This window comes from Tasmannia lanceolata, unplaced genomic scaffold, assembly GCF_043159265.1.
Source record: "Tasmannia lanceolata isolate RefF3 unplaced genomic scaffold, GAP_Taslan_0.1 ptg000018l, whole genome shotgun sequence".
NCBI lineage: Eukaryota > Viridiplantae > Streptophyta > Magnoliopsida > Canellales > Winteraceae > Tasmannia > Tasmannia lanceolata.
Window position 1 is genome coordinate 9,358,947 of NW_027518695.1, and position 60,948 is coordinate 9,419,894.

A 60,948-nucleotide genomic window follows, 5' to 3' on the forward strand; every position below is an offset into this window, starting at 1 on the left:
TAGGTTCTGGTGTGGGTTGAATAGAAATAGGTACTGCAAATGAGTGAGGTCAATAAGGTCAGATTCCCGCCATGGAATGGACAAACACTATAGCTCAATATAGGGTAATCAAATGAAAATCCCATACACAAGCTGAGACAAAAGATGATACGAGTATATCCTCCCATGGATAAAATCCGGCAGCATAACATCTATGCAAGAAATGTGGTAAGATAAGCACATGGTTTGTCAACGAACCAGAAAAGATAATGATTACGCTCAAGGTTTCTAAAAAAAAATCGGCAGCATGACGGCTATACTAGGAGATATGGTACGGTAAGCACATGGTTTGTCAACAAGCCTAAAAAGATAGTGACCACACTCAAGGTATTTAGGAAAAATCCGGCAGCATGACGGCTGTAGTAGGAGAGACTCAGCAACTAAACATGAAGAGTATGCCGTCATGGTCAAGATAAAGCAGGGCTCTCAGCAAGAACACACACTCCGGTAATGATGATGGCAAGATAGACTCATAATCGACATGCGGAGTGATCTGATCAGGATCGATCAAATGATCAGGCTCACGGAAAACAGATCATGACTAAAAGAGCCAAGAATCTTATGATAATCCACAGAATGGATAGATGGGGAAAAATTGATTAGATTAGAAGGAAACCTAACTAAGAAGCAAGCCCTAATCTAATAATAAATATATACATATATATACATCCTAACCAGGGGCACCAACCCTAGTCTAATCTAGCGGAGTCGAGAGAGTCTCGACTCATGACAGACAAGTGAGTGTACTAGGACTGCGTCTGTAGCCACATAAGGTGGGCTACAATAATCTATAGATAGGACATGGCTCCTAAACCTAGGCTCCAACATGTGTAAGCCACACATGTTCGTCCTTATATGAATGCAATATACTTATATAAACACGGGTACTTCCTAGTTGGGTTTCACTAGGTCAGTAAGTATATACATAATATATAAAACAAAGTAGGGCTCCGAACTCAATCTATCGGGTACTATGCGTATGAAACATACTTAATATGTATAACTCAAGTGCACCGAGTGTTATACATAGTATGCTTCATTGCTCATCGGCTGCTGTAAACACAAGTGCACCGAGTGTTTACGGCTGCAGCGCTGGCGCATAGCTTGGAAATAGATTCAACAGCACCATCAGGGTGTAATAACATCCCAGTCGGGCACGCATTGAATCTATCCCGTGGAGCCAATAAAAAAACAATGAAAATCAAGAAATAAAAAATATGACAATGCCTACTGTGCAGTGTGTGAATCCCTTGTTTTAATTACGCACCTACTTGGTGCCCCTGGATTTCTAACGATAAAGTTCCCATTTAGCTTGATTTTGACCCAAATTTCTTCAAAATTAATTAAAATGGCATTTTTACGGAGTTAGGCAATGTTTCAAAAACTCCCCAGCAGAGTCGCCAGCCTGTGGAACCAGATCCGGGACGGGCGTGAGGGGACGGGCCCCCGCGCGAGTCTCTAGATCATCCACGTGAAGGAGAGCCCCACCAAGGAACTCTCGAAAGAGTGCCCCTCACAGCATGAGCGGCGATGTAAAGTGAGATACCTCTCGATTCGGGGACTAGCCCAGATTCGAGGCGTACCTTAAACAAAGAAGAGTCGCCATCCAAGGAAGTGGGCCCTGGATCCCATGCTGTGCTCTGTCGCAACGGATAACCAGAGATATAAAATAGGGTTCGTGCCTGATGACGAATGGGGAAGGGATTAGGCGCCCCCAATTCGCCCAAGTGCTAGCACCTGGTCTCTTATGCCATTTATTATTAATTTTGAAGAGTTTTGGGCGAAAATCATGCGAAATGGGAACGAATATCTCCGAGATAACGTCTAGCTAATCATGCATGTCTCGGAGATGAATAAGAAGCACACACAAAAGAAATGAAAGATATGTCGCCTAAGAATAGCTAGGTTATGAGTGCCATGCCTAATTGGTGTCTAAGTTCTGGTGGACAAGCACATGCATGTTACAGCTAAAGGTATAAGATCTGTACATAAAAATAAGAAAACACAGCAAAACACACAACACAACACGACTCGACACACGACCCGACACGACAAACCCTAGACTCTAATGCAATACTTGACTCGGACCAGAATGGCCATCCATCCTAGCTGCACTACGTATCCCGGCCTCGGGAAGAATCAGAGCCAACGTAGTTCGGTGCCCTATTCTAAACTACGATGCCTAAAACTCTAGGACCGCTATCCTAGACTCGATCCACTAGACTCGACTGATTTTTAAAGCTTTTTGTGCGATTGCTTAAATTCAAGTGGATTGTAATTTTTAGGACTCTATATGCCCTAACTAATGCAAGTTGATTAGCCTTAGGCTAATGCAGGTGGGCCCTACATCCTATGTGTACCTAGGCTGTGCATTCTAAGGAAAACCATGGGTTGACTATATGCTTCCTAGTCTAGCCATCGGTTCGACTAAATGTCTAACCGATTGACTTGAGGCCTCCTAACTCTAGGGACACTCACACGACAGGACACACCATATCAATACAAATCAGGACCGACTCCTAACTCTAAAACACCCTAAATATCTAGGACAGACTCCTAACTCTAGGGGAAGATCTTTTTGAAAAGGTTTTGAAGTTTTTTGTATTTTTTTGAGGTTTTGAAGTTATGAAAAATGGTGAAAGTTGTGAGAAATATTTACAAAAATGGTGTCTAAAAATGGTGAAAGGGTGTAAAAATGGTGACTGAACTCAGGGTGCCAGCAGCACGCCTGAGCTGCCTACGTACCCCTCAGCTAGGGATCAAGCCATCCGTAGTTCGGACCAGAATTCCTAACTACTCTGCACATGACTCAAGATTTTTTTTGAAATTTTGATTTTTAAAATGTTTTTGGATTTTGAATTGTTTTTGAGATGTTTTTGAATTTTCAAGTGTTTTTTGGAATGTTTTTGTTGTTTTCAAGTATTTTTGAAATGTTTTTATTGTTTTTTGACACCAGAGAATAAAATCCTATCATCATACGGGTAGGGAGACTTCTGGAATCCCGCAAAGGTTGGATAGCATCCTATGCTTTGCGGGGGAACGAACAGGAAAATAACTCGGCAAGGGTTGGACAGCATCCTATACCTTGCAGGAGCGGGTAAAGATCACGACTTGATGAGAGGATGGACAGAATCCTAACCCCTATGATGATAGGAAAAACTCCTGGACTGACTGAAGGACTGACTCCTGTGCTGAAGACTGTTATAATTACTATTTATAATTACTATACAAGATTACTATTCAAAAATACTATTCATAATTACTATTTATAGGTACTATTCAAAACTACTATTCATAATTACTATTTATAAGTACTATTCAAAACTACTATTCATAATTACTATTTATAAGTACTATTCAAAACTACTATTCATAGTAGGACTCGTTGATGTGGGACCCGCTGTTGTGGGACCCGCTGTTGTGGGACCCGCTGCGGGACCCGTTGTGGGACCCGTTGTGGGACCCGCTGTGGGACCCGCTGATGTGGGACCCGCGGATGTGGGACCCTCTGTGGGACCCGCTTTGGGACCCGTTGTGGGACCCGCTGATGTGGGACCCGCTGATGTGGGACCCGCTGTGGGACCCACGGATGTGGGACCCACGGATGTGGGACCCTCTGTGGGACCCGCTGTGGGACCCACGGATGTGGGACCCTCTGTGGGACCCGCTGTTGTGGGACCCGCTGATGTGGGACCCGCTGATGTGGGACCCGCTAATGTGGGACCCGCTGATGTGGGACCCACTGTTGTGGGACCCGCTGTTGTGGGACCCGCTGGGACCCGCTGTGGGACCTACTGATGTGGGACCCGCTGTAGGACCCGTTGTGGGACCCACTGTGGGACCCATGTAGTGCAAAGAATGAATAATTAAAAAATAAAAAAAAAAAAAAAATGAACTTACGCCACAAGAGATCCAGGAAGGTGTTGACAGAGTCGTGCTTGTGTGGGGCCCGCTGATGTGGGACCCGCTGATGTGGGACCCGCTGGAGGTGGGGCCCGCTGGAGGTGGGGTGGAGGAGATGTGGATGCCGGTGGAGCTCCGGTGGTTGGTTGGGAGGATGTCGGAGAAGGTGGTGGTGATCGGTGGATGGCCGGTCGGAAATGGGTTTGGCCTCGCCGGATTCCGGCTGGGTTGCCGGAGGAGAAGACTCTCTCTCTCTCTCTCTCTCTACAGATCTCTCCTCTCTCTCTCCCCTCTGCAGATCTCCCTCTCTCTCCCTCTCCCCTCTGGTTTTTTCTTCTATTTTTTTTTTTTCTCTTCCCTCTGGTTTTTTTCTTCTCTCTCTCTTCCCCTCTCTCTACCCTGGTCTTTTGGTTTTTTCTCGCGAGAGAGAAAACAATCATGAGTCATCATGATTTTTTTTTTTTTTTTTTTTTTTTTTTCGTCAAATGGGAGGTGTGGGCCCAAGAAAAGAGAAAAAGGGGGGACAATGATGATGGGTTTTTATTTTATATTATATATATATATATATATATATATATATATAAAAGAAACCGACGATTCGCTTCTCTCTCTCTAAAAAAAACGGATTTTTTATTTTTTTTTATTTTATAAAAACAGGGTGGTGATATTGGCACTACCAATATTGATGGGCGCACTATTGGCGGAAAAATTGATGGGCGCACCATCCAATCGTGTCTTATTCGAAATCTGCTCTGCACCGTTCCAGGATAATTCACCCCCCTTTTCTGGTTTACACTACGGTCCTTTCTCTGCTCGTTCGCTAGGCGAACGTACTCGGATTTTGACGAAATTTTGCGGGGACCTAGCTGGGACCCAAAGCTAGCCTAGGGTTAAGTTTGGGACCCTAGATCATTGATCTGATGGGGTTTTGCACAAAATTGGAAGGTTTAGGGCACTGTCAAAATGGGGTGTCTACAGATGCCCCTCTTTGGCAGAGCGTGCTTGTCGCGCGAATGTCAAAGCTGAACAGACAACACATTTTGACTGGCCCAAAATCAGAGGTTTTTTTTTTTTTTTTTTGATTTTTGAAAATGATACTCACAAAGATAACATGGTGAAATAGCCTTTCACCGGACTCTGACTCTACAAACGCTGGTGAGATAGCCTCTCTTGAACTCGTAACTCAATAATGGATGTATGGATGAGATAGCCTCTCTTGCAGAACCTTAAAAGATTGATTTGGCTGCGAGAGAGCCGGGAAAGATATTGGCATGGTTGCGATTGAACCAGAAGCCTAGAATTGACTTGATTGCGAATGAGTCGGAAGGTCAAAAATTTGCTTGGTTGCGAGCGAACCGAGAAGCGAAGGGTTGACTTGACTGCAAAGGAGCAAAAATCAGGGATACTGGCCGAGTTGCGAATGAACTATGAGACCGAATAATTGACTTGGTTGCGAATGAACCAGAAAGTCAGGGATTGACTCGACTGCGAATGAGTCAGAGTTAGGGAGATTAGCTTGATTGCGAATGAGTCAAAGGAACGGGAACTGGCTTGGTTGCGAACGAACTGAAGCGAACGAACCGAAAAGCAAAGGGTTTGACTTGACTGCGAGGGAGCCAGAGTCAAGGATACTGGCCTAGTTGCGAATGAACTAGAAAGTGAGGGGTCGACTCGACTGCGAATGAGTCAGAGTCAGGGAGATTAGCTTGATTGCGAATGAATCAAGAAATCAGCAAGAAACTTGGCAGCGAATGAGCCGAAGAGTCTAAGATTTTAGCTTGGTTGCGAATGAACCAAAAGGATGGAATTTGATTTGAGCTGTGAATGAGTTAAGAATTGAAAGATTGACTCGACTGCGAAGGAGTCGAAGTCAGGGAGATTATCTTGATTGCGAATGAATCAAGAAATCAGCGAGAACTTGGCAGCGAATGTGCCGAAGAGTCCGAGATTTTGACCCGGTTGCGAATGAACCAAAAGGCCGGAATGATGACTTGGTTGCGAACGAACTGAAGTCAAAGAGATTAATTTGACTGCGAACGAGTCAAGAGTTTAGAAAACAGGCCTGACTGCGAATGAGTCGGAAACCTAAGATTTTGACCCTGTTGCGAATGAACCAAAAGGTCGAGGATACGAGCTAGACTGCGAATGAGCCAAAACTCAAAGGATTGACCTGGTTGCGAATGAACCGAAAGGTCGAAGATATGCAAACCTGAATTGGGATCTGAGAAGATAGCATCTTGGCAGATGAACAGGGCGGAATGATTAGACAGTTATCATGATCAAACCTATGACCTGGTTGCGAATGAACCGAAAGGTCGAGGATATGAGCGAGACTGCGAATGAGTCAAAACTCAAAGGATTGACCTGGTTGCGAATGAACCGAAAGGTCGAAGATATGCAAGCCTGAATTTGGATCTGAGAAGATAGCATCTTGGCAGATGATCAGGGCGGAATGATTAGACAGTTATCATGATCAAACCTATGACCTGGTTGCGAATGAACCGAAAGGCCGAGGATATGAGCGAGACTGCGAATGAGTCAAAACTCAAGGATTGACCTGGTTGCGAATGAACCGAAAGGTCGAAGATATGCAAACCTGAATTTGGATCTGAGAAGATAGCATCTTGGCAGATGATCAGGGCGGAATGATTAGACAGTTGTCATGATCAAACCTATGACCTGGTTGCGAATGAACCGAAAGGTCGAGGATATGAGCGAGACTGCGAATGAGTCAAAACTCAAGGATTGACCTGGTTGCGAATGAACCGAAAGGTCGAAGATATGCAAACCTGAATTTGGATCTGAGAAGATAGCATCTTGGCAGATGATCAGGGCGGAATGATTAGACAGCTATCATGATCAAACCTAAATTGGGATCTGGGAAGATAGCATCTTGACAGATCAACATGGTGGAATGATTAGACAGCTATCATGATCAAACCTAAATTGGGATCTGGGAAGATAGCATCTTGACAGATCACCATGGCGGAATGATTAGACAGCTATCATGATCAAACCTAAATTGGGATCTGGGAAGATAGCATCTTGACAGATCAACACGGCGGAATGATTAGACAGCTATCATGATCAAACCTAAATTGGGATCTGGGAAGATAGCATCTTGACAGATCAACACGGCGGAATGATTAGACAGCTATCATGATCAAACCGAAATTGGGATCTGGGAAGATAGCATCTTGACAGATCAACAGGGCGGAATGATTAGACAGTTATCATGATCAAACCTAAATTGGGATCTGGGAAGATAGCATCTAGACAGATCACCATGGCGGAATGATTAGACAGCTATCATGATCATACCTAAATTGGGATATGGGAAGATAGCATCTTGACAGATCAACATGGCGGAATGATTAGACAGCTATCATGATCAAACCACTCTAAGAATCAAGAGCACGAAACTCAAGGAGGAACAATTTTGATTCAAGAAATCGAGATTTCGATCGATTCCATTACATGATTGATTGTCTCTTGCCGAGAACGTTAGGAGTGCGCGATCTCTGCTGAGAACCAGACACAGGTAACTTGCTGAGGTTTTGAGTATTGACCATTTTTCTGATTTTGCCGGGGATTGAAGGCTGCGCGAGCAAATTCTAGACTCTGCTTGGGAAACTGATTTTCTGGGGAAGTTGACCTTTCAGAGAGTGCACTCGTCTGAGAAGTTTGAAGTTTGGCTCGAGATATACTCGTACATCTCTTATCTCAACTTACTGAAAACATTGGCACTGATTGCCTTTTGTGCTTGATATCTTTTATGACGCAAGTCATAAAAGATGCCCCTAGTATATTGTGTTTCCATGACAGGAGTTTTAAGGAGGCAGGGCAATGATGGTTGAAGAAAATATGCTTCGTTTCATGAAGGCTCGAGGATGCAAAGTTCTTTTGTATGGAGAGAATAGGACAATAACCATGATGGCTGAGTCTGGAAATCTCTTCTTTCGCATGGCTCACTTTTGGAGGCTTAAGGTCTCGGGTAGGTTTGAACAAGATGTCTCCCGCCCCTTCTGATACCTAAACCAGGATTTACTCTGAATTTTCTTCGCAATTTGGAGGACACGCTCCCATTCTTCTAGCACCCGACAGTTTGGACTTTGCAAGGAAAGGGAACACAAATATGAAGGAGGAGTAGATTTCCAAGGACTCGGTCAAAGAAGATTCTTGTTGTTCGGAGGACTCGACTCGCTTTCTACTCACTCTTGGATCTGATGTGTTATTTTTCAAGGGTATGGCTTAGCCACTCTTAGAGTATTTCGAAGACCGTGTCAAGAGGCACTATTCTCCTTTTTCGGTGTTTATGTCATGATTATTATCCCTTTCGGATTGCTCGGTTTCAATGCCCCTAGTTTAGATGAATGTTAAAGTAAGCTTGCTGGCACTACTTGGACTCCAAGATTTTACCCTGGTTGAAGACTGTTTCTCCACCTCAATGATTCGCTTTTTCGTTGGAAGTCATTGCCATTGACCAGATTGCCTTGTCAGGTTTTCAATCTGGCGGACCGCTTGCCCTAACTTTTGCCTGGTTCGCCCTTTCGGGTTTTCAATCCAGCGGGCTCGATACCCTAACTTTTGCCTAAGCTGAATTTTCAGTTGTCAACTTAGCGGGTAAATGACCCTAAATTTTGCCTAGACCGCCCTCCCGGGTTTTCAACCTAGCGGGTCTTCAAACTCCATCATTTTTTCTTCTTGACTTTGAACCTCTGCTTGTTCACCAGAAGGACTTTCTAGGCGGGCTTGGGTTCAAAAGGGTTAGATATCGGAAGTTCAAACGATTTGGATCGAATCTGGTCTTGCCAGACTACCTACGTACCCCAAAAATGGAGGATCAGATCCGCGTAGTTCGCTTTGGGTTTAACAAAGAATGGTTTAGCTTTTTAGCTTCAAAAGTTTGAAAAGGGGATGATTTAGCTTTTATCCCCAAGGATTTGACCGAACCTGAATTGATCAAGTTGCCTACGTACCCCCGAAGAGTTGGGGATCAGGTCCGCGTAGTTCGGGTCGAAATGCCCCTGGTTTGCGGGTGTTTGAAAAGAATGTTTGATTTTGTTGAGGCTCGAAGGTGTTCGCAAAAGGATTTTTTTAAACTTGGGATTTGTGGCGTTTAAGGCTCTGGCGTCCAAGGATGACCTTCTGATGTTTTGGCATACAAGCTTCTTGAATGGCTAAGGTTCAATGGCTTTGAACTTTTTTTTTTTAGGAGTCTGGCGGCATTTCCTGGCAAGACTTCATCTGCACTGTGCAAGCTAGACTGATTGAATTCCCACTTTGTCTTTGAGATCTTGCACTGATATTTGGGATTCTACGACTCTGGGTCTTCTCTGAATGCTGAAGATTTTGAAATTTTCAATCTACTTATCGACTCCGCTTCCTGCGATTCTGATGCTCTTGAGGAGTTGACGCGGGGCATGCTCCCTTCTCCTTTCTTCTCTGGATTCTATCTTATTTTTCTTTGTTCATTCTGATTTTTATTTTTTTGCTTGGATGTGGGGAATGCCCCTACGCCTGGAATGCTTTAACTTGAAATTCCATCGCAATGTATAGCCCAAGTATTCTTTTTGGGGTTCATGCTCTATGCTCATGACTTTGTTGTCCGAAAGTCTTCTCTCAATTTTTCATTCACTGCATTTGATGTTTGGTATTCTTCATTTGAATTTTTTTGCTTTTTTGACCTGTCTGAAGCCGAGGGTGACTCACATTGAACGATGCCAAGGCACGCTTCTGGTTTATCCTCATAGGACCAAGCAACACTTCTTTGAACCCTCTAAATAGGTTTATCGATTCTTTGCGCTCTTCGGGAGATTTTTCCAATCCTTACTTCTCGAGTTTCGGATTTCGATACCACTATCCACGGTATCGATTTCATCTGCAAGTGGCTTTGCTCGACGCTCTTCCTCTCGTTTGATTATCTTTCAAATCACGAGGAGAATTTCATCGGCATCCTCGTCCGAGGAGGGTGTCTTTAGTTATTTTAAACATTAGATCCAAGAGTGAATCATAAAACATTGAAGATATTGAAATCAAACTTTACATTGAAGATATTGAAATCAAACTTTATTGAATTGAAAACTTTCAAGTACATCAATAGTTCTCAACACGCCTCAGTGGGCTCTTCATCAGACTTGACAGAAAATAAAACACCGACTCTAAATGAAAAAGACTGACAAACAGGACACCCCCTTCTTTTTTCTTTTTCTTTTTGACATTGACACTATGACTCACCAACCTTCAACACAAGAGTTGGTATACACTCGATAGAAGTTAAATCTTGAAACATGACATTTGGAACACCTCACTTGAAACACGACACTTGGACGCGGACAAGGACTAGGCACTGAAGTTCAGAAGTACACGTCTTCCTCCATGATGTTGTCGGCTAGTGGTTTCGGTCCTGGTATAGGAATCTCGGAAGAGGCGGTCCCATGCAGTTTTGTCGACCTGGCCCAAACTGCCCTTGAAAACCTGCTGGTGGCATCATGCTCTCTGCCCTGACATTCTTCGGAGGCTCACATTCTGACATTTTTTCTTTCCCTTTCGGTTCATCCCTCTGCTTTGATGCAGCATAAACAGAGGTGGTGGAACCTTTGAAGGGTTGAATAGGTCTAACCGGTGCATAATTCATGAAAGCACAGAGTTCAGGAAGAAGGGAAGAGTCTCCATCTATTTCGTCCTGAATTTTGTGTTTCAATGCCAGGCACTTTTCTGTTGTATGACCAATACCTCTATGGTACTCGCAATACTGATCTCTTCTCCAGTGCTTGGGGAGTGGGTTAGGAATAAGCTTCGGATCTAAAAGTGTCAAACGACCTTCGCTGACCCATTTCTTCATGATAACTTCCTGAGAACATGGTAGCTGAGCGCATTCTCTCCTCAGTCTCTGACCCATCCTCTCTTCCACTTCTATGATTGGCTTCTTAAAAGGTTGACGATAAGGTTCAACATTCTGAACTTCACTGGGAACAAATACAGGCTTCGTCCCACTATGCAAATCAACATATCTGTCAAGAATTAAACTCTGAACTGATGTTTCTTCTGTCATAGTACCCATATCGGCAAACTGCTTAGGAGCTGAATCATATCCGGTAGACAGATATCGTATCTGAGTTTTCATCTCCCTCACTTCTTCAGTTAACATGGCCATCTGACCAAAGAGTTTAACCATCCAGTTTTCCATTCGGATAAGGGCCGACCTTTCAAAAGATTCCTCCATTAGTCGAAGGCTTGATGGAACAGGTGGCATTTCTGAGATAGGACGAATAAGGGATGCAGGATCCAATAATGGTTCATCTGTAGAGATAGCTCCTACCATCGGTAAAGGGCCAACTGATCTTTGCACTGGTTTTTTGGTAGCCCCGGGTTCTCCAACAACTACCTTACCATCCTTGATAAGTTTTAGGATCTTATGCTTCAAGGCTTGGCAACTGTTGGTTGAATGTCCATGAACTCGATGATACTCACAGAAGTCTTGTTCATAAAAGTTGCTAGGAAGAGGATTTGGAGGAGAAGAAGGTTCAGGAAGTTCAAGTTTACCCACTTCGACCAATTCTCTCAAAGCTTTTTCAAGATTCTTCGGCAATGGAGGAATCTCTTCTTGTAACCTCTGAATAGGCTTGTTTCCTTTCTGAACCACCTTCTTGAAAGGTTGACGAGAGGTCTCCACATTACTGACTTCTTCAGCTGCTACCATAGTCCTCTTTCCGTCTCTAACATCAGTTGAGGTCCTTGTCTTTAGGCCTTTAGCCAGTGCATCTTCTACTTGGGTTCCCGTCTTGATGAGGTGATTGAAATCGAGAAAGTATTGGATAGCCATATGATGATAATACTGTGGAGACAGGTTCTTAACTACAATCTTGATCTGATCTTCATCGGACAATCTGTGGGTCATCTGAGCAGCTTTTCTCCTCCATCTTCGGATGAAGGAAGTGAAAGTTTCATTATGCCCCTGTTTCAACATTTTCAGATCCCTTTTGGTTACCTCTATCCCTTCCTCCATGGAAAATTGTTCCACAAACTTGTTAGCAATGTCTTCTAAGGTTCGGATCTCTTCAGACTTCAGACTCAAAAACCATTTCTTTGCAGTTCCGACTAGAGACCTGGGGAATAGGAAAGCAATCTGCTCTGGAGAGAGTCCATGTTGCTGTAGAAGAGGAATGACAGATTTCAGATGACTGGTGGGGCATCCCGTCCCATCATACTTGTCAAGATCAGGTACTGTGAACTTAGGAGGAAGAACAACTCCCGGGACTGTCATGAAGTCGGACATGTTCAACTTCTTAGGGCCTTGGAACTTCATGCTTTCCATTTCTCGGGTTAGCTTATCCAATCTATTTGTTATCGCTCTGCCCTCATTGGCTCTCTCCAGATGAGGGAAACAATTATCTTCTGCATACTGCTCATCCTCGACATCGTCTTCGACATTCAAAACAGCAAGCCTGGCCATTGCAGGATGTGGGGGAGGTATAAGTGGAATTTGCCGGGGTACAGGTTCTTCAGAAGTAGAACCTCTATCACTTTTCAGACGGACTATCTCCTCACTCATATTATTCATCTGTTGGAGCATAGACTTCATCAACTCATTCATCTCGGCCAGAGTATTTCCAGATTCAGCCATAGGTTCTGGTGTGGGTTGAATAGAAATAGGTACTGCAAATGAGTGAGGTCAATAAGGTCAGATTCCCGCCATGGAATGGACAAACACTATAGCTCAATATAGGGTAATCAAATGAAAATCCCATACACAAGCTGAGACAAAAGATGATACGAGTATATCCTCCCATGGATAAAATCCGGCAGCATAACATCTATGCAAGAAATGTGGTAAGATAAGCACATGGTTTGTCAACGAACCAGAAAAGATAATGATTACGCTCAAGGTTTCTAAAAAAAAATCGGCAGCATGACGGCTATACTAGGAGATATGGTACGGTAAGCACATGGTTTGTCAACAAGCCTAAAAAGATAGTGACCACACTCAAGGTATTTAGGAAAAATCCGGCAGCATGACGGCTGTAGTAGGAGAGACTCAGCAACTAAACATGAAGAGTATGCCGTCATGGTCAAGATAAAGCAGGGCTCTCAGCAAGAACACACACTCCGGTAATGATGATGGCAAGATAGACTCATAATCGACATGCGGAGTGATCTGATCAGGATCGATCAAATGATCAGGCTCACGGAAAACAGATCATGACTAAAAGAGCCAAGAATCTTATGATAATCCACAGAATGGATAGATGGGGAAAAATTGATTAGATTAGAAGGAAACCTAACTAAGAAGCAAGCCCTAATCTAATAATAAATATATACATATATATACATCCTAACCAGGGGCACCAACCCTAGTCTAATCTAGCGGAGTCGAGAGAGTCTCGACTCATGACAGACAAGTGAGTGTACTAGGACTGCGTCTGTAGCCACATAAGGTGGGCTACAATAATCTATAGATAGGACATGGCTCCTAAACCTAGGCTCCAACATGTGTAAGCCACACATGTTCGTCCTTATATGAATGCAATATACTTATATAAACACGGGTACTTCCTAGTTGGGTTTCACTAGGTCAGTAAGTATATACATAATATATAAAACAAAGTAGGGCTCCGAACTCAATCTATCGGGTACTATGCGTATGAAACATACTTAATATGTATAACTCAAGTGCACCGAGTGTTATACATAGTATGCTTCATTGCTCATCGGCTGCTGTAAACACAAGTGCACCGAGTGTTTACGGCTGCAGCGCTGGCGCATAGCTTGGAAATAGATTCAACAGCACCATCAGGGTGTAATAACATCCCAGTCGGGCACGCATTGAATCTATCCCGTGGAGCCAATAAAAAAACAATGAAAATCAAGAAATAAAAAATATGACAATGCCTACTGTGCAGTGTGTGAATCCCTTGTTTTAATTACGCACCTACTTGGTGCCCCTGGATTTCTAACGATAAAGTTCCCATTTAGCTTGATTTTGACCCAAATTTCTTCAAAATTAATTAAAATGGCATTTTTACGGAGTTAGGCAATGTTTCAAAAACTCCCCAGCAGAGTCGCCAGCCTGTGGAACCAGATCCGGGACGGGCGTGAGGGGACGGGCCCCCGCGCGAGTCTCTAGATCATCCACGTGAAGGAGAGCCCCACCAAGGAACTCTCGAAAGAGTGCCCCTCACAGCATGAGCGGCGATGTAAAGTGAGATACCTCTCGATTCGGGGACTAGCCCAGATTCGAGGCGTACCTTAAACAAAGAAGAGTCGCCATCCAAGGAAGTGGGCCCTGGATCCCATGCTGTGCTCTGTCGCAACGGATAACCAGAGATATAAAATAGGGTTCGTGCCTGATGACGAATGGGGAAGGGATTAGGCGCCCCCAATTCGCCCAAGTGCTAGCACCTGGTCTCTTATGCCATTTATTATTAATTTTGAAGAGTTTTGGGCGAAAATCATGCGAAATGGGAACGAATATCTCCGAGATAACGTCTAGCTAATCATGCATGTCTCGGAGATGAATAAGAAGCACACACAAAAGAAATGAAAGATATGTCGCCTAAGAATAGCTAGGTTATGAGTGCCATGCCTAATTGGTGTCTAAGTTCTGGTGGACAAGCACATGCATGTTACAGCTAAAGGTATAAGATCTGTACATAAAAATAAGAAAACACAGCAAAACACACAACACAACACGACTCGACACACGACCCGACACGACAAACCCTAGACTCTAATGCAATACTTGACTCGGACCAGAATGGCCATCCATCCTAGCTGCACTACGTATCCCGGCCTCGGGAAGAATCAGAGCCAACGTAGTTCGGTGCCCTATTCTAAACTACGATGCCTAAAACTCTAGGACCGCTATCCTAGACTCGATCCACTAGACTCGACTGATTTTTAAAGCTTTTTGTGCGATTGCTTAAATTCAAGTGGATTGTAATTTTTAGGACTCTATATGCCCTAACTAATGCAAGTTGATTAGCCTTAGGCTAATGCAGGTGGGCCCTACATCCTATGTGTACCTAGGCTGTGCATTCTAAGGAAAACCATGGGTTGACTATATGCTTCCTAGTCTAGCCATCGGTTCGACTAAATGTCTAACCGATTGACTTGAGGCCTCCTAACTCTAGGGACACTCACACGACAGGACACACCATATCAATACAAATCAGGACCGACTCCTAACTCTAAAACACCCTAAATATCTAGGACAGACTCCTAACTCTAGGGGAAGATCTTTTTGAAAAGGTTTTGAAGTTTTTTGTATTTTTTTGAGGTTTTGAAGTTATGAAAAATGGTGAAAGTTGTGAGAAATATTTACAAAAATGGTGTCTAAAAATGGTGAAAGGGTGTAAAAATGGTGACTGAACTCAGGGTGCCAGCAGCACGCCTGAGCTGCCTACGTACCCCTCAGCTAGGGATCAAGCCATCCGTAGTTCGGACCAGAATTCCTAACTACTCTGCACATGACTCAAGATTTTTTTTGAAATTTTGATTTTTAAAATGTTTTTGGATTTTGAATTGTTTTTGAGATGTTTTTGAATTTTCAAGTGTTTTTTGGAATGTTTTTGTTGTTTTCAAGTATTTTTGAAATGTTTTTATTGTTTTTTGACACCAGAGAATAAAATCCTATCATCATACGGGTAGGGAGACTTCTGGAATCCCGCAAAGGTTGGATAGCATCCTATGCTTTGCGGGGGAACGAACAGGAAAATAACTCGGCAAGGGTTGGACAGCATCCTATACCTTGCAGGAGCGGGTAAAGATCACGACTTGATGAGAGGATGGACAGAATCCTAACCCCTATGATGATAGGAAAAACTCCTGGACTGACTGAAGGACTGACTCCTGTGCTGAAGACTGTTATAATTACTATTTATAATTACTATACAAGATTACTATTCAAAAATACTATTCATAATTACTATTTATAGGTACTATTCAAAACTACTATTCATAATTACTATTTATAAGTACTATTCAAAACTACTATTCATAATTACTATTTATAAGTACTATTCAAAACTACTATTCATAGTAGGACTCGTTGATGTGGGACCCGCTGTTGTGGGACCCGCTGTTGTGGGACCCGCTGCGGGACCCGTTGTGGGACCCGTTGTGGGACCCGCTGTGGGACCCGCTGATGTGGGACCCGCGGATGTGGGACCCTCTGTGGGACCCGCTTTGGGACCCGTTGTGGGACCCGCTGATGTGGGACCCACGGATGTGGGACCCACGGATGTGGGACCCACGGATGTGGGACCCTCTGTGGGACCCGCTGTGGGACCCACGGATGTGGGACCCTCTGTGGGACCCGCTGTTGTGGGACCCGCTGATGTGGGACCCGCTGATGTGGGACCCGCTAATGTGGGACCCACTGATGTGGGACCCACTGTTGTGGGACCCGTTGTGGGACCCGCTGTTGTGGGACCCGCTGGGACCCGCTGTGGGACCTACTGATGTGGGACCCGCTGTAGGACCCGTTGTGGGACCCACTGTGGGACCCATGTAGTGCAAAGAATGAATAATTAAAAAATAAAAAAAAAAAAAAAATGAACTTACGCCACAAGAGATCCAGGAAGGTGTTGACAGAGTCGTGCTTGTGTGGGGCCCGCTGATGTGGGACCCGCTGATGTGGGACCCGCTGGAGGTGGGGCCCGCTGGAGGTGGGGTGGAGGAGATGTGGATGCCGGTGGAGCTCCGGTGGTTGGTTGGGAGGATGTCGGAGAAGGTGGTGGTGATCGGTGGATGGCCGGTCGGAAATGGGTTTGGCCTCGCCGGATTCCGGCTGGGTTGCCGGAGGAGAAGACTCTCTCTCTCTCTCTCTCTCTACAGATCTCTCCTCTCTCTCTCCCCTCTGCAGATCTCCCTCTCTCTCCCTCTCCCCTCTGGTTTTTTCTTCTATTTTTTTTTTTCTCTTCCCTCTGGTTTTTTTCTTCTCTCTCTCTTCCCCTCTCTCTACCCTGGTCTTTTGGTTTTTTCTCGCGAGAGAGAAAACAATCATGAGTCATCATGATTTTTTTTTTTTTTTTTTTTTTTTTCGTCAAATGGGAGGTGTGGGCCCAAGAAAAGAGAAAAAGGGGGGACAATGATGATGGGTTTTTATTTTATATTATATATATATATATATATATATATATATATATATAAAAGAAACCGACGATTCGCTTCTCTCTCTCTAAAAAAAACGGATTTTTTATTTTTTTTTATTTTATAAAAACAGGGTGGTGATATTGGCACTACCAATATTGATGGGCGCACTATTGGCGGAAAAATTGATGGGCGCACCATCCAATCGTGTCTTATTCGAAATCTGCTCTGCACCGTTCCAGGATAATTCACCCCCCTTTTCTGGTTTACACTACGGTCCTTTCTCTGCTCGTTCGCTAGGCGAACGTACTCGGATTTTGACGAAATTTTGCGGGGACCTAGCTGGGACCCAAAGCTAGCCTAGGGTTAAGTTTGGGACCCTAGATCATTGATCTGATGGGGTTTTGCACAAAATTGGAAGGTTTAGGGCACTGTCAAAATGGGGTGTCTACACCTCCTCTTTCTTTCTTTTTTGTTATTTTTTTATATACCCAAGTGAAATCTGTGGATATCGGCACTCCCCAAATTTGATGCGCGCGCAGTTTGATAAGGCGCGCCCATCACTTTTGTCTTATTACAACTCCACTCTGCCCATTCTAGGATAAATCACCCTCATTTCAGATTCGTACTACGTTCACTGCCCTGGCTCATTCACTAAGCGAACAGGCTTGGATCTCGACGAAATTTTATGGGGATCTTAGTGAGACCCCAACCTAGCTTGGGAACAAATTTGGGACACTAAAACGCTAGTTTGACAGGGTTTCTATCATAACGACTCTATTATGCTCTGTTTGGTTGCCGGGATTTTTTCGTTCCTGGGAGTTTTGTGGGAGAGTAAGTTAAATTTTGGTCCCATCCCATGTTTGGTTGCGTTTTAGCACTAGGTTTATTTTAATCCCACTCTTGTAATGATTACTTGTGGGGTGAATTTTTTAATCCCACTTTTGTAATGATTGCCTTTTCATCCCATCCCAAGATAACCCCAGGAACAAAAATAAACTCAGGAACCAAAAATAAGCTTGAGAAGAATTTTTTTCTAGCCAACCTATCAAGCAACCAAACAAAGGTTTTTTTTTTTCCCACCATATCTCCGAGGGTATTTTTTTCTCCCACATAACCAAACGTGGGATTTTTATTTTACCAGGATACTTCCAGGACTTTTTTTTCCCACCTATCTCCCAGGGTATTTTTTTCTCCCACATAACTCTCGGGACCAAAAAAAACCTGGCAACCATACAGAGCATTAGGGTTCGGTCAAAATGGGGTGTCTACACCTTGCAGAATATATTGCCTTTATTTCTTGTTGTTATTGCTAGTTTCTCACATTCCATCTTTAGATTCTTACTTAGTTAGGCTAATATTCTCTTTATTTGATCTGCCCTAATCAAGGGATTGTTTGCTTGTAATGTCTATAACTATGTAACTTTGTAGAATAGAGAATACAAAAAGTTCTTTCTCTTCTCCCATTGCTCATTTTCTGGTTTATTCACAAATATCAGTAGCCTATTGAAATGATTTGGCTTTTTTATAGGCCATAATATCTTCAAGATGCCTCTATAAATTATTTGCATTTAATCTCATGTGAAATGGTTTGGAAGTTAATTATTTGTAAATAATAAATATAAAAATTTGGATTTACTAGAGAGGACCATCGCAGAAAGGCATTTTGAGGCTAGACAGTTTCAGCAGATTTTGGCTTATTCATGAGGTGTCTGCTCACACATGCAACAGCCAGACACGAAATGCCCTTCTCCGATGGTCCATAGCAAATCTCATCCCAAAAATGATATAATTAATGGCTTTCATAAATAAAGGCCTTAATGTCCAATTTGCGAGTAAGACTGGACTGTCTAAGTGAATATGACAAAATCTACAACGAGGTGGTTGTTCTCTCTTGAAAAAATGACCTGTGAAACAGGCTTTTTTGCGAAATTGCCTAGACAATCCCAAGATTAAATTATATAAGTCTCATATGCAAATAAAAACTATTTTTTGTGGCATCTAAAGAGTCCCCTAGCCTTGGCCAAAGGCATGAGTCGTCTCCCTAGTATTCTTGAAGTGAATCCTCATAACCGATTGCTTGCACGTAAAGGAGTGTGAGGTTTTTCAACCGCCTCAAGTATTTCATCATGGCTGCTACACAAGGTTCTAGGGTCGAGCACAACACTCTCTCTCTCTCTCTCTCTCTCTCTCTTCTTCAGGTGTAACGGATGATGGGTTGTGAATGGACTGTAATGATTTGATGGGTCCGACTACATTTGTTCTAGACAGAAACATTCAATGAGATCCATTGAATCCCACTCGTATCCTAATTGAACAGTCCAAGTGGGCTGCACCTAGACCTGGCAAACGGGTGGGTCGGGCCGGGTCAACCCGCGGGTGGTGCGGGTGCGGGTCACACGGGTCAGAATTTTGGTGACCCGCATTTTTGCGGGTCAGAAATTTGATGACCCGCGCGGCCCGCGGGTGGGCCGGGTTAACCAGCGGGCACCCGCAATTATAAGCAAATATAATATGGGATTTAAATTCTCCTGATTTGACGTGATTTGACCGCACCCAAGTTTTTCCTGTAATTGTAATAACTCTACACATGTTTGTCGTATTTTTCTCGTTATTTTATAATTACATAACCATTTATCCGTAATTTTTCATCTAAAACTTTATAACTCAGTTATTTACTTTTCTTTTGTGTAATGATTACGTTTTTTTTACTTTTTCGTTTGCTAGAAACCTTCGCCCTCTGTGCGCATCTTTGCATAGCGTTAAAAAAAAAAAAACGAAATGTTACCAACACTGCTGAGGGCACTCTCACTTTTTTAAAGGTATGGTATGGCCCACACCATCGGATGATCCAAACCGTCCATTAGATGGGCCATAGGCAAAATAGGTTATACTCCAAAAATCATTTACATCTGATGATTTTCTAAGAGCTGATAACATTCTCCAATAAATTCTTAAAAATTACTTTAAAATGCGGGTGCCTGCGGGTTGACCCGGCCCAACCCATGTTTTTGCGGGTTGGGTTGCCCGCGGGTCAAATTTTGGCGGGTCACTAAAACCCAGACCCGTGCCCGCAAATTTGCGGGTGGGCCGGGTCAACCCGCGGGCATGGGTCGGTTTTGCCAGGTCTAGCTGCACCAAGTAGGCATTCTCAGGGCCGATAGAAATTAATGATTCAATCCATCAAAAGTCAAAGAAAATTTTCAAGGTTTCCATCTAGTGGCGGGATAAGAATTGGGTAACGGAGGAAGATTTTCAGAGTTGATAGATGAGATTCTTAATAATAGGGTGGAAGGTCACCATCCGGGTTAGATATTTTCTTCTGTTTTACCCACCAGACGACCATCTTTTGATGAAGTACTCACATTGTTTAACATGGTTTAATCAACGGTCAAAGGCTACTACTACAATTCCCAAAAGGCTCTAGCCAATCAATCAGAAAGCGTAAAACAAATTGAAATTGGGTGCGACCTTTCCCGTAATGCGTTTTCTTTTGTTTTATTCTTCCCACGGGCTAACAGGGCATGAGGAAAGAAAGTTAAGAAACTACGCGGCAACTTCCCACTGATAAAGATGGCCTCTTCTTTCAAAGGGAAAAAAAGCATAAGAATTTTCGTGGGATTACAGCATAAGAAAACTACCATTCAAACTAAAACTCACCAATAAACTCTCTCAAATATTTCAATTGACCAAAACTCCCTTTCATCCAGAGTCCAAACGTGCGAAGAGCGAAGGACATTACCGTCATTTTACTTTCTCAAAACTGCATGCATGCACGTGATCATCCGTAATCCCGACCAATTCAAACATGCCACGTCACCACCTTACTTTCTCTTTATTATAAGACAGGGAGATGATTAGGGATTAGGTTCCCAAGAACGCAGAAGAAATTCAAGCTTTCCCTTTTCGTCGTTTGGAAAACAGAGAAATTCAGAGATCCAAACAGAGGGAAAAATAAAAATGGGAGGAGATCGGAAAATCGGAGTTGCCCTAGATTTCTCGAAGAGCAGCAAACAAGCTTTGAAATGGGCGATCGAGAATCTTCTCGACAAAGGGGACACGCTCATTATTCTCCACACCAAAACCCACACAGGCGATGAGGGCAAAAACCAGCTCTGGTTGAAATCAGGATCTCGTAAGTTTTTTACCTTAATCTCAATAAAAAATTTCCCCTCTTTTTTTTTCTTTTTTTAATGAATCTCAGCCGTTGGATCTGCATGTAGCTCTGATACCGTTAGCGGAGTTTCGGCAAACGGAGGTGCTTAAATCGTATGATTTGAAGGGCGATCCTGAGGTTTTGGATATGTTGGATACTGTTTCGAGGCAGAAAGAGGTGGGATTTATGGATTTGGTTTTTTATTTTGGAATTTCTGTTTAATGGGAATGATGGGGGGTTTATTTTTAATGAATTGATAATGGTGTGTAGGTGACGATTGTTGCGAAGATTTATTGGGGAGATGCGAGGGAGAAGCTGTGTGAAGCTGTTGATGAGATGAAGTTGGATTCATTGGTTATGGGAAGCAGAGGATTGGGCAAGATCCAAAGGTAATGCAAAAAAAAAAAAAAAATGTTTTTTTTATTGTTTTGTTTTTCTATTTTTTCATGATCCATAAATAATGTCATTATATCTCTTATTTATATTGTTTTGTTTTTCTAATTTGTCATGATCCATAAAAAATGTCATTATATCTCTTATTTTCATGACCCGACCCAACCCTACTCAACCCGATCCGGTTTTGGTTAGATGGGTTGGGTTAGGGTTAGGGTTGAGGGATTGCTATCACAGATTGGGTTAGGATTAGCCTCAACCCGATCCAACCCGTCCCGAGTTGCACCCCAATTAAATAGGCTCCATTCACCTCGTGGGCTGGGCCCCACGTTGTTATAAGTTGGTATGGGTGGGCTCCGCCACGATGGTGACACATCTAGTATTGAATGGATGGTTCTGAGCTTGTGATTATGGGTTATGGCTTACAAAGCATTGGTCAAGGGGTCTAGAATCATTTGCTTTTTCATGGTTGCCATGCCCTCTTGATCACAAACCACGCATGTGCTATGGGATCCATGTGAGAAAATAAATGTTTTTATGGAGTTCAAGTGTCCTTAGCCAATTTTTAGTACTTAAATAATGTTACTGGTTGACTTTCCAAAATAATAATAATAATAATGCAACTGCTTGCAACATTCAAATCTAGCAAGGGGGAAATTTTGCAGCCAAATTACAACCAAAACCCAATTACTGGAAGCTCAGAGTAGCCCTAATTACTTAAAAATGGTGCATACTAGGGTTGCTAGCCAACCAACTGTAGAAGAAGCTCTATGATCTTTATTCGGCCTGTCCATTAACATTCGGATCCTTTGTATACATCAGACCATCAGGGTCCGTTGACACCCCTAATCTTTATTTTACAAATTTTCCATTAACTATTTCGCTCTATTATGGGACTCATTGAAAATAAGATTTTGGAGCTTCTCCTTCATATTTGAACAGTTTTAGATTATGCAGCTTTCCTAATCTTGTCAAGAAAAAGCATATGTTTTCTAATAGTTATCGCATTGTAGCTTCTAATATTTTGTTATGTTTGACCTTCTTCTCCACAGGATTTTTTTGGGGAGTGTCACCAACTATGTTCTATCTGCTGCATCTTGCCCTGTTACTATTGTCAAGGATGCAGACTTCAAGCACTGATACTATCATATTATTTGGGTTTTTCTCTTCTCTTGGTTATAGTTTCTATAAGGACATGAAACACATCTATAGATAGTTGGATGTGATGGATTATGAACATTATCTGTTGATGTTTAGTTATATTCCAAATGGTTTTGTAAGACAATTTATGAGTGAAAAAAGGTACATTCTGCTAGAAATGAGATACATAATACTTCATTCAAAAATAAATTAAAAAAGAGATGCATATAATTTCAGTAGACTCCTCACACGCAGGTGACGCGTTAGCTGTTTGATATTGCTTGGGTTCTTCTAGGGCACACTGACGATCTCTTTGTGATTTGGTCTTCACCTTTGGCCTAAAAGGGGTTGAGCGCTGTCGTGTTTTGTCATATTGGCAATTTTGTGTTGAGAAATCCGACTGGCAAAAACTCTAATAGAAAGATAAAATAATATGCAATGACATACACATGCATGCAGTAGATCTATGTCTGCATCTACGGGAGAGAACCAATCTTCCACTACGAGCAATAAACATAAGAGAGGACAAATGGGTTTAACACTAAATCCAATCCTTACAGGCTTACATGCTCCATGCTCACAGCCTAGGAAGATCAAGTCCAAAAGCGCAACTGAAATCTCTTCCACTACGAGCGATAAACGTAAGAGATGACAAATGGAGTAAACACTTAATCCAATCCTTACATCCTCCTCCAGCTTAATGCATGTGCTTGCCCCATTTTATGTCCCCCACTCATTGTAAGGCATATCCAACCTTATTTGTAGAGTCTTAGGTTTCCCAACCTAGTTCAAAACACTTTGGAGTTAATAGAAAGAGGGGAACAATTGTGACTTCAAAGGAGTTTCCAAAGGCATCCCAAGCCGTCAAACATTATATATTTTCTTTGATGGTGTGCTGGGCTAGTATTGTTCTGAAGTTCATGGGAGTCATATGAAATATACTTAAAAGATCTTAGGATGACGTTCAATTGAGCATTGTTCCTTAAAGCTAGGGCGACCTCCAGATGGTTGCTGCCCCTCCATGTTTCACTAAATTAAACTTTGATAGCTCAATCTTGGAGAACCCTGGACCAACGGGAGTTAGGGCTCTTTTATGTGAGCCTAGTGGGACCATGATGTGGGTATTCTCTGGACATTTGAATCATGCCTACACCACCAATGCTGAAGTACCTTTTAGCTAGGATTTGCTTAGTAGATGCAAGCAATTTAGACCATATCATTGTAGAAGGAGATTCTAAGAACATAATTAACCAGATGACAAACAAATCAGATTACCCCTAGAAATGCGCAGATATGATTGTAAAGATTCTAAGCAAAGTAGAGTAACATACAATTAGTATTCAACACACTAGGAGATCCGCCAATAAGGAGGCTAACCAGTTAGCCAGTGCCGGAGTTAACCGGCTTGCATTGGAAGTTCTCGACTTTCTCCCCCCTCGGCTCTACTCGTGTTTTCTTTCTTTTTTTGGTTTAGTTTGTACTGACCATCTCGGTCCTTAGCCCTAGGTCTTTTTCATCTTAATATATTTAGGGCAGTGATAAATCGACTCCCCTATATTTATTGTTAAGAAATAGCTTGCTTTCAAAGTTTGTGGACTGATCCAAGGTTGTACTAAGATAACATCAAAGAGTTCAACCTGAAAACTCGAGATAGAAAATTTTGATGTAACGGTAGCTGCACTTTATATTAATGGAGAGGACATCCTACTTTAATAAGGCCTTGCTAAGGCATTGAAAGAAAAGGGTAGCAAGTTGACAAAGTTAAAGTCAAGCAATTAGAAAAACATGGAATAGTAGGCTATCAGTACCATTCAACGGTGTCTTTATGATAATGTCATGTTTAATGTTATAGAGGAAGAATCTACACAAAAATTAATGTCAAGAGTTGGGCATCCAATTGCATCTAAAGTGAGAATTGTATGTAGGAAAGCACGAATCTTCTGGAATATATGGTAGAATTCATTGGAGGGTTGGTGAAAAAGACAAGCTCTTATTACTTCTTACCCAACTTCATAGTTTTTTCCGTTAATATGGTGACTACGCAGCTGTCTATGACAGTACAGTGATGCCTGGAGAAGTCTTGAAAACGCACTTGTCAAATAGGATTAGGATGAAGCAAAATTGAGATCATCTGGTCAAAATCTTGAATTAAATGTTTGTGAGAATCGAAAAGGTCACATGATATTTGATAGAACTAGCGGGTGGAGATCAAAAGTCTCTGGAATATACATACAATGTTTTCATTTTAAGGATCAAGCAGGATTATCCGAAACAAGGTAACGAGCTGACAATAGTTGTAGATTTGTCCCAGCTTATTTGGTTACAGTCACATAAGGTGGGATTTGATCATTCATCATGGCAATTTGTCCAACAGTAGAGAGAAGATGAAGGAAGAAACCTTTCAACTCATATGCTTAAGTTGCAAGGAAGAAAAGCCAATGGAGATGAAATAGACTAGAAGAAGAAGATGACTGCAACACCACACCTAGAGCAGCAAAGGAGGAGAGAAAAAAAATCCTTTTTGCTTCACCACCAAAAAAAAAAAAAACCCTTCAAGAACCCCAAGAGAAATCTTCTCTTGTCAGTTTTTTTTTTTTTTAAAACCTAAACCGTCAAAGATATCAGACCTTAGGGGTGGACATGGTTCCGGTTCAACCCGAGGAACCGAATCGAACCGGCCTATTCAGTTCGGTTCGGTTTGGTTCGGTTATAGGATTTGGTGGTTCGGTTCCCCCCCCTCCAAAAAAAAAAAACCATGGGATCCTGGAACGGAGAACTGAACCGAGTAGGATCATATCCCCCTCCCCCCCCCCCCCCCCCCCCCCTCCAAAAAAAAATCGGATAAAATCAACTGCCCTCCCCCCAATATGGTTTCCATGAGAAAAAAATGCTTTAGACTCTACAGTTACTGCTTGAGGATAAATTCACCCCCCTTTAACGTTTTGCTTTGCCTTTTAAAGTTTTAATCGTAAGTTATTAAAAACGAATGAAATCTCAATCGTTATGTGGAAAAAAGTTATATAATAAAGGTTGGGTACACCCAGAACCGAACCGAACTGATCAAGTTCGGTTCTGGTTCCAAATTCTGGGAACTGATTGCATATGGTTCGGTTCTAGGTATACCCCGGAACTGAACCGAACCGAACCATGTCCACACCTATCGGACCTTACTCGGGTGAAACTAGGGGTGTCAATGCACTCTGACGGTCTGATGGACCATCCGAATCTTAACATAAATGGACATGATCTGGACACACTGCAAGAATCCATGGACCCATTTCATGACCTTATCATCGGATCCGAAATTATTACTGATCGGATCTAGGCAACCAATAGAAGCCCATAGGACTATATTACAAAAATACCCTCTAATTTTTATAACTTTAAGTATTGTTTTAGGGGTAGTTTAGTAAAAATGAGTCATGTGCAGCTTTTAGAACGATTCTTATTTTTAGTATTTTTTCATCTCTCACAAGTCTCGAGTGACCCTCTTCTCTCCATTCTCTAACCACTGACCCTAAGTCCTTAGCCCATTGCGTTCCCCCATTTGGCCTCACCCTCTCAGCTACTTGTCACGTTTGCACTAGCCATTTCTAAGAAGTTCAACTGTGTAAAAAGTAAGTAGGACCTACCAGGACGCTTCGACGGACTGTCAGATTTGAAATAGATCGTGGTGGCCAAGACATAGGTAGTATGGTCCGAAAAACACTCCCGATCCGATCCGATCCGATCCGACCGATAAAGGATTTGAACGTATCATGACTAAGATACAGGTGGATCTGTTGACAAACAGCCTCAAGAAAATAGCCTACAGAAACATTTGGAACCCAAAGCAAACAACAACAACGACAAAAAATATATATTCGAAGATTTTTAAGAGAGAGAGAGAGAGAGAGTTTAAAAGTAACTTATCTCACAAGCAACTATATTCGAAGATTTTTAATTATGGGTCAGATGGGTCGAAAAAAATATCAAAAATCTATTCGAGACAAATGATCCAAGATTTCAGTAATTAACAAACTTTTCGGTGATTTTTATGGATAAATTTTAGGAGAAGATTTTATTGGTAATTTTCTGTATACAGCAGCCAATCTTATGTTCTATTAATTAACTAATACCCATTTTAAAACGTCACGCTGGGTTTGTTGTAGCTTTGAATCAAAGGGTAGCCGTTATTGCAAACATGTCCAAACAAAGCAGACGAGCTTTCAAACAAAATCATAACCAACAAAGAGGAAAAAAAGAAGTTTCAAGAAGAATGACAATTAGTTTATCTTCTTTTTGAAAACTGAAGTTCCAAACTGCAAGCTGTATTCGTTAAAAGGTTTGAAATCACGACAAAAACGAATCCACGGGACAAAGGCAATGCTCCAAAACACGCCTCTCCACATGTTATCCAACACAAGATTAGCGGAACCATCAGGAAAACATAGGAAAAGTATAGAATAGCGATAGAATGTCAATATCGAAACAGGGGAGTGCATATACCAACCTATGAATATTTCATTAAAAATTACATATGGGCCATGGTCCATATCCAATAGTTAAAAAATACATTTAATTCGATTGTTAGGATTTTATAATTGTGTTTTTTTTTTAATGATATTTTATAATTGGTATATGTACTGTAGTACTATCTTTATAGCTTGAAATCGGTAACAGGGAGGTTCAAAGGGATTAAAATTCTTGTGATGGCGAGGATTTTCAGTTCTATCATCTTGAGTGAATTGAGGTAAAATGAGTAGTGGAAAAATGGGACAAACACTATAAAGAGAGGATATGACAATAGACAAAGTTTTTAGATTTGATTCTAGCCGTGGATCAAGATCGGTGTAATCCGATGAGGATCCCGAGCGGGTATGATCCGGATCGTAGGAACATGCTAGGGTGTGTCCAACGGCTAGTGTGACGGATTGGGTTTGATCTGGTGCGTCGGTTCTCTTCACGCTTAAAATTTTTCAAATTTGATCCTAGTTGTTGGATCAAGATCAGTGTAATCCGATGGTGATCCCGAGCGGGTGCGATCTGGACCCAAGGTTTAAAATTTCGATTTTGGTACCAGTTTCGGATTTCCGGAAAACCGAACTTTAGATTGAAATTTCGGTCGAAATTTGGTAATTTTGTTCCAAATTCCGGACCCAAATTCCGAAATTTTGTGACTCTTTTTATTTATTTATTAAATAATGTCATTAAATTGAAATTTCGGACAGAAATTACCGAAATTTGGTAAATGGCGAAAAATTGAATTTCGGAAATTTAAAACCATGTTTGGACCGTAGGATCACGTGCGCTTGTCCAACAGCTAGTGAGGGGTTGGGTTTGATCTGGTGCGTTAGAGCGTGGGTAACGGCTAGTGTCTTATTGGATGCAATTTGGACTATCAAATCGTGACCAGTCACATCCCAAGGATCAGAAGTCGATCGAGTGTGATCCGAGCAATGGGTTGGTGATTGGTCGTGATCTAGCGGCTATAGGGGAAGGCGGAGGTTTTACATAAACCAACAGTCACTACAAGAATGATCTGGACTGTAGAATCGTGGATGGGTGTTATCTGACGGTCTGATTTCAACCCAAATTTCAAAAGTGCCCTGTAGGGATTTAATTCAAACAGAAAAGTCAACCGAGGCTATATAAAAAGAGTTGAAACCACCATTTACAGCAGATTACGAAATTCAATTATGGGGACTTCTAAATCGAGAAATTTCAAAGCATTCCACTCTCTTAAAGCCTTTCAAAAATCCCTCTTTATTCTCTTTTAGAAGTTTTCTTTAAGTGTTCAGTTATTCTGTAGAAATAGACACTCGTATCTCACTTGCTTGCAAATCCAAAAGGCGGTTTGGGGTTTGTTGCTGTTTAGTGTAAAAGGTCAACAAACATTTGGTGAAGATTCATTGGGCTTCATTGTATCTTGGAGGCAAATTCGTGGTTCCCCTTAAACACACAAATGGTGGGGGCGAATATCGTCTTAAGGAAAGCGACTATGTGCCTTGAAACATCTCAATTTCCATCTATAGGGAATTTAACCGGGTAGAACTCACCCCTAAAAGCTAGCCGTTAAGGGGAGGGTGCCCATTCCCTTATAACCCCATCTACATCACTTTACATTTCCGATGTGGGATCTTTTGCTTTTGCGTGGAACCCCAACAATCTCGCCCTCCATGTAGAAGCAATGTGGGAACCACGAGATCTTCTCCGAGGGACTTTCCCGTCATCGGAAGCACACCGGGGGTTACTGAGATCTTCCCCGAGGGACATTCCCGCACTTGGATACCATTTGTAGGGGATTTAATCGGGTAGAACTCACCCCTAAAAGCTAGCCGTTAAGGGGAGGGTGCCCATTCCCTTATAACCCCATCCACATCTCTTTACATTTCCAATGTGGGATATTTTGCTTTTGCATGGAACCCCAACAAACTTTAACAGCATCTTCCATCATCTCCACCTTCAATATTTTTTCCACCATTTTTTTTATTAGAAGTTGATAGCATCTTGAGTTTTGTAACAGCCATGAAAATGTTATTAAAAAAACCGTAAACATAGTGAGTAGTGCCATTATCAAAATATGGTAGCGCAGATATCAATCCTCTTTGAGATAGGGAGAGAGAAAGGCAGGTATAAGTTGGCATCTCAGTGAGGTGAAGGAAAGTGTTTTTTCAAATTTTGTTTAAGAGAAGTATTATTTAATGAAATTTAGTTTAGGAGAAGTGTTATTTAAAGAAATCTTAAGAGAAGTGTTATTTAAGGAAAGTGCTTTTTCAAAATTTGTTTAAGAGAAGTGTTATTTAAAGAAATTTCCCCTTAAAACATTCAGCTGTTGGTGAAACTCAAGAGTGGGTGTGAAAACTACCAGTAACTCCAAAAGCTTAAGCTATTGGAGATGGCGTTTTTTAATCTTTTATACTTTAACAGCCCCCACGTGTGGCCCCTCTTTCTAGGGCTGGTCGACACGTTGCACATGTGGCCCCTCTTTTTAGGTTTGCCCATTGCATGTGGATTTTTGCTATCCCGGGAGGTTTGAACTCGAGACATTTTGCTCTGATATAATGTGAAACTACCAGTAACTCCAAAAGCTTAAGCTATTGGAGATAGCGTTATTTAATCTTTTATACTTTAACAGTGGGGCTTGCTAAAAAAATGTGAGCCATTCTTAGATATATAGATAGATAGATAGATAGAGAGAGAGAGAGGTAGGTATACATTTGCATCTCGATCATGTGAAGGAAGGATTTTTTTTTTTTTTTTTTTTCAATTTTTATTTAAGAGGAGAATTATCTAAAGAAATTTCCATTAAAAATTTAGTTGTTTGCTAAAGAATTTTCCAATTAAAAACTTCTTATTTACAATGTGCTTGTTATTCCACAGGGTCAAACTGGTAAGTTCGAGTTGGATATATTCATGTGACAATCCATGACATTTACGTCCTAGCCCTTGTTCCACTAGTCGGAGACCCATGTAGGTCACTACTCATTAACTATGAACGAAAAGTGTCCTACAAAAACAAATCCAAAACGGTCATATTAGCTATTTACTACTGATGTATCAAACACACGGAGCTTTCATCAGAAGATGACGGTCCTTTTTCTTCCCCACCAACAGATAAAGAAGAAAAAATAACTTTTGAATCAATGTTTTACTGAATCCCACTTAGAGAATTCAATTTAAGGACAGCCCTTTTTCCTTCTCTACCAATAAAGAAAGGAACAAAGGGGTTCTGATTCAATACTCATACAACCCAATTCAAAAATTGAACTAAAGGGTGTGGAGAGAGAGAGAGAGAGAGAGAGAGAGAGAGAGAGAGAGAGATTTCTAAAAACAAAAGTCAAGTTTTCTACCAACGGCTACTAAGTACTAACATTGTTTTCTAAATTGAACTGGGCCTGGTAGCCGTTGCAGGGCTTTTTAGTTGGAACTACCGCAAAATGATAAAAAAAAAAGCCTTACAAGGAAAGAAAGAAAGAAATGAGAGGAAGGTGAGTGATTTATGAAAGCTCAACAACACCTCTTTCCAGTACAAATTGAGCATGTCATTGTCATTAATCATTATATCAGGTTTAAGTTAAATTATTTTCACTTAATCATTATTTGAATTCTACGTTAGTTAAATTAATTACATTTAAACATTATATCAGCTCTAAGTTTGCATTTACCCACCTCTATCCTGATCAATGTACCCAATCATATGCACTATTATATTTTGATAATCGCACTACTTACTTTGTTTTACACTAATATTATTGGATGTTGATAGCATTTGTTTGTGCATTCTAATGTTGCGGAAAGCTATTTAAAAAAGTGTAAAATAATGATTGTTGTGCCATTACCGAAATATGGTAGTGCAGATATCAGTCCCGCTAAGTTACGCTAGTATGGTGATGTGCCTATGTTGGCCTCTTCTATATGCCCAAAATGCCCTTTCTTTTGTTACTATTTCCTTTCGAACCCTAACCCAATCGGAGAAAAGCCAAAGCAGGTTTTCTCATTTTGAAGGGGTGTTGGGAACTGAAGATTTTGTGTGATGTTAAGATACGGCCGTTCGCTTGAAAACCCTAAACCGGGCAACCTAGTTTATTAAAAGCCCCTCACTTAGAGGAAAAATAACGAAAGTACCATTAACTTTTGCATGCTGAGAATGCACTCTTGGCTTGGTATACACAAAAGTTGTATCCTGAGTGTACAAAACTGTTGCACACGTGGCAACATTTGGGTGGATGTTTTGCAAAATATTTTTTTCATTTTTTCTTAGTTGGCATACAATGTGCTCACGTGGCACATGTATATTTGACCAAGGCTACCAATTGATGGGCCCCATCATGTGCTCCAATCTGAAAATTAGGGTTTGCAAGTCAAGTGTAAATTTTGGGCTGTAGGCCATCCAAGGCCCACCCAAGTTGGAGCAAACCAAAGGAATAGTTCAAATTCAAACCATCCCTTACACAAGAGTCCGTTAGAAACATATGGTGTCCAAAGGGCAATTTAGACATTTCATCCTAAATTTTCTTTTGACTGTATTTTAAACCGTTTCTAGATTTCCAGCAAATAAAGGGCATGCTATTAAAATCAACCATCGCAAGGTCCGTCTATCACAAGACTCGAAAAAATATTATAATGATATTTTTGAAACGAATTGAAATATTCTGTGCATTTATAATGAATCAGAGAAGGGGGAGAGAGCGTGTTTGGCAGTTAACGTTAGCATGAACTCAGGAGAAATGGCAGAAATTCAAACAGAGAGAGAAGAAAAAAGGCTCTCTATGTATCAGAAATCATGTGTTCAAGCAAGCATTTGTAATGATTGGTCCCTCCCAACTCCCTCATATAAATTAGCAAAAAACCCTTCTTAGAAACCCCCAAAAATCCTCTTGGATTTTCCCCTTTTACCCTTCGAAATGGTTGCAGGCTTATGGATATATCTTCCTCTGATGAAAAGGACAGAGAAACAGAGCAGGGGATGAAAAGTTGCAATCCGTTGGTGAAGTGTAGTCCTACTAACCTCAACCCATTTTTCCTTTTGGGGCTTTGGGTATCAAAATCTATTAGTAATTTCTCTAGGGTTGATTGTTTTCCAAATGGGTCTGTTTTTAGGAGATTGCTCTGCTCAGGTCTGGTGAAAAAAAGCTCTGTTTTTTGCGGTTTTTTGGAAACAGGGGAGATTGGGATGGAGGGTTTAGTCGAGAAAGGAGGGGAAATCGAACAGGGTCGAGATGGGTTTAGTGCGAGTAACGGTGAGGGGTTTTCGAATTCGGATTTGATCGAAAATGAGAGCAGAGAGAGCAGTTCGAGCTCGGAAAATTTGAATTCTGAAGCAACGGCTAGTGAGGAAAGGAGTCAGAGCAGCTCTGAAGATTCATCACCCTCAATGGGTTGGCCAATTAGGAAGACTGAGGAAGACAAAATCCAACATGAAGATGTGAAAACTGAGAAGCGGAGCTCCAAGATTTCAGGTATCTGGTTGTTGTTTTCCGTAAGGCCTTGTTTGGATTGAAAGAAAAACATTTCTGATGGAAATTTTTTATTGGGGAAATTTTTTTCTTTCTACTATTTAGAGGACAATGACATGATTATGTATAATTTAGAAGGATATTATCATAAATCAAAGGTCCCTCTAAGTAAAAATTGAATAGGGTTAGTTCAAGTTGTATTTTGTAGTGTGTAAAAAAAGTACTGCAGTAAAAAATGGGCATAAATTCTTCTTCTTCTTTGAGATTTTAGTTGTATTATTAATATACGGTTTCGTCTGTTTTTCGTTTAATTTGATTTAGTTTTTTGTCTTATTGTAGAGATTGAGATGATGAAAGAAAGGTTTTCCAAATTGTTGCTTGGAGAGGATATGTCAGGGTGTGGGAAAGGCGTATGCACGGCATTAGCGATTTCGAATGCCATCACAAACCTTTGTGGTATGCTTTTTATTTGTTTTCTATGCATTGGGTTAGTAGATTTGCTTTTGTTGTTTTGAGGTTGGTTTTCTTTGTATTAGAATCCTGTATTTTAGCTCCTTTTTTATGGTTCTTGATATTTGTGTGTCACTTTTCTAGCTACACTTTTTGGGCAACTTTGGAGATTAGAGCCTCTACCTCCTGAGAAAAAATCAATGTGGAGAAGAGAGATGGAATGGCTTCTTTGTGTGAGTGATCACATTGTTGAACTGATACCCTCTTGGCAAACCTTTCCTGATGGAACCAAGCTTGAGGTAATTATAATTCTAAATTCGAGCTGAATAAATTATTTGAAGTCATTTTACACATGAAATTCATGTTTATAACCTTCTACTACTTGCCTACATTATGGTATCTTTTTGTGATTTGCTGCGGTTCATTCGAAGAATTCTTATCTATAAGACAAGTTTAGCAATCCCAGCGTTCTTGATTCATTTCTTTAGTATGGAATGCTAAAAATGGTTCAATTTCCATGAAATTTATTTCTATTTTTTTGAAGAAATATAACTACATTCATAGCATAAATAAGAGATTACAGATTCACATCAATAGGGAGGGGGGGGGGGGGGGGGGGGGGTGTGTGGAGTAAAAAGAGACCCTCTATGCCCCGGATTTAGCCAGGCGATCCGCTAGATCAAACTGTCGTTAATCATAGAACTAATGGCATACAATAACTTAGCTAATCTCCATGGACCAATGCTCATGCCTTGAACCCAAGAAATGACATTTGAAGAATCCCCTTCTAGCTCCAGCTTGCCTTTCATTTGATCCCTAAGTAAGCTCCTGCCGAAGTAAAGAGCACAGACCTCCACTTCGGCAGAGTCCGTTACTCCAACCGGCCCAAAGTCCATTTACTTCTAGTCTTTAGTTAATTCATTTGTTAGATCAGTAAACAAAATGCAGTTAACCCATTTATAGACCTTGTTTTAACTATTTTTTTCCTGCATATGACTCAGGTCATGACTTGCAGACCCAGATTGGATCTATATATTAATCTCCCAGCACTACGTAAACTCGACAACATGCTTCTTGTAAGATTAAGAAATGTGCCCCCACCCTCTTGTGTTTTGCTACCAACTTTGAGAGTATATATACTTATTATATTCACGTACTACAGGAAATACTGGATAGTTTTAGCAACACAGAATTCTGGTATGTCGACCAAGGGATTTTAGCACCAGATTCTGATGGTTCAGGGTCCTTCCGTAGACCCCCTCAGCGCCAAGAGGAGAAGTGGTGGCTACCCGTACCCCGTGTCCCACCTGGTGGTCTTCATGAGAAATCAAGGAAGCATTTGCAGCACAAACGTGAATGCACAAACCAAATCCTTAAAGCTGCAATGGCAATTAACAGCAATGCTTTAGCTGAAATGGAAGTCCCAGATTCATACTTAGAGACTCTCCCAAAGGTTTAATTTCACGCCCTTCTTCTAACATTTATGCATTATGCATATGTGTAGGCATGCATATGTTTATGTGTATGCTTCATCTCTTTTGCACATTGTTTTTGTGAAATCTAGGGAGTTGAAACTGAATTGTTGGTTTAAACTTGGTTTCAGAATGGACGAGCCAGCCTAGGGGATGTCATACATCGGTATATTACGTCGGATCAATTTTCCCCCGAATGCCTTCTTGATTGCCTCGATTTGTCTTCTGAACACCAAGCTCTAGAGATTGCCAACCGAGTTGAGGCCTCAATATATGTATGGCGTCGAAGAACGGCTTCTAAACCGAGTAACAACACAAATCGAACTAATTCCAAGTCTTCATGGGAGATGGTCAAAGAACTGATGGTAGATGGAGATAAAAGAGAATTACTTGCTGATAGAGCTGAATCCCTCTTGATATGCTTGAAGCAAAGGTTCCCTGGTCTTTCACAAACAACCTTGGATATGAGCAAAATTCAATACAACCAGGTTAGAATTCTCTCAGCTCATATTTTAAAAATTCAGCTTTTGTGAATTTATAACCTAATTAAAGTACTACTGTTTGCATCTATGATTGAGTTTTCCAGGATGTAGGGAAATCAATTCTAGAAAGCTACTCTAGGGTCTTGGAGAGTATGGCATTTAATATCATTGCTCGTATTGATGATCTACTCTATGTTGATGACCTGACCAAACATTCAGATCAGTTCTCATCCATTCCTACAGTCAGTGTTATAGCTCACAAGAGAGTTTCACTTTCATATACAGTGCCCGTCTCGAGCACTCCATATGCAACTGCTTTTACCACGCCAAGCTTCTCACCTGCAAAACTGGTTAGCCCTGTGAGGGGAGAGAGGCCCCCGTTCATCAACAGTAAACCTCCCAATCGTGGGTTCGGTGTGAAAAAAGTCTTGACAGATTATTTGGGTGTTGAGGTGAAGGGGAAGAACAGTAGCAATTCTGCTGAGTTATTGGGTTCAATCACGAGCAATATTCAAGAAGCGCCAGTATCGCAAACTCGTATAGAATGCTCGGATAGCACTAAAGTGATCACCAGTCCCCAAGATGTGACTAATTTGCAAAATGACTCAGGCCCTCCTTAGCCAGAGGCAGAGCTGAAGGCTTTAATTTCAGTGAGCTGACAGAATTGAGTATCTTTTACCCTGAATGAGATGCCAGAGATTGAGTAAAAGGTTGAGTCATTCTGAATCACATCTCTAGATGACACATTGCTAGGCTTCTCTAAACTGGGTATTGATTTGAGTTGACATTGGTTTGTTTTCTTATTTTACTTAGTTGATGCGTTGTTATATGATTCATTTGCATTCCAGTCCTTTATTTTAGTCTGGAGCTGTTACTGGTTTTTTACTAAACCACTGAATTGTATCTGTATATAGCCGAGTTTGTTTTTAAGATTATAGATGGTACTTAGATGTCTCTTGTAAGAACATGGTCTTTGCATGTAACAGTGATTGGGAATCAGCATTAACCCCAAGTAGTGAGAAGGAAGAAAACCTGAACGTGTGGAGGTGTCCCTTAGTAATGAAGCCACAAAAGCCTAAGTGAACCATCTTCCTTAATGCCTTGTTTTATTATTCAAATCGTATACCACAATATTGTGCAAACATTTAGTTATAAATATATTTTGCTACAGTTCAGCATGCATAGCAATACCCAAATAAGATATGGAAGGTGATCAGCTCTACCAATGAATTTCCCAATACACCAAGTCCAATAGTTCTCAAATTTTGAAATTTCTAGCCGTTGGTTCATCTCTCTGGGTGCTATTTTGTCATTTTCAGGTCATTCCTCTCCTGGCCACATATATTCAACCGAGTTCACATGCGTGTAAAATATTGCTACTTTTGCAATTTAGAAAAGAGAGTAGCTTACTTCTGCATTTTCAAACTCATAGTACCTTTCTTATATAACTCTCATAGCTTGGAGTTGTCAAATTTACGACTCCCATGTACAACGATTTGGATTGGATCAACGGGCATGTGCAGTTAGTGATTGGTAATGATGGTTTAAGCCTCGGCTTTGGTGTATAGCTTGCTTTTTCCATCGTTGGATCTCTGAGATGTTTTCGGAAATGCCCCATTGATGTGTTACAGGAAAACATATATAGCGAGGAAATAGATCAAAATGCCATGATTGAGTTTTCCCATTGATGTGTAGCTTACTTTTGCCTTTTCAAAATCATAGTACCCAAGCTAGCACGAGCTGTCCTAACTCCCAAGTAAAAAAAAGGGAGGCGAACATATCATTTGGGTAATGAAAAATGGTGCAATTTATGCACTTCGATTTCTTTGATACAACATATAAAGACTCCTGGGCTCTTTATCAAGCGTTTGCAACTGGCTGTAACAAAATGCATAAAAGGAAGGTTTTCTAGAAGGGAAATGATATCAGCACAACCAATGTTTGATATATCCACTAACGCATCTTGTCTTTTAATGTTTAAAGAGCTGTCAAAAGCTTATTACAGTTTCCAAAAAGCTCTCAAAGGCAACTATTAAAAAAAAAGGCAAGCTGAGTCGTTCAATTATTAAAACATGGTTGTGCTGATATTATGTTCCATCTAGAATACTCAGATCAATTAAAGGGAGTCCGTATTATTTCACAAAACAAGAGATTTTATATATGGGGTGAGCCCCGTAATTTTCAAAAACGTACGGTAAGAACACTATTGAATGATCCAAACCACCAAAAGAAAGGGGAACGGGTATTCAGATTCTTAGGCGATGACAAGGGGCTACTAAGTATAGTGCGGGGAAGGCTCTTCACCAACCAGCTACCCTGTTCGCATTTCGTTGGGATCATCCTATAGAAATGTTTTGTTGGGCACAACTTATTTATGTTGTGGACCATCACATGGACGGTTTGGATCATCCTATGCTGGGGTCCGTACAATACTTTTTGAAAAAGGAAAAATTGCCGAGGGGGTACATCAAAATACGAGAATTAGGGGTACATCAAAATACGAGAATTGCCAACGGGGGACGTACTTTTGAAAAATTGTTAAAGAGGGTTTATAAACCCCCTTTAGAGACTTGATAACCCCCATTTCGTCCCTCTTGATGTCCCCCATTGACAATTTTTCCTTTGAAAAAAAAATACTTGCACGATATAAAAACCCAACACAACAAAAAAGGGGTGGAAATATCAATCACGAAAGGCCAAATTGAAAACACCCATCACCCTCATTCTCCCTTCAAACTCACTCTCGATCCGAAAATGGACGAACCACGCCAGAATCAATCAACCACAAGCATCCAAATCACAGCCCTAGACGGAATCATTAACGTGAACTCCCTCTTCACATTAGCAGTCTTCCTAGGGTTAGCTTGGAACCCTAACGACCCCTCAAACATCCTCGTCACCGATCCCTCCTGCTTAGCCGGCCAAAAAATCGCCGAAGATCTAGTCTCCTTCCACGTGTTTTCCTTCAGCTCATTCCTCTTCTCAAGTCTCGTAGCCCTGGGGGTAAAACAGGCCGTACGCTTAGCCAAAACGGGGGCGTGCGGTAGCATGAGGGCGCACGTTAACGGTAACATGAGGGCGCACGTTAACAAGACTTTCCTCCGGTTTGGACTTCTCACATCGGCGGTTGGATCGGTGTGTGGATGTGGGTTTTTGATGATGGCGCTTGTGAATTTGGTGCAGATTAAGTTGGGGACTTTGGCTTGTGGGAGTTCTTGGAGTATTGGAGCTATTGTTCCGCTTGTGATCTTGGTGCCTCTCGCGCTTCTTATTTATGTCTGCATTGTTATTTACGCGTTTACTCGCTAGGGTTTTTGTCATGGTTAGTTCTCTGCTTGTTCCTTTTCGGTAGAGAATTTCTAGGGTTTGTGACTTTCTTTTTATGTAGCTGAATTTCAGTTGTGATATTGGTTAGTATGTTAATCTAGTTTCCTTGTTTGTTGTTGTAATTTTCAAAAAAAATGGGGACAACAAGATCTATATGTGCAATGTAGATTGATGGATGCACATTAGACATACGAGGAAGATATCCAATGTGACACATTGAATGGATTTATTTAGTTTTGTTGTGTATGGAGCTAGAAATTTACAAAACTGATTTCTTTTGGACCTTGAATATCAGACAAGATCATCATGGAGATACTAGAATTGTGTGCAGCATAAACCTAGATCCACAAATGAGAGATAAGTGATAACCTCGGTAAAGGATTGGAAAGAGAGACCCTTCTTGATTGCACTACCCTTTAAGTAGCTCGGCCCTTCTCTTTGTTATTTCTGTTATCTGGAATAAAACTACTGTTATCACTTCGGATTAGGTTGGTTTTCGTGGAGGGATGTTTATTTCAAAAACAAAATTACTGTTATCACTAAAATGGTCCTTGCTTCTATCTTATGGCTAGTGGGAGCCTGACCATATAAACACTTATATGCACCAGCGTAAGTTGCCTGACCGGGCGAGAAGTGAGGTGTACTACATAGTACATACAACTATTAATCTATAATATAACTGTGCAGAGTAATAGGACAACGATTGCACAGTTATATTATACTTGGGCTCTTGGAAATGAGGTTTTCAGAGGTGTCTCGATTTCTGAATTTTTTTTTTTCAGAAAATGGAGGTGCTGGCAGATGGCAAAGGTAGGAAAAAACAAGGCCAGTTTCATAGGTTACTCTGCCTCTCAGTGTTCTCAAACTGAACTTAGATGGATGCTCCTTAGGTGATTTTCTATGCATTCAGTTTTTCTGTATTATTTCTTTGGTTGGTAATGTTTGGTACTTAATATTTATATTATTTATCATTGGAAACTATTGTTATATAAGGATTTTTTTTTTTTTTTGAAAATTAACAAATTTATTGAAACCCCGGAACAATGATACATCAAAAGGGTCAAGATGTCCCAATAGCTACTACATTACACCCTAGCTGCATGGTTTTAAATTTCGACTAGCACTGAAACCGAAATTGGGAATATACCTGAAACAGTATTTTATTTCGGGCGGCTGAAATTTTGAAATTTCGTTTTTTCCGAAATTTCAACTCAAAAGCTCAATTTTTTTAATTGTATAATATGTCCCCAAAATTTTGGCCAAAATTTGGTATTAAATATAATATTATTTTTAATTGATGTATCGGATTTCGGCTGAAAAGCATTCTGAAACTGAAATTTGAAACCATGCCTAGCTGACACAGTTTACTACTTGAACTGAAACGGCACCCAAAGAGCTGATTGTGGAAAATATCAGCAAGAGATCAGATTGGGATATGAAAAACTGATAAATTTACAAGCCACCATCTTATATAAATCCTTGAACTACTATGATCTCCTTCTCCACACCATCCTTTGCGAGCTGATCAGCTTTTTTATTGGCTGATCTCCTCTTATGCCAAATTTCGGGTCCAATTCTGGACACAAGATCTTTAATTTTTGCTGTACTGTCTTCAAGTTTCCACGGACCCGTATCTTTGTTTGAGGCCCAAGCCAATGTTTTTGCGGAGTCCCCTTCGATGATTAAAGGACCTGACCTATGAGACACGCACCATCTTAGTCCCCAATGTAGCGCTCTTGCTTAAGCCTCATTTGCATTGCAGAATCCTACAGGGCCTGAATAGGACATCACTAATCTTCCACTAGAATCAAGAATCAAACCTCCAATACCTGCCCAACTCGGGTTTCTTTAGAGATGTCATTAAAGTTTAATTTGAGCCATCCAACCAGTGGCGGAGACTACTTTGGGGTAATTTTCTCCTTTATTTTTCTTGCCGACATAACCGTATGCCAATTCCTTAATATGTCTACTATACTATAGCTAAATCCACATGTTCTCATCCCCAAGCTATAATGTCTATTTTGATTTCCAGAGCTAATCTGTCCCACCCTTTTTTATTTTCTTTGAAAATTCTGTTGTCTTTCCTTCCATATACGCCAAATCAGTGCACATGGAGCTAATTTCCCCACGGTCATCCCCCACTGCCAAATGGTCCTCCCACTCACTGGAGCAAGATTTTCTTTATGGATTTGTCAAACACCCATGATACACCAAAGAGCTTCATGATACCCTGCCAAAGTCTATAGGAAAATGAGCACTGCAGCAATAAATGATCTAAATGGCATCCAATGTTAACTGGATCTTTTAGTTAGACAAACCCAACTGAACATTTCAACTTCGTTGAGCCCACACTTTTCTGTTACATTAATTGAAACATGGGCTTGGAAGAGACAACCCAACGATATAATCCTGACATTTAGCGTCCTGGCTGTCAGATTTCTTACCCTGGAAGCCGCAGATGATGTCACTTTCTCATGGGTCTAAAGACCTCCTCCTTTGCATCTCTTAATATAATTGAGAATGATGGGGGATATGGATTACTGCAGGCTGCAGCCACCTACTTCTATCAGATGAAATTTGATAATCCTCCACCTGCCTCCGCTAAAGTGAGTGCTCCAATAAAGAAGTGTCCATATGCTTTAGTGGTGCTTCCAATAGAGCTAAGTGGGCTTCGACATCAACCACAACTTTTGCTCAAAATGCATTTTCTAGGAGCTTCATTTTCAGTATAAAACCCAATCAAATTGGGAGACTTTATGCATATCCAGTAGGAGAAATGGAAGCTTCAACAAAATTTAAGCATCTCTGCCTTTTTGGGTTGTTTGTGATTGTGGGTATTGCTACACTGGAGAGTGCTGAGGGAGCTGGAGAATGCGGGAAATCCTCTCCAGAAATGGAGGCTTTTAAGCTGGCCCCTTGTGCATCGGCTGCCCAAGACGGCAAGGCTGAAGTTTCAGATAGTTGCTGTTCCCAAGTTAAGAGAATGGGCCAGAACCCGAGCTGCCTATGCGCTGTCATGCTCTCCAATACTGCTAAGAGTTCTGGAATCAAGCCGGAAGTTGCCATTACCATTCCTAAACGATGCAATCTCGCAGACCGGCCTGTGGGTCTCAAATGTGGAGGTGGGTTGAGAATTTTGTTGCTGTTATGTTTTTCTTTGGGTCTTGATTCTCTCAATTTGATTCTACTGTTTTTTATGGTTTTTGGCTAGATGGGTTTTGCTGATTCTGTTTTTTCTAATTACTTGTTTGCAGCATATACATTGCCTTGAAGATGATGGGACTGGATTAAGAGACTGTTGGTAATGTAGGTCCTGCTGTTCTGGTTTGGCTATGTTGAGATGTAGCTGGTCTGGCTATGCTATTAGTAGCTTTTATGTTGTGTTGTATATGAATAATGTAATCGTGCATTTTTTTTTAATGATAATGTAATCGTGCGTGTTATTTACCTGTTTCATAGAATTCGTAGCTTATCAAGTTATCAACCACAGTTTCTTTTTTTAGAAAAAAAAATTAGATAAAAAATGTCAAAGTTTAAACAAAAGCATATGGAAATCCAAAGAAGACTTTAATTTTGGATGTCTCTTAAGGCCCTGATCGTTTAAGATTATGAGAACCGATTTTAAGTCCCATACCGATTATTGGACTCAAAATTATGAAGGTTTCTTTATTTCACCTCCTTCCATTTTGGAAGGGAATGATTTTCACTGTATTAAATTTGTAAAACAAACAGATCTATCAGGTGTTCAATAACATCTAGCTTCAAAACACAACAAAATGTAGAATTTTACATGATATTTAGGTTCTCTTCCCCGGAGTTGCCCACAGATGTAGGTGAGTCATGAGTGAGACAGAAGACTGATAGGGGAGAAAACAGTTGAGTTTAAAGCATTTGGGGTTGTGATTGGAAGATCTTAGTTAAGGAGGTTCTTTTGCTTTTCATTTTTCTAATGAAGGTTGAACTCCATATTATTTCCAGATTAAAGATAAATCTTTGTTGGGTGTTTTCGTTTTGATTAAAAAAGTTCTTTGGTGTCCTCCCCTTTAAAATCAATTCACATGTTGATGAGGCCGCTCGGGATGAGGTCTGATTTTATGATGAATATTTGGTAGATTCTTTATTTGGGCTTCAGTGAGCAAAATCTCAGACGGGTTTGAAGAATAACAAGCGGTGGCTCTCCTATGATGCTTGAGATGATACACTCAAAATGATTGTACTTTACTAATAATAACAGAGGGCTTTATGGACTAAAAAACACAATCATAAATAGAGATGAGCTAAGCCCACAAAGGATAAACAAAGAAAACAGGAAAGTAACAGAGCCTACAAGGCTGTACTCAATTCCTTCGGCTAATGAATCTGCCACTTCATTTGCACTTGGGATGAATCAATCTAGTTTTTGCTATTCACATTTTTTTTTTCATTGGCAAATTTTTTTTTTTTTTCAAAATCTCCTGGCCAGACAGTATACTCATTGCATTGCAATTAATCAAGCTAGTCTTCTGCACCCTGTTGCTTCTGTAGCCTCAGGAGATTAGGAGGAATTTGCTTTTTCAGCTCACATTTGTCTTTGCTATTCAGATTTAAGTTTCTTTTACTCCGACTTCAGACATTAAACTTCACCTTGTTTTCGGCCCGGTATGACTAACTTATGGCCCACCTTATAAAAGGGATTTTAAGGCTATTTTCACATTCTTATCTTGCAAGAGGGTTTGAGAGCTCAGAAAGGGTAAAAGGGCGTGCTAGGATTTCTTGTATGTTGTTGGTGAAAGGCACTAATCTTCTCTTGTAATCTCTGATTCTTACTCGTCGCCTCTGCTGTGGAGTAGGCTTTTGCCGTTTGTGTGATTGCCTGTGTGTTTATTCTATCTTTTTACTTTCCCATTGAAATCGTATGTTGCTATTCACACAGACTGCATGGTTTGCCAGTATAAAGAGTCCATAATTATTTTCTTTTCCAAACAAGTGAACATATTAACAACAGTTTAAGGAGGGTGAATACGGTGCTCAGTAACATAGCTGCCCGTACTCCGCAACCTAAGTTGGCCTAAAACATTTACACAGTGATCTAACATATAAAGTAACATATTATATTACGGCTTTAATAATATGCATTACAAGATGTCCTCTAAAAACTGATAAAAAGACACTTCAGAGTTCACCCTAAATAACATAACATATGGATTCTTCATGTGGTGGTTCTACTGCAAGAAGTAAAAGACCCATCTGCATCTCCCTTCCAAACTGGGACCCACCATAGTAGCATCTAATATTTAATATTAGAACGACAGCTGCAAGACTTCCTGAAAAATCTGCCAACACAACCATGAAATTGTTTGAGTTAATCCACTCCATTTCAAAAGAAGCATAAAGTAACCATATGGAACACACAAGGAAAATACGCTACAAAGTATGGTTGAAGCAAATAAAAGAAATTTTTTGAGCATATCATAAAATAAGCATCAATTATAAGGCTAAAATTAATACACTATATTGAAGCAAATTCCAGTGGAACTTTAAGCAAATCATCTAATAAACCTTGACCCAGAAGCTTTTTAAGAAAATGCAGCGTGGTGAGTGACAGATACCGAAGAAAAACAACCTCAGAACAATTTGTCATGCTTTTCTCGATTTAGAAAATTTAGCAAAATCCAGAGTTCACAGACTGAAATTGTCAGTTTCTTTCCCAGACTTAAAAACTATTCATATTTTGTTTCTTGGGGAGTCTGACAAGAATGAAACAAGGATGTTTAACTGTAATTCTTGGATTTTATTGAAGTTCTAGGTAAAATTATCAGGGACATTTCAGATGGTGGGCTCCCCTTTCCTTTTGGTGATAACCTGAATACCCAGTACCTATCATTCAAAACACACAAACACACACACACACACAACCTGAATGCAAAGTCGTATATTCTTGGCATAACAGGACTGACACAACAGCATACCGGTAGCAATACCAGATGCAACAGTGAGAGTTCACGGGCTGGGCTTTAACTGCATCTATCTTCTGAACTAGCTACTCTTTCATGGCATCAAAATCCATGATGAAGTACTCAGATCCACGTTCTCATTCTAAATTCTTCTGAGAAATTTGGAGTTATTATATTCTATGTGTGGGTATCATAGAGTGAACTCAGTTAAATAACAGAAGTGGGAGACTCCATCCACATATTATGAATATCGGTCATATGATCATATTCTACGAAGCACGGGTACGGGCAGGCGCGGAGCTAGGAATTTACACTTGGGGGGGCCAAACTAATTTACACTTGCCGTCATTGGTCATTGGCGGGGGCCATGGCCACTAAACTAGCTTAGAATGCATATACAGCCAAAAACCATAAAAGAGATTTTGCAAGTCATTGGGGGGGCCGTGGCCCCCCTCATGCACTATGTGCCTCCGCCCCTGGGTACGGGTACGGGGTGCAGGTACGACACGACACGGGTACGTGATTTTCCAAAAAAACTGGGTGCGGGTACGGGGTATGTTTAGGTACGCCGAATATAATAATATATTTTAATATTTTATTATATATTTATAAAAATAAAAAAATAATAATTGGAGAGCAATCAAATAACAGTAACATCACCAAAATGGAAAATTCTAACATTACTCTTAATTTCATAAGTGATTAAGTTCCATATTTCATAACATGAGGCATCAATACATCATTCATTAGAAAAAAAGTCTGTCGCCAGTGTGTTGACCAGTGCCTGACAAGATGAATAATTTTTAGAGACCAAGTTATGAGATTTTTTATACCGGACTTTTGGGATTTAATAATGTTTGGACATTACAGATTTTATAAATTTTTAAAATTTGAAAAATACACAACCGTTTGGAAGTTAAGAAACTTAAAATTTTGACCCGACCATTTTTCTTCGGATTTTGTACTAGAACAGGAGAGTTGACTTTTTTTCCTTTTAGATTTGGGTCTTGAAACTATTTTTAATAAATCCAAATGGGGGGTATTCCGTTATTTACATGTAAATCTTAAGTAAATGGACAATAAAATAGTAAACACATCTCGGATTCCGATAGTTGGATTCAGTGAGACACTTTTAGATCTCTTCATAATTACGACATGTTTTGAGTTTCAACCTTCCTATTAGTGTCTTAAATGAAAATAAAACATTATATCTATTGAACCTGCTAAATTTTTAATATATTCGTTATAACCATATTATTATGAAAAAAATTAAAATTTGAGACTTGATCAGACTATTTTGGTGAATCCCTTTTTTTTTTTGAAAATTGACTTATTTTGGTGAATCCATGAATCGTTCTTTATGAGGTTTGACAAATCCAATACTCGATACATGTGTCAGATTCTGAAAATCGTATCCGTACTGATGCAACATAGATTGCAGTAAATGAAATGATCTCCAGGAGTTACTAAATAGCAGTACACACAACATATCACTTACCCTACCTAAGTATGAATCCAAATTGGAAATTAGCATATCAAAATACAAACCCCCTAACAATTCATCAAAGCTATGCAGTAAATGAAATGATCTCCAGGAGTTACTAAATAGCAGTACACACAACATATCACTTACCCTACCTAAGTATGAATCCAAATTGGAAATTAGCATATCAAAATACAAACCCCCTAACAATTCATCAAAGCTATTACCAATTGAGACCTGTAATGTTTACTTGATGAGATAACAGATCTCTGTGTACTTGATGATTGTTCTTTCTTTCTCATTCCTAGTGGTGCCAATGATTTGGTTGATCACCTTACCGAATCGGGAGGTTCTAGAGTTCACTTGTATATGGGGCATTCTCTCCCCCTTGAAGCACATTTGTAATCTTCTTTGATTTAATTGATGATATCTTTTTTAAAAAAAAAACAAAAAAAAAATTGAGAGCTAAAATGCTCATTAATACATTTTCCTTGGAATTCTCATTCTCAATGCATAGTTATCGCGTATCATCTGTCACTAAAAGGATAAAAGTTCAAACCAATTCATCATAGCATGCAACTGAGGTTTTTACACAAATATTTTGGATCATAATAAAGCGAACAAAGAGGTAAAAGGCTAACAATTTCAAGATATAAAAAGTATATAAAGTTATCAGAAACTTAAACATGCAAATACTCATTTATTTAAAACAAAAACTTGGGTCTAATAGTTTTTTTTAGGTAAGCTGAGATTGAACATTGTCCAATGCATGCAAGAGCCCTGTCCAACTGAGCTACAAGCTCAACCCCAAATCGATTTGAACTTGTAAATATGAGTTATAAAATACCTTACAATGTAGATAGGGGCTGTACATGTCTTAGGATGTGATAATTCAGTAGTAGAGTGATCCTGCAGTAAAAAAAATCACAATTTCAGAAAAAACCACTGTCTGATCCAAGCTACAAAAGTCTTCCCAGATGCATGAAGGCCCTGTTCGTTTCAGATTGGGGCCCTCACCATCAATTGTCACAATCTGAAACTAACATGGCCTAATTCTTCCTCGACAGCTATTGTACCTTGCCACCAATTTCCTCTCGAAACACTGTTCAAAGTGCCCGCATTTGGATCCTCTTCTCCAGCATCCTTTTTGAACTGTTGATGTTTTAGTAGTAAATGTGTTAGTGCACTGGATCCTTTATGCTAGTGAACGAAACTGACTATAATTACAAAATCTTGTAATTTATCATGTCATGCATTATCCAGATTACTCACATCATATGGTGTTCCAGAGGGTCGGGTATTTGGGGAAAGGGAACAAATGTCTCGGCCACCATAATATAGAGACGAGCTGAAAATGCACGGTTCTATACTTTCATCCTGATATATTGAACTCCTCTCCTTGTAGGGAATGCTCTGGCTTCCTCTTTCCATGCTTTGGGAAATACCCTCTGAAAAAACACATATATGCTAAAGTTGAAGGAGTTGTTCCAAAACTGTCTAGAATAGAGCTCATCTTTCTTTTAAAAGCTAAAAAAACTAGAGTTTCACAAAGGAAAGCTATCAAATTCTTTGAGAATGCATGAGAATAGATCTCCAACGAAGATTTATCAGAAATGGTTTGGAGTTATTGTAAATATAACGAGTGTCTTATTCAGAGGATTAAGAGAGGGTTACTTTGAAGTTTTACTCTGTTGAAGTCTCCATGTAGTAATCAATTGCTAAGCACATGCACTTGGGACATAATGTCTAAATTTGTATAAAATTTAAATAGGATTAAATAGAGATGTGATCTACACTTATCAGCAATGTGTGCTCTACGATTCAAAAACAACAGATAGCTGAAAAAGGGTGTACCCTCCAAGGAATTATGAGAGAAGAGATCAGATGTATAATAGAAAGATCCAAGAACACATTTCAAATTATACACAGCAAACTAGAAACAATGTCATCAATTCAAGATTACAGTCAGAATACGTGAAAAAAATGGTAATAACCATTTGATTTAGTCCAAAAGTGATAAGGAAGAGGGTGGTAAAAAAAGAGGTGATATATTTTGAACCCTTTTCTTGCATGGACAGTCCTCTTTAGTATATTTACTACACTATAGGGGGGTGATCTAGGCAAGACAAAGGGAAAATTTAAATATATGAAATCTTAACGAGCCTTAACGAGTCGAGCCTAGCCTAGCTCGGGCTCGTTAAGGATTCGAGCCGAGCTCGAGCCGGGCCCATACCGAGCCGAACTCGAGCGAGCTTCTGAGCCCAAACCCAAACTGACACCCTTAATTACAATTAATCTCAAGGTGTGCTTTTATACTTATATACAAGCACACCGTGAGATACTCTCACCATGGTATCAGAGCAATTGCCCTGGGTTCAAAACTCCTTGATATTAAAATAATCCACATGTATAGGCCAACCTAAAAAGAGAGGCCACATGTGAAGGCCAACCCAAAAAGAGGTGCCACATATGCCATGTGTAGGCCAACCCTAAAAAGAGGGGGCACACGTCAGGAGGTGTTAAGTATAAAAGATTAAAGAGCGCCTTCTCCAACGGCTTGAGCTTTTGGAGTAATTGGTTGTTTCACAAAAAATATTCATGAAACATCTTGATCAGACCAGTTGGTAAAATTTATTCAGTGAGAAACTTCCAACGCATTCCCATTTCATGTAATATATGCCGTAGAAGTGTAGAACTCAGTGAGGCATATGGCCTTTATTCAGTGAGGCATATGATCAATCTTTCCTTCTCCATTGCTTTTTCTAGTGAGGTTGGTAAAGGTTGCTTTTTCTAGTGAGGTTGGTAAAGGCCAAGAAAAATACTATGAAATTTCCCTTTACAAGCTTTGGTAACATGCGCTACAGATGGGTAAGAAACAAGATAAGGTAAATCCAATAAAATTTTTGGAACCCATTATATATTTTCTTCATACATGGTGCAAAAAGGCCATTAAGAAGGATCAGATGCCTCTGAATATAATTTCATGTATCAGAGAAAGTGGGTATGAAGCAAGATTGGATTAGCCAATATAATCAAATCACACAGTATGGGGCAAAGAGCTCAACAGAGGGGATGGATTTTCCTTAGGTTCGATTTCTTTCAAAGTAAAAACAGCTTAAAACAAAATTTACATCCATTTTTTCACTTTTGTCGAAAGAAAGAGAGCCTTAGTAAAAATCATCTAAAAAGCTGGGAAAGAAATAAGACAAATTAAAGCCCATAAAGTTCATGGAGCCCGTTGTGCATATATTTATATGGCATGGCACAAATAACCATGAAAAAAAAGGTAAACGTGTGACTCTTCAAATAGATTTCCAAGCATCAGAAAACGAGGGAATGGATGAAGATGAGGTGAATCCTATAAAATTCATTGAACTCATCATAAAGGGGTTAGATTTCTCTTAATAAAAATTTCAGACAGGCACCAAAAAGTGGAATGAAGTCCAAAATAGGAGACATAAGTGTATACTCCACTTGAATATTTCTTTTCCATTAATTAGAGACACAATAAAGATTGATAGATTGAATAAACAATTCTACAGATAATGCTGAATTGCTGACATATAATTAAAATCACAAGAAAAATCATGAACAGAGAAAAGCTCCCCACTTTTAGAAAAATGATGGTCATGTAAGTAACAAACATGTGAAAGTGAAACTGTGAAAGCCATTTTCTCAGGACAAAAAAGTAGAGGAACATTTATATGACTAGTTGAAACAAGATGGGTCTCCTCACAAACCTCCAGGGGCATGCTTGGGATTCCAAGTCTGAACTTCTTGATCCTGCTTTGTCCATGATCCCAATGCGTCGGACTGCGACGAATTCTTCCCTACTACCTGGAATCAAAAAACAAAAACCATTATTTGAAACCCATTGAACAAAAACCCAGAAACAAAACAGGAGTACATCCATCCTCCCATTTCCAATATAAATGAATATGTGCTAATCAGAATGAAATACTTAAATTGAAGAGAAACACACATACACTCCAATACTTGTAGAAAATCAAGATCAAAGCAACAAGTTTTGATACCTTGTTGAAATCAAAGATCAAAGCAAGAAGCAAAAACCCACAAACAAATCACACAAAGGAGAGAGAGAGAGAGAGAGAGAGCTTCTCTCTGAGTATTCTATTTTAAAGTATTACATCAATTAGAGAACCATACCCCTTCTCTGTTCGTTTCTCTCTGCTACTATTCATGTTCCCCCTCTCTGTTTTGCACGTAAGTTTTCTCTCCACTCCAAAAAATGTTTACTTTCCAATTCTTAAACAACCAAAGCAATAAATTAGAAACTAATTCTAATTTAAATTCTAAAACCTAATTAGAAACTTAAACAAAGACTCCTAATTACCATAATTAAAACTACAGAACAAAATTAGAAACTTTCAAAAATTAAGATCCTAATTTAGATTCTAAAACCTAATTAAAAACTTAAACTTACCATAATTAATTAGAAACTTTAAAAACTTAAGATCCTAAGAAAGAAACCCAGAATCCCAAACCCATTACCTCTAACAATCCATTACCCCTATATTAATATCAATCAAGAGAAAGATAAAAACAAGAAAATAACCCCAAAACAAGAATACCCAGATAGGAAAAAAGGATAAATAAGATACCTTGGAAGGAAAAACAGTGCTGAAAATCCCAGTTGAAGAAGAAACAGACTCAGATGATGAAGAAAAAGAGTCCTTCCCACCAAAAAGTTGAGCTGATATAGACGAAGTGACTGGTTTTCTACCCTCCATAGCTCCCAAAACCCCACAAAAAATGATAAATTCAGATTCTCTCAGTAACTATCTCAAACCAAATTAAATAAACCTTATAAGAACTAAAACAACAGACTGAAGAAAAAGCACGTGAAGACTATCCCGCCCATGTGCTCATATTTAAAGCCCTCTCTTTCTAAGAATATCTATCTATCTATCTATCCATTTCTGAGAATCCTAAAACCGACTCCTCTCTGCATTGGCCTTCTAAGAAAAGTTCAATGGATGGGCGCCACGTGGGGCCACCATATCCGGACAAGTGGGATCTTTGAATAGATGCGAACCTCTGACCTCCACTTGTCCTAGTGCATAAAAACCGCCTCATTTTTTTCATAGACTCTTTGTGTTTGAATTTACAGATGCCATGCCATGCCATGCCAATTGGGCTGTACATTTAGATATAGGAATATGTTACTTAGGGGTCGGGGATAGCATATCCCAATTTGGTGTGCATTTGAGCTTATCTTCTTATCTAAAGGAGGACAGTGGGATCATAAAACATTAGTATATGCTCTTTTCTTACCCTATTATTCGTGTATATGGGTAAGAATGACGATGAAATTGAATAAGGGTAACAATGGATAACTGGATAGGGACAATGTGGGGTCCACCCATGTCCGTGAGGGTCACCGCATGCATGATTCGCATCGTTTTACTTAATGCAGCGTATCGAGTATTACGTACACGAAAACACTTTGAAAACTGGATCCCGTGTGGAAAATAGAAACGTTTGTGTTTTATTGGACGTGGCTCCATATGCCCTTTTATTTTTGGACTTAGACCCTGTGGTTTCTGATACATTCAACATAACCCCTAAAGTTTAAAAAGTTACAAGGAGGACCCCCCCTTGTGGTTTCATTGGTTTTTTTTTAATTGGACGGAGCTACAGGGAGGGGGAAAAGATCAAAATGCCCTCGTATTCCTCAACTGAAAATTAGAGTTATCATACTTGAAAACTGAAAATTGGGGTTTGATTCAAACCCTTGTTGATTTATTAACATAAACCCTCAATTTAGGAGTTTTATTTGTCTTCATTCACGTCATTATAATGATTTGCACAAAAACCCTAATGATTTAGGGCTTTATTTTTTGTCTATATCAAAGTTTTTTTTCTTGAAATGTAGGATGTAGCCATGGGGTGGGGTTCGATTGTCTGTGGTGGAGGTGACGGCGGTGGCCAGAGATGGTGGCGGTGGCTGAAGATGGCGACTACGGCGGTGGCCGGAGGGGCGACTACGGCGGTGGGAAATGGTGTAACCCTAATCCCTCTGCAAATGAGGGTACTTATGTCTTCAAAATATTAACCATGGTTAGTTTTAGTCTTCCCGTTAGGTTAAACTGACGGACAGCTGACGGAGGAGGTGTACTTGTCACGTTTTGAAACCAAGGAATCTACTTGTAACTTTTTAAACTTTAGGGGTTAAGTTGAATGTGTCAGAAACCACAGGGAGTCTAAGTGTATTTTTCCCTTTATTTTCTAGCAAAACGGGATCCCGTTTTGCTAGAAGTGCTCTTAAGTTTAATGCACGGGAGTATGGCACACCTACTTGAATTATAGTTATCAATTTCGTTTTATTTCATTATTATAAGAAAAAGAAAACCTTTGAAGGAATTAGAGAATTAAAATTGGCAAATGATGTCGGCATAACCATATTTTGATAATTGGCATGAACTCAGCATAGGGTTTAACTAGCTGTCAAAAGCAGCTTTTTTGGGATCTCTAACAGCTGGTTAAGCATATAGCGTGCCTCTTATAATATCATGGTTGTGCCGATATCGCTTGCCTTAAAATTTATAAAATGAACAAGAAACACTCTTTCTTCTTGTCTAACGTTTATGAAGGAAAAAGTTTGGCATGAAACTCTGGTAAAGAAGACAATTCTAATCCTTTTTAATGACTCATTGAGATAATGGAAATTAAGACCCCATTGATTATCACTTGTTTTATCTTTTTATTGGTAATGAGATTGATTAACTTCTACTTTCGACCAGTGCTAGATCAAGGTAATAGTATACTCTTACTTAGTTTTTTTTAGTGACAGAGATTAACATTGGATCATTGTGACATTGGCTAAAGATGAAAAAGTGAAGAACCCACACATTGATCATTAGATTAACATTAATAGCTAAATCGGCGTAAAACAAATTTTATGCCCATTTTCATGTAAAAAATAGCCGTAAAATTTGTTTTAAGCTCATTTTACATCAAAAGAAATAGAGCCTAATGTACTCTTTTTGTTGGTATAATTTATACGACCAAATGCAACAAAAAGGGCTCATACTTAATGCAGCGTTGAGTGTTATTGTGTGAATGCTTTTGGCTATTACAGTCTTGGCCACATATATTTGGTTGCATCATGTGTTGCATGCCGCTTTTATTAGTATTTACAACGGCAAAAGCCAGTCTCTGCTTCTTTCGGATTTTGAGAATTGATTTTGAGTCCAAAATTGATTATTTGAAAAATCATTTTAGCCATTTTCGTTTTGGAATTTGAGACTTGATTTTTAATTCAAAACTGATTTCTAGGCTCAGAATTAAATGTAAATTTGAGTTCAATAATCAGTTTTGGACTCACAATCGATTCTCGAAAATCCAAAGCAAGCAGACCATGATTATTTTGGAATTTGAGAATTGATTTCTAGTCCAAAAGTGGTTATTGGACTTAAAACTAAATGCAGTTTTGAGTCCAATAATCAGTTTCAGACTCAAAATCGATTCACAAAATCCAAAAATCCAAAACTAACAGGGCCTTAATTTTGAGTCCAATAATTAGTTTTAACCTCGAAATCAATTCTCAAAATAACAAAAATGAACAGGGCCTATAGATATATTTTTTTGAATTTCGTTTATGATCGATCAATTATCTCATTGTGTGTTTATAATGATTTAGTGGCTCAAAATACCACAAGTAGTGTGAGTATCTTGATTGTCTTTTATCAATTATCTCATTGAGTATTTATTTTTGGAGAAATTATATGATGCCCGACCGTCAAATTGTAAAGGGCGGAAGGAGACAAAACCTGCTGCCTTGGTTTTTGAACCAAGGAAAAGTAAAAAACAGTGCTTTCCCTTGGATTAAAAATCAAGGGAGAGAGGGTTTGTCTCTCTCCGCCCTTTATTTTGACGGTCGGGCATCATATAATTTCTCTTATTTTTATATCATCTTTCTCTTCATCTAATAAATCGGTCGGGTCCCATCAAACCAAAGCTTGCTCATTAAAAAAATGGTCTTAACTTTAATGTTTTAAAAACGGAATTTCTAGGTAAATATCCTTATTACTGTAGGTAAAAAAATAAAACAGAAATGCCGACCTTGTTTATGATGTAAGTGAAAGAGACCCCGTTGAAGCTGATGTTTAACAACTACCATGATTCTTGTGAAATTATACGGTGTTAGTGGGGTGTTGCGTGTAATTGGATATGACATGGCGACATAGGTGCCGACTTTGCTATTTGATCCAATTATATTTGGAGTACGAAGTGATATATCCGTCCCTTCTGACTACTTGGGACACCCAGCTGCAGTGTACGTGAGAATCAGAACCATTGAATCTTTCTGACGTGAAGTACATCAGCCTCTCAGCAGTCACTTGCACACTGCTGAGCCACCCAAGTAATCAAAAGGGGCAGATATATCACTTCCCTTTTATAAAAGGGTAATGGTACATTCACTTACTGCTGAGCCCCCTTTTTCTTAGGCCAACTCATGTAGAGCAAAAGGGAAGTCATAAATAGACTGGAGGAGACTCGCCTAGGTAAGAAAAGGGGGCGAAGATGTCACTTCCCTTCTAAAATTGGCCATAATCCAACTCAACGGAAAATAAACTATTTAAAGCAAAAGGAAAAAGCCATAAGTGGGGTACATGGCTAGAAAATGGCCTAGGGATGTTACCTGGCTAGAAAATGGCCTAGGGATATTTCCTGGCATCGTGGCTGTTTCAAGCGCCACAATACGAAGGGCCCTTTGTTGAATTCAGATATCATTCTTCCTAGTGGATGTGATTGGCTGCATGTTGGCATGATGCTGCATTACTTTTGATTAAGTATCTGATATGGTAAAGGACCCAAATGGCAGATATATATATATCTTAGGTTAAAGATACGACAAGGATCAGATGTGCTTATTTCGGATATGGATAAGCATTAAGGACATGGGGATATATTTCTAATATTAATTAGGATAAGTGTAAATGGGCACTATGAAGTAGTTTTTTTATATGGTGAGCTCGCCTACACGAGGGCACAAAGAAAAATATAGTGGGCCATATATTTAGCTGTTATAAACCATTCATTTCTCATTTTGTTGTGCCCTAAAAGTCCTCTCCGCTCCCAACCATCGGATTGGTTGATCTTTAAGGGCATTGTCTACATTATTAGAAGCACAACAAATGAATCGTTTAATTCACACAAACATGCGAGGGAAGTTTTTCTATTCGGCCGACTAGAGAAGCTTCTCTAGTTCGCTGACCAAAAAACACAGTGTGCCCACATTATTTGGATAATCCAAAACATTCATTTGATAGGCCATGGCATAGATCGGGTGTGCCCAAAAAATCAGCTACATAGGATCATCCTAAACCTTTGATTTGTGGAGGTTAAAAATGGACAGATTTGTGGAGTTTATACGCATCCATTTTAACCTTCATAAATCGAAGGGTTAGGATGATCCTATGAAGATGATTTTTTAGGCACATCCTATCTATGTCAGGGCCCATCAAATGAATGCTTTGGATTATCAAAACAACGTTGGGTCACCGTGTTTTTAACCTCCACAAATCGAAGGGCAAGGATGATCCTATGGAGCTGAATTTTTGGGCACACCCTATCTATGATAGGGCCCATCAAATGAATGCTTTGAATCATCCAAACAACATGGGCTCACTGTGTTTTTGGTCGGCGGACTAGAGAAGCTTCTCTAGTCTGCCGACTAGAAAAACTTTCCTCATATATATATATATATATATATATATATATATATATATATATATATATATATATACGCTTTATTGTGCTTAGGTTTAATAAGGATAAAAAATGTACGGTTTAGGTGTACCTTAGACATATCTCTATAAGTATCCTTATCCTTATCCGATGATAGAATATTTTATGCATTTGAAGGACTCCAATGTGTCTGTGTATAGTATGATTGAGGCTGGTAATAGTCCAGAATTATATTGTGCTTAGGTTTAATAATCGAATAGTCTAACTCTAACTCACCATGTGTCATCGATGGGCACGAAATGAATGGTATGTCTGGCAATCATAAAAATTATTTCCAGTATTTTTCCTTGGAAAATGATTTTACAAGATTTGATAACCCCCTTTGTTAGGTAAAAATTATTTCATATATATAAACATTTTTTGGTATTTTGTAAAAAATATTTCGTTTGAAATAGTTTTTATCTACAAAAGTGACTATCAAAACCAATAATAATCATTTTCGAAGGAAAGAAATCAAGAAAATTTTCAGAGTTTCAACTAAAACATCCAGTGATCTCGATCGTCGTGGATGAGTCATGATCCAAAAAGCTCTTTGATTGGACAATGACAGCCAAAATATTTTTTTTTCTCTTACATGAATGTGGATGATTATATTTTGTTTCAGCCACATGCATTTCCATGCCAAGAATCAGCCCTGACATCATCATGAAACTTAAGATTGTCCAATTAGGGGTTAGGGGATCTCATCCTTATCCATGGAGGTTTGCGGTCGTTCTTTGATGAGATTCAAGACCGAGTGGGGGGCTCAATTATCACATTCCAGAATGTCATAAGGTCGAAGGTCTGCTAATGGTGTAGCTGGCAGGCTAGCCAGGGATGGGGTGTCCAAGAAGGGGTTAGAACTGTTTGACTTCCTATCTCCTTGAGGGTTTCTTCCATTATAGGCCTTATCTATTTTGGGAGGGCATCCATTGTGACTTCCTTTATTCTTTTTGTCTTGACTCATTTTTTTAATAAAGATTTTGCTGCCATAAAAAAGATTGTCCAATTAGAATGATTTTCGGGGTCTCATCCATAGTGGACCCACTTGGCAAAAGTATAGATTCGAATTTTTTTCACTAGTAAGACTCAATAAAAACACAATTGCTCAACCTTATTCTTTAAAAGCAGGTAGAAGGATCACATATGCAAGAGTGAAAGGATATAATACCAGTAGTTTGAACTAAGCCTTATCTAAATTATCTAAAAGAAGGAAAAAGGAGGAAAAAAGAAGAAGATACCTACGAGCATATCCCTTATCCTATTTATTGTTATCCAACACCCAAAAGTGTGCTAAGCTTATGAAGGATCTAAGTATCTTTTCTTTATTGATTTAAACTATGGCTAAGGTTGGTTAATTAATAAATTGGTCATTGGTGTTACAAACTAAATAACATGAAGAATTATTTGATGATTGTGTATATGTGTCATGATCTCTTTGTACATTAAAAGATACACAGTCATGCTATTAGTTAAGCTATATTCATGATCAAAGTCTGGTTCATGGGGACAAGAATCTTATTCTTGTCAAGCAAACCAGAAACGTTCACTCATTTGCCGACTACATTGGTCTTTCCTGGGGTTGGCCGCCTATCCTAGATTTTCCCATTTAGAAAAAGATCCCGGGCTCGATCGGATTTAGTATTAAGGTGATTCTTTCATTGGCACGGGCTAAATTTCCGCGGTATCGTTATGATCAATCAATGAGACATGGTCAGAGAAAGAGAGGGTGGGGGGTGGGGGGGTTAAACATTTCCTTGATATCTTTAGAGCAGTTGCTTTGATTTACTACTCATTGTCAGCAAATACAAGGCAAAGGGAATTCTTACAAACAAAAGAGGTACCTTATTCCAAACACCCAACCAGACCACACTTAGGCATCACACACTTTGATGGTAGAACAGACAATATAAATGAGATCCTTTAAGAGTAGTTACCACCTAAATATGATTTGTCATTGTGGGTGGGGATCCAAGGGGGTGAGTGTGGGGATCCGGGTAATCCACATGTATTTCATCGGCCACAACATCCATTTCATGAGACTGGGTTTGGGGTGGGGATCCAGGGGGGTGAGTGTGGGGACCCGGATAATCCACATGTATTTCATCAGTCAAAACATCCATTTCATAAGACTCATTGCATTCCTTGTCTGGTTGGCATTTTGCAGTCGATAAAGGCAAACCTGTACGCACACAAATTGAATGGTTTGTAAGGATATAAAGCCGTCTTGTGGGAAATTACGAAGTTTTTTTTTTTTTTTTACGGTAAGCTAGGGTTAGGCAGACCCCTACCAGATATATTAGAAGAAGAAAAGTATTACAATGAGAACATAGAGACAAACCCACCTAGACAGGGAAATTACAAAGTTACGATCGTTTATTCTAAAACAAAACATTACACACATATAGGGGACTGAATGGGGTAGGGCCTGTAGCTCAATTGGTTTAGGCTTTATATCTCAACCTCAAAGTCATAGGTTTCCCAGCGTACCTATATATATGGGACCGATATTCATGGGATCATGTTTTGATAATGGGACAATCTCTCCCTGCTTTACATGTTAATCAGCTGTTGAGAGATTTTTTAAGATTGTAATAGCCTTTAACATAGGTAAATGATAAATTCGCACCCTTTTTACATAAAAAAGCATTAAAGTCTGCCTCAATTCATGTTAAAAGGGGTGCGGATCATCCTACAGGGGGTGCGAGTTTATCATCGCCCTTAACATCTGGTTAAAACATGTAAAACATTGTGGGCCCATTTGGATACCATCATTTTAAAATCTGGGATTTATAAAGTTGGATTCTTTACTTAAAATCCAACTTATTGGACTGTAAAATCCAGAATCTTAATCCATAAAAAAAAAAATCCATAATTTCAGCCACCCAGACACTACTTTCAAGCTAAATCTAAACGGCCCCTGTGAGTTCACCTCCTTTATAAAAAAGTGAGCTTGTGTGGCTGTTCTAAGATGAATTAAATGAATTAGACAAAATTTACAGAAAAGTGAGTTGTTTGGCTGATCTCTCTTGCAAAAGTTCTCTCATCGTCCGAGAAGAGCCACACAAGCTCACTTTTTTGTCTTATTCATGTAATTCATCTGAGGTGTCTGTTCTCTGGTGCAAAAGTCAGTCATAAAATTCCCTAGCAAACTTTTGGAAGTTCCCTGGTGTAAAAGTCACCCTGAAATTCCCTAGGCAACTTGGCAGGAAGCCAGTTCGCACCGGAACAACTACCTCAGATGAATTAAATTAAATAAATATAAGACAAAATGGGCTAAAAGTGTCTGTTGTGCAAAAGTGGGTGGAAATATCAATGTCCTTTTGATACACGTAAGCAACAGCTAAAACTCATTGACCATGAGAGGTGCAACAACTAAAGCTATTTCCTTAATAGGCCCCCAACTCAATTGGGCCCAGCCTTGTGTATAACATGCCCCCCTTATGTAAAAAACATCATGATTAAAGGAAATAAAAGTGAGAGCAAAGGAGATAAGAAAAAACCAGATGCCATGACGAGGACGACTAAAAAAGCCAACTTAAGGGAACTCTTCTCCATTATTTGCCTTACTATGAGAAATGGTAAAATCGTCTTCTTAAATGGGGAAGAAATGCCTAGATTTAGAGAGATCACCCACCTAGGCCTTGAGGATTTTCCGGGCCATGCTTAAAGATTTTGCTCCCCAAGTAGGCAAATCGAATATAACATATTTATTTAGAAGATCTTTGATTCAGAAAAGATATACCTGCTTAAAGATTGAGTCATATTAACTACTCTACAGCCCATTCCGTCCATTTGTTCTGCCACAACGTAAATAGGCTGTGCCCTGAAAATCATTTCCATAGGATGATCCTAACCCTCCCATCTATAGAGGTTTCCATAGCATGCAATCCCTCTTAGAGGTTCTATCATATGGAAATGCTTTTGGAGGCACAACATATTTACGCCAATTTCACGAAATAAGCCACATTTGTCTTATTCATTTAATCATATGAGGTGGCTGTTCTATCACACAAAAAGCCACCCGTGAAATAGTTTTCCACGAAATTGCCTAGTAAGTTCCTGATTTTTAGGTGTCCAGATCAGTGGAATGAACCAGCTTCTTTATATTCACTTCGCTTAGGGTCCATTTGGTTGCACCAACAATGGAGGAAATCAAAATGGGAATATTTTCCTTTTCTGAGTATTGTTTGTTTTGCTATCCATTATTCACGTTACAGTCCAGGTCAGCTGTGTACATTTTCCAAATGCAAGCCCTTTTCTGCCATATGACATTCCTCTCAAATCAAGATGAAAAGGGAAGTAAATAAATGAGAATCTGTTTTCCTTTCCTTCTACTATATCACATTATACACTTCCAAACGGAGGGGGTGTTTGGATCTAGGGAAAATAAATTATGGAAAATAACTTTCGATGGAAACAATATTCAATGGAAAATAAAAATTCAGTCTCTAATAGGTTTACAGCTCTCCTTGGAAAACAAAATAATTTCAATTTTGACAATAATCCAATGAGTAAGAAAAAACAATTTCAATGAAAAAAATTCAATATTTTTTCGCTGATATAGTTATATCCAAACTGCCCACAAAAGGTTTCTCGAGGTGCAATGAGGCTCCATAGAAAATGATTCTTCTCCCCTAAAAATGAAGCAATATACTAAGGCGGTAGGAAATAAAAAAAATTTCTAACACCGACCTAGAGATTTTGGCACGAGCAAGATGATCTATCTCTCCATTTACGGACCTCTTGACGTGGTGAAAGCTAAGTAATTAAATAACCAATCAGTCCCTTGGGAGAGAGAGAGAGAGAGAGAGCCATTTACTCAATTTCAACAAATACATGGCAAACCAAATTCTTACTTAAGAAAAAAAGTACCTTATTCCAAAACAACCAATTAACCAGACTACAAGCTCGAGTTACAAACAACATAAATTAGAACTTAAAGAGTAGTCCTCTAACTTCTCTATATATGTTTAATGATCGTTATTAGGGGGGCGGGGGTGGGGATCCGCATAGTCCACGTGTACTTCATCGGCCACGACATCCATTTCAAGAGAATGGGCTTTGGGTGGGGATTCAACTGGGGGGTAGGTGTGGGGAACCTCATAATCCACGTGTACTTCATCGGCCTCTTTGCATTGCTTGTCTGGTTGGCATTTCGCACTCAAGAAAGGCAAACCTGTACATAGGCAAATTCCATTACTTGTTAGGATAAAATGCAGGGAAATTACAAAAATTATTATCATTTATGCATCTTTAAAACTGCTGCTGAGATTCTTTTGAAATTGTAATAGCCTTTCACACCTTAATTATTATCAAAACAGGATAGCAGTAGAATGGTTGTAAAACCGTGGCCCCCACCCTAATGAATATATTTTAGTAGAGAT

At 39.8% G+C, this 60,948-nt stretch overlaps 5 protein-coding genes across 6 annotated transcripts; 4 read left to right on the forward strand and 1 right to left on the reverse strand.

The window, feature by feature from the left end:
* The first annotated feature begins 20,892 nt into the window (after positions 1-20,892).
* Positions 20,893-22,902, forward strand: LOC143851540 (Adenine nucleotide alpha hydrolases-like superfamily protein). The gene is made up of 4 exons (XM_077361005.1): positions 20,893-21,169; positions 21,258-21,367; positions 21,461-21,579; positions 22,636-22,902. Exons 1-4 carry the CDS (start codon positions 20,995-20,997, stop codon positions 22,721-22,723), a joined length of 492 nt encoding a protein of 163 aa, XP_077217120.1. The 5' UTR covers positions 20,893-20,994; the 3' UTR covers positions 22,724-22,902.
* Positions 22,903-31,789: 8,887 nt separating this feature from the next.
* On the forward strand, positions 31,790-35,918 carry LOC143849691 (rop guanine nucleotide exchange factor 7-like). The gene is made up of 7 exons (XM_077358843.1): positions 31,790-32,664; positions 33,001-33,117; positions 33,256-33,410; positions 34,113-34,187; positions 34,274-34,564; positions 34,715-35,071; positions 35,170-35,918. Exons 1-7 carry the CDS (start codon positions 32,124-32,126, stop codon positions 35,683-35,685), a joined length of 2,052 nt encoding a protein of 683 aa, XP_077214958.1. The 5' UTR covers positions 31,790-32,123; the 3' UTR covers positions 35,686-35,918.
* Positions 35,919-37,736: 1,818 nt separating this feature from the next.
* Positions 37,737-38,638, forward strand: MEE60 (maternal effect embryo arrest 60). The gene has a single exon (XM_077358844.1). The coding sequence runs from the start codon at positions 37,820-37,822 to the stop codon at positions 38,372-38,374; it is 555 nt and encodes a 184-aa protein (XP_077214959.1). The 5' UTR covers positions 37,737-37,819; the 3' UTR covers positions 38,375-38,638.
* Positions 38,639-41,110: 2,472 nt separating this feature from the next.
* LOC143849694 (uncharacterized) lies at positions 41,111-41,841 on the forward strand. Its single transcript, XM_077358845.1, has 2 exons — positions 41,111-41,514; positions 41,647-41,841. Exons 1-2 carry the CDS (start codon positions 41,169-41,171, stop codon positions 41,661-41,663), a joined length of 363 nt encoding a protein of 120 aa, XP_077214960.1. The 5' UTR covers positions 41,111-41,168; the 3' UTR covers positions 41,664-41,841.
* Positions 41,842-43,461: 1,620 nt separating this feature from the next.
* Positions 43,462-54,556, reverse strand: LOC143849612 (uncharacterized). Of its 2 annotated transcripts, none has more exons than XM_077358695.1 (6): positions 50,431-54,556; positions 49,549-49,645; positions 47,081-47,256; positions 46,885-46,960; positions 46,661-46,717; positions 43,462-43,704 (listed from the first exon to the last, which is right to left on the reverse strand). In XM_077358695.1, exons 1-5 carry the CDS (start codon positions 50,557-50,559, stop codon positions 46,701-46,703), a joined length of 495 nt encoding a protein of 164 aa, XP_077214810.1. In that variant the 5' UTR covers positions 50,560-54,556; the 3' UTR covers positions 43,462-43,704; positions 46,661-46,700. The 2 variants fall into 2 exon arrangements, with proteins under 2 accessions (XP_077214810.1, XP_077214808.1); XM_077358693.1 differs by having other exon boundaries at positions 46,656-46,717; positions 50,431-54,554.
* Positions 54,557-60,948: the final 6,392 nt, after the last annotated feature.

Coding starts and splice junctions, on each gene's coding strand:
- LOC143849612 (XM_077358695.1), bottom strand. CDS start 50,559: ATGGAGGGTAGAAAACCAGTCACTTCGTCTATATCAGCTCAACTTTTT. Junction 49,646..50,430: donor GCACTGTTTTTCCTTCCAAG/GTATCTTATTTA, acceptor TTTTGATTCCAG/GTAGTAGGGAAGAATTCGTC. Junction 46,961..47,080: donor CCTCTGGAACACCATATGAT/GTGAGTAATCTG, acceptor AAACATCAACAG/TTCAAAAAGGATGCTGGAGA.
- LOC143849694 (XM_077358845.1), top strand. CDS start 41,169: ATGGAAGCTTCAACAAAATTTAAGCATCTCTGCCTTTTTGGGTTGTTT.
- MEE60 (XM_077358844.1), top strand. CDS start 37,820: ATGGACGAACCACGCCAGAATCAATCAACCACAAGCATCCAAATCACA.
- LOC143851540 (XM_077361005.1), top strand. CDS start 20,995: ATGGGAGGAGATCGGAAAATCGGAGTTGCCCTAGATTTCTCGAAGAGC. Junction 21,368..21,460: donor CTGTTTCGAGGCAGAAAGAG/GTGGGATTTATG, acceptor AATGGTGTGTAG/GTGACGATTGTTGCGAAGAT. Junction 21,580..22,635: donor GGATTGGGCAAGATCCAAAG/GTAATGCAAAAA, acceptor TCTTCTCCACAG/GATTTTTTTGGGGAGTGTCA.
- LOC143849691 (XM_077358843.1), top strand. CDS start 32,124: ATGGATATATCTTCCTCTGATGAAAAGGACAGAGAAACAGAGCAGGGG. Junction 32,665..33,000: donor GCGGAGCTCCAAGATTTCAG/GTATCTGGTTGT, acceptor GTCTTATTGTAG/AGATTGAGATGATGAAAGAA. Junction 35,072..35,169: donor GCAAAATTCAATACAACCAG/GTTAGAATTCTC, acceptor TGAGTTTTCCAG/GATGTAGGGAAATCAATTCT.